At 38.3% G+C, this 72089-nt stretch overlaps 2 protein-coding genes, 2 long non-coding RNA genes and 1 pseudogene across 16 annotated transcripts; 1 reads left to right on the top strand and 4 right to left on the bottom strand.

The window, feature by feature from the left end:
* Positions 1–21254: 21254 nt before the first annotated feature.
* LOC125199288 (putative late blight resistance protein homolog R1B-16) lies at positions 21255–24429 on the bottom strand. The gene is made up of 2 exons (XM_048097355.1): positions 21640–24429; positions 21255–21511 (listed from the first exon to the last, which is right to left on the bottom strand). Exon 1 carries the CDS (start codon positions 24339–24341, stop codon positions 21654–21656), a length of 2688 nt encoding a protein of 895 aa, XP_047953312.1. The 5' UTR covers positions 24342–24429; the 3' UTR covers positions 21255–21511; positions 21640–21653.
* Positions 24430–24541: 112 nt separating this feature from the next.
* LOC125199289 lies at positions 24542–28765 on the bottom strand. Of its 8 annotated transcripts, none has more exons than XR_007172559.1 (3): positions 28097–28765; positions 24923–25124; positions 24542–24848 (listed from the first exon to the last, which is right to left on the bottom strand). XR_007172559.1 is itself a non-coding variant. In XM_048097356.1 (3 exons), the coding sequence occupies exons 1-2, from the start codon at positions 28755–28757 to the stop codon at positions 24994–24996; spliced, it is 792 nt and encodes a 263-aa protein (XP_047953313.1). In that variant the 5' UTR covers positions 28758–28765; the 3' UTR covers positions 24542–24848; positions 24980–24993. The 8 variants fall into 8 exon arrangements, 2 of the variants coding, with proteins under 2 accessions (XP_047953313.1, XP_047953314.1); XR_007172555.1 differs by lacking the exon at positions 28097–28765 and adding an exon at positions 25548–27099; XR_007172558.1 differs by lacking the exon at positions 28097–28765 and adding an exon at positions 25548–27099 and having other exon boundaries at positions 24542–24791.
* Positions 28766–29531: 766 nt separating this feature from the next.
* Positions 29532–33358, bottom strand: LOC125199290. Of its 6 annotated transcripts, none has more exons than XR_007172563.1 (6): positions 33169–33358; positions 32187–32545; positions 30811–31034; positions 30424–30671; positions 29951–30341; positions 29532–29819 (listed from the first exon to the last, which is right to left on the bottom strand). It is a non-coding gene; the product is annotated as an uncharacterized LOC125199290 (long non-coding RNA). The 6 variants fall into 6 exon arrangements; XR_007172565.1 differs by having other exon boundaries at positions 30536–30671; XR_007172560.1 differs by having other exon boundaries at positions 29951–30671; positions 33169–33357.
* An 81-nt stretch (positions 33359–33439) lies between these two features.
* On the top strand, positions 33440–35831 carry LOC125199283 (annotated as a pseudogene).
* A 6214-nt stretch (positions 35832–42045) lies between these two features.
* Positions 42046–42709, bottom strand: LOC125199292. Its single transcript, XR_007172566.1, has 2 exons — positions 42470–42709; positions 42046–42334 (listed from the first exon to the last, which is right to left on the bottom strand). It is a non-coding gene; the product is annotated as an uncharacterized LOC125199292 (long non-coding RNA).
* Between the last annotated feature and the right edge of the window lie 29380 nt (positions 42710–72089).

Below are 72089 nucleotides of genomic sequence, written 5' to 3'. Positions count from 1 at the left end.
TTAGTCAAATTCCATTGGCCGGGCATAGATTCCAACATGTAATTCATTGTAAATCTTCACAATTTATTAAACTAAAAGTTGTTTTTTAAAATTTATTTAAAATATGGAGCACTATTATTTTACTTTAGCAAATACCATGAATAATACTATTATAGCAAAATAAGGAGAATTTGGTTGGAACACTATATATGAAATACATGGATGGAATTCATAATATTCATTTCAAAGATAGATAAATTTTTAAAAAAGGAAAATTTGTTGATTAGTCAACCGAGGCATGTGCGATACACAATAGGCATATTGTACCGTACCACAAAAATCATACAGTTCCAGAACGTTTTCATTCCCATTGTCTTTTCGAAAATAATATTTTATTATATGCGATTTCGGAGAAATTTCTCCCACCCCTCGTATATTATTTTATTACTCCGTAGTATAAACATTTTTTGAACTGAGAAGATGCGAATGTAACATTTATATGAATAGTATAATTACTCCAATCATTGTTGAAATATTTCAGTTGAAAATTAACAGCCAGATAATAATTATTTATGATTTTTTTATTTTTTCTTTTATCTGAGGGAGTGTGTTACGTAATTGAAATACAAAAAGACGATTTTGATATGCTAAAAAATGTTGGTGGCATAATGATCTCCGTTATTGAAGCCGAAATTCAATCCATCGCGAATTTTGTTTAATAGGTATATAACATATCATAAGCTTCACTTTGAGCTATAGTAATGCCTTTAATCTTTACAAAGTTAACTTTTTGGTTGAATTACAACTTACACATAACCCACTCACTCACTCACTCACTCGAGTTTATTCGAATCCACACAATTTTAGAAGTATATCTATAACTAATTAATACCCACCTTGTCACGATGCCCTTCTAGGATTCAATAAATGCGGGCGATCGCGACTTAAAAGGAGCTTAAATGCATATGAAGACAGGGTCTAGGTTTCATAAAAGAGTTTGACCAATATTTAATGAACGGTTAATATCAAGAAAAAGCATAGCAACGCTTTGCGTTAAATCCAATGGATAACGACTTGTCATCATAAATTATCAAAATGTCAAGGGTTCAATGAAATCCGAAATATATCATGCCTCTAAGTTCCAAAGAGAAATAAATATAGTTTCAAGATCATTCAACGTTAAACAAAACATGTTTCAAGCGGAAGCATCCAAGAGAAGAGTGAAGTCATGTGTGAAGACACAACGACACTTCGGATTTTCAAGACAACCATAGTACTTTATTAAATTTCTCAACAGACCAACCGCTGTCGCCAACTCAACCTACACATAGGAAAACACATGAGGGCGAGTATTTTGAAATACCCAGTGGACTCATGCCCAACATTTTAATAGATATGTCATCCTTACCATAGTGAACTCAAGTTTTGCGTTTAGAAAAGAATATCATTGAGTATCACAAAATAATTTCATAGACGGCAGTCAAACAGCTCCCCCATTTTCTCAATAATCCAACAATCACAACATTTCCATGGTGTGACAAAAGTGTGGCCACACTATTCGCCCACGAGACCGGCCGACTAGCAAGGACGACTCCCGATCCCAACCGTGACACTAGCTCTGATAGGGTTTGCGGCCCTACTCGACCGAATTCGTTTATATAGTCCTATAGCCTGATGGAGCGAACTCACAAACTAGGCATCGACAACATAGCCCTATAGCCTAATGGAGCGAACTCACAAACTAGGCATCGACAAATATCATTAAAACAATCACGAGGCATGGCATAACATTTTAAACCACCCTTATAACGCCATAATCATGCTCTTCAATATAAAAGAGTTTAGGAGAGTAAAACCCACCTCATTTGCTTAGATCTCAAGTACTTTCTTCCATTTGCTATCACGCTTGAGGCGAGTTATCACCTTTAAATTAACGTGTATCACAAATCAGTCTCAATCAATGACTCGAAATCATGTTCCCAACGTGTCCCTTTTCCCATCGATTTGTTTTATATTAACACACAATCAAGACATGCTCTTCATATCAATTTATTCATACTACAACTCCGGATCTATCATCAAATCATGGTCACGCATTAGTGTTCTTCAACACGCATCACACACATACACAAACACACACACACACACACACACACACGTCGATCCACACACACACACACACATGCATCCCATATATCAATTGGTTTCCCTTTTTCTCTCATTCTATATGCATGAGGGTTCAAGAACACCAATTAATCGGTTAGATGAGAAAGATAGATCAAAATACCTCTTCTTGATAGAAACGATCGGTAGAAACAAAGTAAAATCTTGATTCTTCAATAATAATTCTTGAGGCTTCAACGTTAATTCTTCTCAAAAGATGAAGAATTCTAGGAGAAAAATAGAAGAAAATGTGAGAGAGTGGGAGAGTGGGAGGTGTGAGTTTAGAGAGAGAGAGGCGTGTGATTAGTGGTTAGGGTTAGGATTTTCTCCCATGTATTTATAGAGTGCAAATTATAATCTTTAATTAAATAAATCAAAGATTTGAGAAGATATGGTGGGGAGGTAGTTGGCGTGAAATCTGGGGAGAAATAATGGGGTTTCAATTCCACGGTTTAATCAAGATATGAATCAATTTGGAATTTATTTGGAATATCACAAGTAGAATAAAATAATAAATCCCACTATTAAATAGGAATAGGCGATTGCCTTTTAAGTTATGCGTAGGATTTATTTAGATTTTCACTGAGCAAGAGATATCACTGAGCAGAATAAAATAATAATTTCCCCCAATAAAATAAGGAAGTGGCGTTTTTTTTCTTGCTCTCCCACAAGGAATTAAATTCAAATCCGATTAAAATAGGATATGAGAAGATCTCCTTAGATATGGTAAGATATGCTAGGATATTTGCATTTATTCATGGAAGGGAATAAATAGGTGATCAAATAATATAATAAATAATTCCTCCTTTCCATAAATAGGAGATTTTCGAAATCTCCTTGGAAATATCATGGGGATCGATTTTTCTCATGGAGAAATAAAGAATAATTGGGTTTTGGATTTAATTGGATAAATGTCGATAAGGCTAATTTCATGCATCGATTATGTGGTGAAAATCACTTTATTTTAATGGGTCTAACGCAGTTTTTAAGCCAGTGTGTGAAGGAAATCGCTAGATCCAGAAGAATGGAGGCAATGGACTAGCGAAGGAAAGCGAAGGAAAGTGAGCAGAGTTGAAGAGAAAATGGCTGGAGAAGGGAGTCAAAGCGAGGGCAACGAAGATTATTCATACCCCGCGGACCCACTTCCACGCCTATATATAGAGGAGCATGCAACACACGACATATACATGATTTTGCTCTCGCTACACACAAACACACACTTGGGAAAAATGGGAGTTCTGGGGTAGTTAGGGTTTCATATTCGGAGAAAGTTAGTGGTAACACCGTCCTCACGGAGGAGAAGATACAATCGTTACATTCAGTTTTTGCACTCTTATTCCGTCGAACTTCAACGTTTCCGAAGTCGATTGGTTGCCGGCTACTTACCGATTATCTATGCATTTAGTTTATGTCATGATGGTGTTTATTTTGTGTTGATTTACGTTGATTCGTGCTTTTGAGGTTTAATTTCGAAGTTGAATGTTATTCTCTGCTTTGGATGTTTCGTGCTTGATCCGGGAATAGGTTGTGGATCTCGTGTTGTTGTTGTTGATCGGTGGTTGATCGGCGAATTTGTAGCAATGGACATAAATTTGGACCCGAGTTTGTTTCGGTTGCTTGGATAGGAGTGGATTTAGCATCCGAAGTGTGGATACGAACAAGGAAGCCGAGTTGTGCATGGATTATGAATTTTACGCTCTCTTTTCATTTTACTTCGTCTAGTAGTCGCGGATACTAACTAGGTTTAGTGTTCTTCGACTTTGTTGCTTTAAATCAGTCTGCTTGTTTTGATTTACGTCCCCATCTCTATTTTTCTTGGATGTTTCATGCGGTGTTGGAGAAGATGATGTCATTTTGTCGGTTAGTACTTTAGTTCGTTGTTTTTCGGCTTTTCATCCGTATTTTACCTTTTTCGGTAAATGGTCCCCACTTAGTCGGTTTGTTTTCCCGGGAGTCTAGGTAATTTAGGGAATAGTTTCTTAGATCTGATGATTGTCCCGCTGTTGGTAAAATGCAGTTTTCTGTTGTCTAGATCTAGTTGTTAGCATGCTTGATTTCAACACCAAGTCTAGTTTAATTTCCTCAACCCAAATTGCGTAAGCGTATCTAACCCAGCAGTCCCCAATCCTTGAACATGTTTAGTTGCGCATTCATCTACGTAGGATCGATCCCTCTTTTCCCCGTGCTAATTTTAGTATATCGTGGTTGAGGGTTTTGAAGAGGTGTCTGTGTGTCAAACTGACCGAGATCTTTCGGCCCGATCCGTGAGTTCCTAGACCATTGTGATCTAGTGGATTAAACTGGATCTAGGGAGCTTGATGGCTATCTTGTGCACAGTCCTAAACCCAGTAGCTTCAAATGGTGCAGGGTGATGGATAGCGTTAATTGTGCGTTTGAGGATTTGGTGTAAATAGTTTAATTTTGTTAATTTTGTTTTTCTTGACGGTTATGAACACGGGCTTCCATTACGGAAGTTGAGGCTGGTTAAATGGGCAGGAAAGCACTTGGAAATACAAGTGGCAAGTCAAAGTCTACGTCCATGTTACTACCCAGATCGGGATTAAGGACGATGGAGCCTTGCTCCGTTCGAATCGAAGTGAAGGAGTGGAACTCGTCGGGGAGAAGAGGACCCGATGTCGTCCTGAAAGCAGAGCATTCCGGGAAGCAAGGGAGGAGGAAGACCCAAATATGGCTCATTAGTGGATCCCGATCCGGAGATAGGTTCCTTTGCGCGCGTCTAAGGCGGGTGAGCCCGCCCATACCACGGTCACCGAGCCAGCGGGAGTCTGCCGATATCAGAGACCGTGTGCTCGAGGAGTTTTGCCCACATTCTGCGAATGGAGGAACGAATGTCCTTACGAATTCCTAAACGAGGTTTAGTAAACTATGCAGCATTCATGACTGACGGCGACTAAGGAGGACTACCGTACAACGTGCGGTCCCCACATTTTCCGCAAAGGGAGGCTAATACTTGGTTCTTGGGAACCACAGTTTCGATCAACACATGGAGGACTTCAAGTGGAGTTCTTGGATTATTTTCCCATCCAACAAGGCGAACGCCTTGAAGAAGGAGATCCGAGGAGTGCGAGCAAGAATATGATGAGCCTCAGGCTCTTAGTCTTTCAGGTTCGGGATTTGTTGGATCTTGTCCGAACCATAGGATGATTAGACGAGACTTACTACATTTTTCTGAAGAGTGCAAACCACTGAATCAAAGGACTTGATGAATTCCTCGGCGGGGAAAATTTTACCAGAATAAAGCGAGTGAAGCCGGAGCAACTTTGGGAAGATTGATCGGCGAAGAAGGCCTATGATAACCGCGAGGCATTTTGAGAAGGGGATCGACCAATGCGGTAATAGAGCGAGGATGACAAGAAAGTGGAGGATAGGATAGATAAATTGGAGAAAGCAGATTGTTGAATGCAATTGAGAAGTACAACCTCGTACTCCATTCGGAAAATGAGAAATCCCACAGTCCCGAGAGGAAAGATTAACTTCAGCCTTATTCACAGTCAACCTTTGTGAAGGGAGTGTAAGCCAGGGCAAATTCAATGGGAAGAGTGTGGAATCCGGATGGAAGTTGGAACCAAGGAAGACAAAAGGAGGCCCCATGGAGGGGACTCACCCCAATTTAGATGGACTGACAATGATCGAAGTCAGCCGCCCCCCCCCTTTATGACTCCCCCAAATTTTGCACACCCTCCGGAAGACGAGTCAAGTTTGTGAGGTCGAGGAGAAATCCAAGAGGGCAAGCGCAGGGCAGGGTACAAGAATCGAGGACCATACTAATTGGGGAAGTAGGAATCGGAACAATCCGGGAGCTCTATGTGCCATCTCACCGAGATGAATAACCAAGGGAACTATCGAGTTCTGACGAATCTGGGGAATCGGGTGTAGCAACCAGTACAATAACCACCAAGGAAATCGGGGAACTATCGGCAAACCCAAGGGCAGACGAGGTCAAGGATCAAATTCTAATCAATTGACTCCGGGCCACAAGGAGTTTGGATGACATGGTCACGACCTAGTGAATTCATGGCAGTTCATGCAGAATAACTTGCATTCCAACAACGACGTGGTGCACAAATTGCAAGACGCTCGGTCGGAACCTGGCGGCCATGGACATGATAGAACAAGCAGCTGTCCCGGATACGCGGTTTCTTTGAATGAGATTCGGGGAAATGAAGGGAAACTTCTGCCCGCAGTCAAGCCACCGACCGAGCAAACATTAGTCACATCACCTTGAGATGGGAGGGGCTATGAAGGGCAGAAGTATTGGAGATCGTGAAGAAGTACCCGCGCAAGCAAGCTGGGGGAAGGAGAATCAAGTGTTTCGGGGATAGCCCTAGACCCGGAAAGTTCCTGGTCAAGGATAACCTCCGAGAGGATTTAGAGGGGATCGTTACCTCGGCGACTGATCCATTTTTTCCTAGATCCGAGGCACGAGTTAGTAAGTAAGGAAGGCGAGGAAGAGCTGACGAAACCCCAGTGGGAGTTCACAAAATGCGGTGAAGCGGGGCGAAAGTTTGTTTCCATGCAGGGAAGCGAAAGAAAAGAAGGATGATACGAGAGGACCTCATGGAGATTTTAGCAAGTTGGAAATCAGCACGCCGCCTTTGCAAGACTGAGAAGATGCTGCCTTTAGCAAGTTCATCAAGGAATTCATAGCGAGGAAGACCAAGCCCAGACGGGAAAATGGTGATCGAGGAGAACGTGTGTAAATTTGTTATGATACAAAAGAGAAGGATGCCTTGGAAATGCACGAGACCCGGGTATGTTCGCATTACCCATTTCTCTAGGGGACATCGGAGTCGAGCATGGCATGTGTGGCCAGTCTAGGGGCGTCTATAAATGTTTTACCGCTTTCGATCTACAAGAACATGACGGGGTTAGGATGAGTGCCGTCACCAAGGTGGTAATCCGGTTAAGCGAGATAGAACTTGCATACGTCACGAAGGTGTGTTAGAAAATTTCATGAGTCGGGGTGCATGATTTTCTATATCTGTGATTTACATGTTATCGAAATGAATGATAATGGAGTCTGTGAGTCGAGTGGTGTGCTTTTAGGAGACCGTTTTTGCGCCTTTGCTAAGACCATTATAAAATGTCGATGGAACAATTTGCTTGAATTATAATGGGGAAAAATATACATTTAGCATAGATGTGAATGAAAAGACCATTGGATGTTGAGAATTTATATGCTATAGATGTTATTAACCCCTTGGTCCAAGAATATCTTGAGACAGAATTGATACAAGAACAAATTGAAGGAAAGATTGGGGCAACAGACTCGGGGACGCATTGTGGGCCTACAGAACTGCTTTTAAAACACTTATTGGAATGTCACCCTACAGACTTGTGTTTGGTAAGATGTGTCATTTGCCAGTAGGAATTGAACACAAGGCATACTGGGCAGTGAAGGAAATGAACATGAAGCCGATAGCATGCGAAGAAGAGAGGAAGTTGCAATTGCAAGAGTTGGAGGAACTTCGGCTGGAGTCGTTTGAGTCTGCCATGTGGTACAAAGAAAGAACGAAGTTATGGCACGATAAAAACCTCCGGGTCAAGGAACTTCATGTGGGACAGAAGGTGCTCCTTTTTCAGTCTCGGCTTAAGCTAATGCCAGGGAAACTGAAATCTAAATGGATTGGCCCATACACCATCGTTGGCATCCGAGCAAATGGAGCAGTGGAGATCCAGGGAAGTGCTCCAAACTCTGTTCCTTTCCTTGTAAACGGTCATAGAGTGAAAGTTTTTAGGGATAATTCTGAGTTGTGTGTAGTGGACGAGATTCCACTACACACACTCCCTATTATTGCCTAAAAGGACAGGGGTAATTTCCGATGAATTCCTGGGTCAAGGGGTAAGCTGATAATTTTGGAAATTCACAACTGAACCAGGGAATCTCGGAAATACAACATGTAAATAGTTTAATTTTTCTCTAAAAAAAGAAAAAAAAAAAAGAAAAAAAATGATGATAAAAAAATGTACTTCAATTTATGCCCGTATTTTATGCACCAACCTTGACCCCGGGGAACCCGTATTTTATGCCCCAACCTTGACCCAGGGGTCTGGAATCTTCAATTTTTATTTTGTAGGGCATGGTCGAGGGGATTCGCCAGGAGGAGAGCCTGAAGGAAGGAGTCAAGGAGGGAAAAGATATTTTGAATTTCAAATTCTGGCCGATAATTATGGGAGACGTACGGTTGCTTACATCACGCCTGCAACCGCACCATCTTTTCACCAGAAAAGGCAACCGTCGTCCTTCTCTCTCCACTCACTCCAAATTAGACAAAAATCGTGTTTGCTCTTCCTTCTCTCTTAATTCATCTTCTCTCTCTAGAAGAACGGACGAAACCCTAACCAAAATTATTGCCCAGTTCCTTTAATTTTTCAGATCTATACCGATGGATTCTACCAAGGGAACTGAGTATGACCCCACTTTGTTGGCCGAATTAACACAGAAGGTGGAAAGCATAGAGAAAGCGAAGGAGATGTACGCCTTACTCGCCGCCAGTCTGATGCCGTCTGCGCCGACTGTACCGTCACTGCCAATTTCGGCAGATTCGGCCGCGACACTGGCAAGTCTCTCTGCAACAAGATCGCAAGTCGCTGAACCATCGCATGCAGAGGCCGTTTCGCAAGTAGCGGAGAAAGATGAGGCTTTACACAGACAATCGAAGGACGGTGAACAAATGAATGACGAGACCTTGAAGGAGACAGAAGGTAATGTACCGGAGAACCCTAATCTTGAGGGTAGGGAAATGTATGAGGGGGAAACCCCTATTGCTGAAGAAATTCTTGAGGGGGAAACCCCTATTGTGTTTGAAATTCGTGAGGGGGAAACCCCAGTTTCTGTTGAAATTGCTGAGGGGAGACCTCTATGTTTGAAACAACTACTGAGGGGGAAACCCTTACCTTGGAGAGAATCGCTGGGGGGAAACCCCTATTCCAGGAGATGTCGGGGGGAGAACCCCATCTATATCGAGGGGGCAACCCCGATATTGGTTGAAGAGGGGGAAACCCCATAAAAGCTGTTGGCGGAGTCGGATCTACATTCGACGGAGGTACCGGAGCCCGAGGAAGGGCTAAAATTGATCGTGGACCTGGTTGATGACCAGGAAACAAGTGAGCCCAAGATTGATGAAAGGGCCGAAAGGAGGCGCACTAGGAGAAGCCTCCTTGACGAAGTCGATGACCTCATACTTGAAGCGACAGAAACAGAGGCACGCTTGGCCAAGGAACAGGCAAGAAAAGGAAAGGCGCTGGCGACTACATCTACCCGGTCAAGGAAAGCTCCCTCCGTCCAGGAGGTCGAGGAGACCCTTTCCCCTGTGACCGAGGAAACCCTTGTCGACGAGCACGAGGAGCCCATTCCTGAGCCCAGCTATAATTCTGAGGAGGTTGACGAAGAGCCGATTCCCGGACGCCCGGTAATTTGGCTGACTAAGAGCTTGCTGGAGGAGATGAGACAGTTTGACGACCAGAAAAGGATCGCGGTATACAAGGAGAGGTGTAGCGCAGGGAAGATGGCCAAGTCGGGGAAACAGTATAGCAATAGGGAGCTCAAGATGATTGCATGTGACAAAGAATTCCGCGCCTATATCCAGGCAATAGGGTTTGAGTGGCTGTTGCAGCACAGCCAAGAGAGGGTACCAGTAGATCTAGCAAGGGAGTTTTTCTCCACTTTTTCGTTTGAAGAATACCTCAGACCTGGACGCGGATTCCATCACATTCAGGCTCTTCAATCAGGAGCACGAGTTGAGCATTAGGGAGTGGTCCCTACGGATGGGGTTGTTCACTAAGGAGGAAGATGAAGAGGGGGCTTGCAACGACAGGATGGTGGGGATGCCAAAGAACACACCTGGGTTCAAAGTCCAGACAGCATGGGAACTGGTCACGCACTCTAAATCAGGGGCGTTTAAATCCAGCTACTCCAAAGCCTCCCACATCGAAGACCGGATCCTCCGTTTTGCTCAAACATTTATCAGCTACAATTTGATGGGCAGTGCGAATTCAGCACTCACTACTACCGATCTCTACTTCACATGGTGCATGGCGGAGGGTGTGAAGGTGCACCTCGGATATTGGATGGCGCAGGCATGCCACCAGATGACGAGCAACCCAGGACGTCATATGTACACCTGCCACCTCATCGGCGCTTACCTCCAGAGGAATATAGAAATGAGAATTGCCAAGGCCGCTCCACTTGTAGTCATGTGCGACCCCCCAGAGGTGTTCAGTGTTGATTATTTCTTCAACAAGGGGTTGCTGCAGACTCAAGGCACCAAAACTCTCTTCTATTCATTAGGAGACAAGGTGAAGGCGGAGCCGGAGGAAGCCGAAGAAGCCATGCCGAGTGAAGAGATGGAGGAGCTGCGGAAGGAAGTCCAGGACATGAAAAAGGAGATGCAGATGATGCGGAGAGATATGATCAAGGAACTCGGTGGGATGAGGAACGAGTTGATGGGAAATCTTGAGGCAGTGCAGACCCTGAGGGGAAATATTGCTGATTTGGCAGTGAAATGTGCCAAACAGAACGATAGGATGACGGAAGCGGTGGAGCTTTAAATGAAAATGTTGAAGTGGATGCAGCAGACGCTCCCCTTGACCCAGTTGAGGACAACTCCTGGGTCCAGCAGTGAAGTCAGGCAGCCCACCCATAGCAGTCCCTCCGTCAAGCGACCACAGCAGTCGCTTCAGATGATCTCCCCGACCATTCCCGTGCAAATTCCAGCCCCACCAAAATCAAAATTGATCGTGAGAAAGTCAGTACCGGAAATCCCAGAGCAGAAGGAAGAAGAGCTGGAGCAGCCAGCTAGGAAGAAGGTGAAAGCGACCCACCTCGGAGTCCCACCCCAGTCTGGCCGGGAGCCAGCCCCAGAAATGATCAAACATCTCTTGACCAAGTAACTTTTATTTTTCGTTCTTTTCGTTTTTTTTATTGTCTACCTGTTATGTATGTGTTTAACATTTGTTATATCTTCTCCCACTTAGCCCACTGCGTGGTCTAAGTGTGAGAAGTTTGTGTTTTCTGTTGTTTTATTTGTTTTCCTATGTTTTTTCTGTGTCTTTCTCCCACTTAGCCCATTGCTTGGTCTAAGTGTGAGAAGTTTTATGATTTTGGTTTTGCATTGATCTCTCTGTTCCCCCCTTCACGACGATGGCTTAGGGACAAGCTTGAGTGAAGTGGGAGGGGGAGAGGAGTCAATGCATTACCCGTATTGCATGTTAAGAATATGTTAGTTTTAAGTATTGTCACATGAGCCAGTGGATTTAATACGTCATGATTCCCTTAGTGAAAGTAATTGAAGATAGGAGGCATTTCAACTTAGAAGCTTTTTCCTTAAATGAGCCTAGTTAATTTGAATGAAGCAAGAATGACGGAGAATGCCTCTACTTACTTAGTCGTGAAGCCCTACTATATAGTGAGTTATAAACCTCAGATAACTTTGAGCTAACAAATGTTTAAGGGCCACCACTGAATGCTTAGGGAAGAAGAGCTATGAAGGAGAAAAATTGGGAATTGGGTTATGAAGGTATAAGCTGGACGAAGTCCAGGGTAAGGCGGTATAAGCTGGACGAAGTCCAGGGGAAAGAAATTTGTCCAAATGTTGAAAAAAAAAAAAGAGAGAGAAGAAAAAAAAAAAAAAAGAGAGAGATGGAGGTATAAGCTGGACGAAGTCCAGAGGGGGGAATGGTCTAAAACAGGAATAATAATAGCCTGACCCAGGAAGGAGAAACTCTCATAACCCAACGCTTCAGTGGTGTAGCATTAACTTAAGAGAGAATCGATTCTAACATCCCTGGTGAGGAATGAGTGATCGAGTGAACCTAACAATTGGGTAAGTAGAAAGCTATCTTGACAAGCTGACAGATTGACTAGGTAAAGGAAGGGAAAGGGCCTATTTGGAGGAGTGCAAACTATTGGAATGACCTTAATCTTGTGGGGACAGATGCCTAAAAATTGAAACTAGCTCATGTATATATGTGTTTTGCGTGTTTGTGTGATTTTCTTATATTTCTTAGCTTTTCTTGTGTCTAGGTCTAGGAGTCGGTCAAGAGATAACCTCGCTTGAAATTTGCCTTATTCTTTTTCTTTTCTTGTCTTTATACTTGAGGACAAATATGGTTTAAGTGTGAGCAGTTTGATAAGGCTAATTTCATGCATCGGTATGCACAAATAAAATGTTATAATTTGCTGGGTCTAACACGTTTCCTAAGCCAGGTGTGTGAAGAAAAGCGCTAGATCAAGGAAGTAAGGAAGGAGATGGTCTAGCGAGAGAAAGGAGACGAAATGAGCAGGAATTACGAGGAAATTGGCGTGATAAAGGAAGTCTACAGCTGAGGGCAACAAAGTCATTATCAATACCTCGCTGGGCCCACTAAAACGCCTATAAATAGAGAGGAGCATGCAGCGCAATGATAGAGTTTTTCACTCTTCTTAACTCATATTTTACACACACTTGGGAAAAATTCTGGGGATAATCGTGATAGGGGGGTACTTTCTAAAGATTTCGTGTTTGGTAACACCGTCCTAGTGAGGGCGAAGATACAATTGCTTTTAATTTCAGCTGTTTTTGCTAGTTTCCACCGTCGAACTTCACTTTTGGGAGTCGACTTTGATGTTGATGATGTTTAACTGCTTTACGTTCATGGATCTGAGTGTTAGCGTAATTCTTAAATTGCTATGTCGATCTCTGTTTATTTCGTTATTGAGGTGTTTGATGTGGAATTTGGTGACAGATCTGTGGTTGATTGAGTGTTCGGAGCTTAAATTTGTAAAATCTGACGTGATGGAGAATTTCTTCTGTTTGGAGTTCGTGTCGGACGCTTGGATCCGGAGTGGATTTAGCGTCTGAAGTTGATTTTGGCATGTGAAAGACACAGTAGTTGATAGACTTGTTTTATTTCCTCTTGTTTTTCTATTTCATTTCGTCTAGGTATGCAGATCTGTTGAGTTCTTCGTTATTTATGCATAGATTTGATTTCAAGTTAGTAGCCCTGTTTTTGATTTGATTATGTGTTTTCTCAAGAAGTTTTTAAGCGAATTTGGTTGTAGAAGACGATGTCACTGTCAGTTAGTACGAGAGTTAGTTATTCTGCCACTTTCCAGTCGTACTCTGCTTTTTAGATGTGGTCCCACCGTAGAATTATCTCCTAGGTCTAGTTGTTAGGTTAAGTTTCTTTCTAAGATTCCCAAGTCAAGTTAATTTTAATTTTCCTCAACCCAAGAAAATGCGTGGCAGCAGCCAACACCAAAAATACTTCCAAATCCTTGATTATGAGTCTTACGCATCCTTCTCTGTAGGATCGATCCCTACTTCCCTATACTAGGTTTAGTAAAGTGGTTGAGGGTTTTTGAAGCGGGAAAGTACTTGTGTGTCCGACGACCGGGATTCCGCACGACCTACGAGTTCCTAGACCAAGTGATCTAGTGGACTTGCTGGATCTGGGGAACCTGCCTTATTTGAATATCACACGCACTGCACACACTACACTTGTACCCATTCTCGTTCGCTTCAGACATGTACATTATAAGAGATTGAAAGATATGTCGAAAATGAGTTTAATACCAGCATTCGAGTTGAACAATGAAAAGTGTAAAACTTGCATGTTAACTAAGATAACTAGACAACCTTTCAATAAGAATGTCAATAAAGAAACTAAGGTTTTAGAACTTATACATAGTGATTTATGTGATTTTCATTCGACTCCATCTCTTGGTAATAAAAAGTATGTAGTTACTTTTATTGATGATGCTACTAGATTTTGCCATGTCTATCTCTGTCATTCCAAAGATGAAGCTCTTGATAAATTTAAAATCTTTAAAGAAAGTGTAGAGCTTTATCATGGTGTGAAGATTAAAATTCTTCGCACTGATAGGGGAGGTGAGTATTATGATCCAGCGTATTTTGAATCGACTGGTATAGTACATCAAACGACTGCTCCATATACACCACAACAAAATGGTGTAGCTGAAAGAAAGAATAGAACGTTGAAAGAAATGATTAATTCAATGTTGTGTTATTCTGGCCTAAGTGAAGGATTTTGGGGTGAGGCTATGTTAACAGCCTGTTATTTGTTGAATAGAGTTCCTAACAAAAGGAACAAAATAACCCCTTATGAACTTTGGCATAAGAAACCACCAAAATTGAGTTATCTCAGAGTTTGGGGTTGTCGAGCAGTGGTAAGACTAACTGACCCTAAAATGAAAAACATAGGTCAAAGAGGTATAGATTGTGTGTTTCTGGGGTATTCAGAAAATTCTGTTTGTTATAGGTTCTATGTCTTAGAACCCAATGACTATGTATCTGTGCACTCTATTATTGAGTCAAGGGATGCTGAATTTGGCAATGAGGATAGATTCACGTCTATACCTAAACCTGGAGGCATGATTGCAAAGTCTAGTAACTCTGATGATGTAATTGGAAAAGTGATGGATACACCTCCTGAGGCTAGGAGAAGTAGTAGAGCAAGAAAAGCTAAGTCTTTTGGAAATGATTTCCAATTGTACTTACTTGAAGGATCAAGAAATGAAATTAATTTTCAATATCAATATTGCTTTACTATTGGTGATGATCCAAGAACCTACAAAGAAGCTATGGCTTCAAGAGATTCTGCATTTTGGAAAGAGGCAATCCAAGAGGAAATGGATTCTATAATCCAAAATGGTACTTGGATACTGACGGATTTGCCACCCGGTTGTGAAGCTTTAAATAGCAAATGGATCTTCAAAACGAAGATGAAGGTGGATGGAAGCATAGACAAGTATAAAGCCAGATTGGTTATCCAAGGCTTTAGACAAAGGGAAGGCATTGACTACTTTGATACCTATGCTCCTGTTGCTAGGATTTCCACAATTAGATTATTGTTAGCACTTGCTGCTATACATAATCTTGTAATTTACCAAATGGATGTTAAGACTGCCTTTTTGAATGGTGAATTAAAGGAAGAGATTTATATCAAACAACCAGAAGGCTTTGTTATGCCTGGTAAAGAACATAAGGTTTGTAAGTTGGTAAAATCTCTTTATGGACTAAAGCAAGCCCCCAAGCAATGGCATCAAAAGTTTGATGATGTGGTGTTGTCGAATGGTTTTGTATTAAACCAAGCAGACAAGTGTGTATATAGCAAATTTGATGCTACCGGTAAAGGGGTTATCATTTGCCTATATGTGGATGACATGTTGATCTTTGGTACTGACCAAGATCAAGTTGATAAAACGAAGGAATTTTTGTCATCTAAATTTGAAATGAAAGACATGGGGAAGGCTGATGTGATTCTTGGAATTAAGATCACACATGGAGAACAAGGAATTTTCATTTCTCAATCACATTATATTGAGAACGTGTTGGAAAAATTCAACTTCAAAGATTGTTCTTCAGTTAAGACTCCTTTTGATCCTAGTGCAAAACTCGTGCCTAATAAAGGAGTTGCTGTGAATCAGCTTGAATATTCGAAAGCTATTGGATCACTAATGTATGCTATGATTAGTACTAGACCCGATATAGCCTTTGCAGTTGGAAAATTGAGTCGATATACTCATAATCCAAGTTTAATCCATTGGCAAGCAATGAATCGAGTATTTAAGTACTTAAAAGGAACCATGAATTATAAGTTGACTTATTCTGGATTTCCTTCTGTTCTTGAAGGTTATTCGGATGCAAGTTGGATCACCAATATGGAAGATCATTCTTCCACAAGTGGTTGGGTATTCCGGCTTGGAGGTGGTGCTATATGTTGGGCATCAAAGAAACAAACTTGCATCACGAATTCAACAATGGAATCGGAGTTTGTGGCATTAGCAGCAGCTGGTAAAGAGGCTGAATGGCTAAGAAATTTAATATATGAAATTCCATTGTGGCCTAAACCGATATCACCTATATCTATCAGATGTGATAGTGCAGCTACCTTGGCTAAGGCATATAGTCAAGTGTATAATGGAAAGTCTAGACACTTAGGTGTTAGACATAGCATGATTCGTGAACTTATTATGGATGGTGTGATATATGTGGAGTTTGTAAGAACTCATGATAACTTAGCCGATCATTTAACCAAAGGGTTAAGTAGAGATCTTGTGTACAAATCGGCTATAGGGATGGGATTAAAGTCCACCACAAATCTTTAATATTAAGATACCCAATTCCCATTTAGTATGATACTAGATGCAGAATTCAATGTGGAAGACTTAATATTTGAAGATTGGAACACATTTGAAAATCGTCCCAAGGTATGTGTTCGGACCTACAAGTTAAGGAGGTTGAATGTATATATTCTTAATAGTTCTTTTGAAAAATTGCAAATGTAGGTGCAAGAATAAAGGAGCTACCTATATAAGCATGAAGTTTAGCCGCTTCAAGAAACTGGGACTTGGTTTCGACGTGTTTATGAAGGATAAGGACATAGGCTAGTAAAATATAGTGTCAAGATAGAACATATTCGTATGTAAACTTTTGTGTACATTATCTTCGTGTATTCAATGTGAGTTCCCAGGGTTCAATCCTTAGAGACACCCGGGGTATTCGAATATTTGGAATGTGTAATGTACTAATATGGAATTCAATCGTTACGATATTTCATTTATGCAAAAGTTTGAATGTTTGAGATAACTTGTTTTAGTTAATCAAGGATTACACTAAAATAGGAGAGGATTGTTGGATATTTTAGTGTAATTGGATTAACTTGATTGATCAGTGTTGTTATAATGATACATCATTTAAGTATGGAGGTGCGGAGTGCACGCTTATTTGAATACATTATAATGTTAGGGGCGAAGCCCCTAAACAGATGAACGGGGGTCCGGGGGCAGCGCCCCCGGGTAGCGGGGTCCAAGGGGCGGCAGCCCCTGGCGGGGTCCAAGGGTCCAACGAAGTTGCTGTTTCAGAAATTCATCCGAAAATGTAATTTCTGAAAATCGAAGGACTAATTTGCAATTTCGAAAACCTTTTGAAAATCGGTTATTTTCAGTTGATTTCCCAACAGATGCACTGTTTCGGCAACAGCTGCATCGGTTCATCTTCTTCTTATTCTGATCAACTCTTCTGGTTCATTATCTCGAATATACATCTGAATATTCTGAATTCTCTGAATTTTATCCGATCAAATAACTTTGGTAGAACCATCGAAATTGATTTGATCTGAAAATGTATTTGCACGACTTTCAGAAATCCGTTTTCTATTCTCTTTGTTGTATCTCCCTAACACTTACCACTCAGAATATCAAAGCTGTGGTTCTGGTTTGTGCTTCTTCATTCTCAATTTCTCAATTTTCAATATGACTTCAACACTTTTATATACTACCCCCGTCCCATAAGAAAGTGCACTTTGAAGTGGAGACAGATTTTAATGCACAATTAATAAGTAAAAGAGAGATAGAAATAAAAAATAATTAAAGTATCGTTAGTGGAGAATGAGTCTCATCAAAATAGAGAGAAAAAAAAATTCCCTCCGTCCCGCTTAAGATGACACGTTTTTCTTTTTAGTTTGTCCCAACTAAGATGACACATTTCCTTTTTTTGGTAACTTTCTCTTTCCAATTAATACACTCAACTACTTTTTCTCACTCCTATTAAAATATCCATCTTTCTTTATCTCTCTACTTTAATATTTACATCCTCATTTTCTCTCTCCAATTAAACACTTTAACCAATAACTCCTAAAATCCCGTGCCGGCTAAGGAATGTGTCATCTTAGCTGAGACGAAGGGAGTATATATTCTTGTGGGATGAACTAAAAGGAAAGAGTGCATATTCTTGTTTGGAACGAGGGGAATATTAATTTTATAGAGAAATGTGAAACATAGAGTTAATTAAAAATAATTAAAGCAGATTGAGATTTTTAAGTTAGAAACTTCAAAATGAAGGGTCTGCTCTCTCTCGTATGATACCCCACTTTTTGTGTTGACCTAATAATGTATTAATCATTAGACTTGAGAATTAATTATTGAGTGAATTTCTAAGTCCTGAAAAAGTGAAAATAGTATTTGCTCTTTTCATGTCCTGAAAAATGAAATAAATCACCACATGTCAAGAATTAATTGAAAAATGTCGCCATTAGTCTTTTCCCCTATTTTGCTTTAAACACATTAAGGACATATCTTCTTATTAACTAGTTATTTTAGATGGAAGATTGTAGTATATCATTTAAGATTTGATGATATTCTTTTAAATTAATTTGATAATTACTTTATTATGGAGCTATTTTTCTACAACGTGTACATTCACATTTGTGTTTACTCCAAAGATAAAACATTGTGGGGTTGAAAATCTCATGCTTGAGTACTTTTTATCTGGATTAGAATATGTTCATAGCTGGAACCGATACGGGAACCATCAGTGTGGAATGGGCAATGTCAGAGATGATGAGAAACCCGAGCATACTCATCAAGGCACAAGAAGAAGTAAGGAAGGTTTTTCACGACAAGGGATACGTAGATGAAGCCAAGTTCAATGAGCTAAAATACCTAAGATTAGTCATCAAAGAGACATTGAGATTGCGCCCTGCTCTTCCGCTTTTAATCCCGAGAATGAACGTAGAAAGATGTGAAATTGATGGATATGAAATTCCAGCATAAACTAGAGTGATAGTGAATGCATGGGCACTAGCAAGGGATCCCGAGTATTGGAACGATGCAGAGAAGTTTATACCATAGAGATTCGAGGAAAGCTTCGTTGATTTCAAAGGGAACAATCTAGAATATATACCTTTTGGTTCAGGAAGGAGAATGTGTTGATTTCAAAGGGAACAATCTAGAATATATACCTTTTGGTTCAGGAAGGAGAATGTGTCCTGGTATGTCATTTGGACTGGCAAACGTAGAGCTTCCGCTGTTAGAAATTTGGGCTTCCACATGACTAATTGAATGTATATGGCTATCTTTCAGTTGTCCAATTAAAGTGATCCAATAAAGATTAAAGTTTGGGCTAAAGTGTATTTAATTGTTATGGAAATAAGTGTAGATACCATAAAGTGATTTTCTATTTGATGAGGGACCGAATAGAAAATAAAGGGGTTTATATTTAATATAAATATAAGATAGGGTTATGGTCCCCAGACGTCAGAAGAACGTTCAATATCTCTGTATTCTCTCGGCAGACTATTGTGAAGGACGTCTCTGATCGTTTGGAAGATCCATAGCCGCTGCAAAGCAATTTCACCTTTCAATTCGTTATGTATCAAGGTACGCTTCCGCTCTACAGTTTCTGCTACTTCTCCGTCGTTCTCGGTTAATCATCATAGAGAGCTTTATATAATTGTTCACTCAATTATTCCAACATCCGCTTGCTATGCTTCTGTATCATTTTGATTGGAAAATGCCGAACGGAATGAAACATGAAGATGTGGATATGAAAGAGCCTTTGGCGGCATAGTTAGAAGGAAACACCCTTTGCATTTGATTCCCATTGTTAAACGATCTTTGCATGCAAGTACATGCTTCACTCATTAATAGTACTAGCTAGTACAAGAAAAACCAGGGGCTCACTCAGCCTACTTAAACTTGCAAAAGCCCAATTCAAGAATGAAAATAGTATTGTTGGTAAATAACCATAAACAATAAAGATATAAAAATCGATGATTGAAGTTATTTCCCAATCTAACTAAAATGTGTTTTATGTCGTTTTCTTTTCCCAATTATATGATTGGAGTAATTTCTTCAGCTAATATAATTACTTTTTTAATTATTCAAGTTGAATTGTCCAACTAACATAAAGTCAACTATTACTAATTGCAGAGACTTTGACATATCAATTCTAGATTGTGACGGGACTTTGATGATTAATTACACACCACTGTGTTCCAATTCAAGATTGCATCACTAGTAACTACTATTGATTTGTTCGTATATAAATGAGCTTTAAATTCAAAATAAGTGTGTGGAATTATTGGCACTTATTAATTAATTTCACATTTGACCAAACAGACTATTAAGGATAACTCTTTCTATTTATAGTGATGATCGTTTATTCAATATAAAATTAATAGAGTTAATATAAAATAAAATATTTTCAGATCAAAATTGTAGTAAAGTAAAATTAAGAGCAGTTTAACTGAAAACTTTTAATTTAACAAAAAAAATAAAAATTGAATGTTAATTGTTTTCCAATATGTCTATGTTGAAAATTCTCATTAACTTTGGCATGGTTAATAAAATGAAAATAGTATTGTAGTACTACTATTTCTTAATACTCATATGATTGATACAAGAGTACTTTTCATATCACCACGTACAATCATACCCTGATACAAAGTGTAATAAAAAAAAGGATTTATTTAGAAATCTAGTTAGTCCTATCCAAAGTTATTTTTTATGACACCTACCTAGTTACAAGACTAATTTCATAGTAATCAAATACTCCACTCGTCCCCATCTAAGAGTCACGCGTTTCCATTTCGGTCCGTCCTCAATTAAGAGTCACACTTCATTCTTACTATAAATGGTAAGTAGGTCCCACGTTCCACTAACCCTTTTCACTCACATTTTATTATAAAACCAATATAAAAAGGTGGGTCTCATATTCATTTAACTTTTCAACCAATTTTTCTTTACATTTCTTAAAACCCGTGCTCGGTCAAACTGTGACTCCTAATCAGGGACGGAAGGAGTAATTAGTAAAGGTGACAAATGACAATCCTATATATATACTACGTGGTGTCTTGCAATGAATTGATGCAACTCTACTTCACCATCTTAGTCAACATTTGTTAGCTACTCAATATACACATATAAATGAAGCATGAAGATTTGGATATGACAGAGGCCTTTGGCGGCACTGTTAGAAGGAAACACCTTTTGCATTTGGTTCCTATTGTTAAACGACCTTTGCCTGCAAGTGCCTGACTGATCATTTATATATGGCTTCTGTATTTTCATGTTATTGGAGTGATGATATGTAATTTAGAGCACTCTCTGTGATTGTGTAATAAGCACGATGAATGAAATTATGACAACAGTAACTGCAAAGTCTGAACATTGATTAAAACCAATGGTGTGAGCTTGTTCTATATGAAAATTCCTAAACCTGTTTTAATAAATCACAGCCATTTGCAACAGCCTGAGTGGGGAATCACAAAACTAACAAACCAATAATTTATTATTTGAAACAAATTCAAGCAAATAAAAAAGCCAATAATTTATTATTTGCAACAAAGTTAAGCAAATAAACAAGCCAACTAGTAGCAACAAAAATAAGAGTTACAAATTCAATGGAACTAGCAAACATGCTCAAACAGTACTTGCAAAGAAAAACGCTCAAAACAGAACACAACGAAAACAGTTGGTGTCAATCCGCACATCCCCAAGAACTACTTCCGACATAAGCAGCCTCATCAGTCCCCAAGAACAGACAGACACAGAGAGAGATTACATCTGCAGAGCACAACTAGATGAGTAATAACCAGCATATTTGCAATATTTTCTGTGTATATATGTTTACCTAGAAACTGAAAATGGAAACCAATGTACCATCAAATGCATTATTGTAACTGCCTCATTACCTCAATGTTTCAGACTAAAAATAGTCTATCTCAACTTGAAAGTTGGGGCTTGCGAGGCTCCTCCGTAATGCTTGGTTGTTGCTGTTGTTGAAGAGCACAGCTCGAACTTGTATTTCATCTTGCTCCTCTGCTATCGCCTTGGCAGACTCCACCACTGATTCGCTGCAATATTCCAAGTTAATTGATTGCATCGTTGGTATTTCACCAATTTCACAGGGCATCTCCTTCAATTCCTTTATTGCATAAAGACGAAGCTTCTCAAGGCATGGAATGTGAGAGCTGTCTGTTATCCAGGATACCAAATGACACCATTTCAGTTCCATGTATTTGAGGCTTGGGAACTGTTCTTCACTTGTTTCCCACACGCCATTTTGGAAACCAGCTCGTTCCAATTTAAGCTTTTGAAGAAGAGGTAATGCACCTATCTTTGAAAGATTCTTTCCAGTCAATTCCCAACTGGAGGTGTGTGATCCCAAGCTCAACTTCTTAAGACAGTTTGGAAATATGGTATTCAAGCTCCAATCAGGTTCATAACACCGACAGGACTCTAGTTTTTCCATATACATAAGATCTCCAAGTGCAAAATTAGTTGCTGCCAATTTCTTTATATAGGGGATATACATAATACGAAATTTCCGATCAATCCCTTTGAGCGTTTGTAGATTTTTCATGACGACCGGATTAGGAGGATATTTCATAAATATATCTCCTTTGTGGAACTCAATATGCTTAAGTTGAGTCATCCCCAAAATATATGATGCATCAACCCTTGTAGAATGAAAAATAATAAGTGTTTGTAGATTCCAGAGAAAACTGATTGAAGAAGGGATTTCAGACGCCCTCTGAACTCCAACAGCAAGATACCGTGAGTTTACAAACTGGAACAAATCATAAAACCAATAATTGTGGCTTCCACATCTATCTGTATCAAAAGCTTTCAATGTCCTCAGCAGTCTTGACTCAGGCATCAGAACAACTTCATCACAATGACATAAAAGCGTACGAGCTAGCGGCATGGATTGTAAGGCATCACGAACCTCGTCCTTTGAAGTGCCTCGAGGAATAACAACACAACGTTGCCTATTTAAGGCCTGAGACTCATGTTGCCCTGTCACATAATAAAAGCCCTCTTTCCCAGCTTCTCTGCAACAAAGGTCTCTCAATAGATCATGAACTTTGCAGCGCTTTATATTTCCAGTCGACCCCAACTCATGAACTAGAATGAGATTTCTATCAACTAACTCATTTAAGTACTCTTTTGCGCTCGTTTCCAAGCTTTTCCCACTTTGTGGTCTTAGAAACCCTTCCGAAACCCACAACTTGACAAGTGTTGAGACACGAACTGCACGGTCTTCATCAAACACTCCCATGTATAGAAAACATGGCTTCAAATACACTGGCAAATGATCATAGCTTATTTTCAGAATTTTCAAGCAAAAATATTCATCAGCTGAATTCACTACTGAACATGAGTTTGTTCTTATCGATTCCCAACATTCTTCAGTGTGTTCCATTTTTTTCAAAAGGCCTCCTACCACCACAATTGCTAACGGAAGTCCTTTGCAATTCTCTACAATTTTCTTTCCAATTTCCTCCAATTCTAGTGGACAACGTTCCTCCCCAAACACAGAGTTGGAGAATAGATCCCATCTACTAACCTCATCTAATAACTTCAATCGAAGGCAATAATTGTTGTTCAATTGAGAACTCAACTGTGATTGCCTAGTTGTCACCACTATGCGACTACCATTCCAATTATTAGGAAAGGAATTTTGCATCTTATCCCATGCATCGACACTCCACATGTCATCCATAACAATTATAAACCTTCTATTGAATAAATATTTGTGGAGTGCTTCTCCTACTTCATATTCACTCATTTCACTCATTTGTTCCTTGCTTTTTCTGTTGGCTTGAGAAAGCAGCTCACAGAGAATTTCTCTTGTGTCAAAATTTTGAGAAATTGTGACCCATGCACGAATATCAAAATGCTCCTTAATATAAGGAAGTGCATAAACATGTTTCGCGAGAGTGGTCTTACCAATCCCTCCCATCCCTACAATAGGGATGACTTGGAGTTGGCGATCATCTACTCCGTTGGTGAGCTTGTCCATGATTTCACGTGATGCATCACCAAACCCCACCATGATGGAAGATCTCGACGAACCACCAGATGTTGAGACACTTCTCTGGAGCTGAGCTTCAGACACGGATATCTCCATCGCCTCCTTCTTGACCAAATCCACGTCTTTTATAACTATCTTCAAACCTCGATAAAGATTATCAATATAACTGATTTTCCTGCGATGATGTTTGGGTTTCATTAGACATTCAAAGTAATTGGACCACATGAGCGGTTTACTTTGAGTGCTGGAGCCAGCAGAAGTACTGGTTTCTCCTCCTGAGTATATTTGTCGATGATAAGCTCCACTCGATTTACGCAGCTTAATCATGTCCACAATATGGTACTCAATTACATCTTGGGCTGCATATGCTGCTTCTGCAATACGAATCTCCAATGGATCGGCTTCTTTTGTGTTGGCAACAGGGGAATTATAGGTCTCAAGAAATTGTTGCAAGGAGGTAAGAGTTTGAGTGAGGGATTCAAGTTGTTGTTCGTCGATAGAAATCGGAGGGAAAGGATGATGCTTGATATCATCTAAGATATGCAAGAGCGAAGTCAGAGCTGCATAAGCAGCCATGGTCGATCTGTAACTGTATAGTTCAGGCTTGTTGAGAAGAAATGTTGGCCACAGTATAATTATGAAAAAGGTGTGTGGTTACTGCTGGCTACTGATCTTTCTCCCTTCTATATTACTGATCTTTCTCCCTTCTACATTATTGCCGACAACCAACACATGTACGTGGCCCCACAGTATAAAGTGATGTGAGAAGAAGACCATTGTTACAAAGAACGAATTAATTTGTTCAAGAATTTTTTAAGTCCATTTGTTCAATCAAATTGGATTTTATGGTAGTTAAGAATTACAAATTCAATGGAACAAGCAAACATGTACAAACAGTATTTGCAAAGACAAACGCGGAAACAGAACCCAAAGAAAACAGAAGTTGGTGTCAATCCGCACATCCACAAGAACCACTTCCGACGTAGGTGGCCTCATCAGTCCATGAACAGAGAGAAGAGAGAGTACCTGGAAGCAAAGAGTGATTACATCTGCAAATCTTGAGAGAGGTTTGAGAGATAACATCTGCAGATCAATACTACATGAGTAATAAGTTATGACGAGCATATTTGCGATATTTTCTGTCTATATATATTTACCTAGAAATTGAAAAGTGAAACCAATGTACCATAAATTCATTGTAACAGCCTCATCACCTCAATGTTTTAGACTAAAAATAGTCAATCTCGACGAGAAATTTGGGGCTTGCAAGGCTCTGTAGTGCTTGGTTGTTGCTCGCTTGTATTTCATCTTGCTCCTCTGCTATCATCCAGGCAGACTCCACCACTGATAGAGCTCTATCTGCGATTATGTAATAAGCACAATAAATGAAATTATTATCCCTTAAATTACTACTAGTGCCTACAATTACAGTAAAATAAACTTGCTAAATTAAAACAGTAAAATAGTAATAAAATAAGAATATGGTTTTTATGTCAAGTTCAAAATTTGAGCAAAACTTATGGATTTTTCTTAGCAATTTGCCCTTACATTACATAGCATATGAGAGTTGAGACATCAAAATTGCAATTAATCTACCACCATTTTTCCATTTCAGGATGTGTTTTCAGTGCCAGAACAGGCACCTCAGCCACTGCCACAGAGTGGGCAATGACTGAGCTGATGAAAACCCTACCACACTCACCAAGGCACAAGAAGAAGTAAGCAGGGTTTTGTGACGACAAGGGATACGTAGACGAAGACATGTTTGAGGAGCTGAAGTACCTCAAACTGATCATCAAAGAGACACTGAGATTCCAACCTCCAGCGCCGCTTTTAATCCCCAGAATCAAGTGTTGATGATGAACTCATATGCACAGCACAATTATGTAATGTAGTTACATAGTTGAAGATGAAGAAAAACAGAATCATCCTACAACTTAAAATTGTGGCCTGCCTAGCTCAGTAGTGATCCTACAACACGAAAGGAAACATCTTCTCAATGTAAATTCTATATTCCCTCTACTATCTCTTTTGCAGTACAATGTTTATCGAATGGAAAAGCTGAGGTAAATTATATAGAAACGCAAATGCTGAATGCTTTTGCTTGCTCTTACAATAGAACATAAGTATCAATAGAAAGAGTTTATGCTATTGAAGCAAGCTCAAACTTTATTAGTACACTACTCTTCCATGCTACATGAAAGACAAGTCTCTGTTAATTCCCACTTTAACTTCAAAGTTGGCATTTGCCAAGCTCTTCAGTGCTTCTTCTTCCTTCCAAACTAGAGCTCGAACATGAAGGTCTAGTTGGTCTCCATATAAATCCTCTTGTTCCTCTACTATCTTTTTAGCTGACACCACCGTTGATTCACTGCAACGATCCAATTCAATTGATCTTAGTGTTGGTATTTCTCCAATTTCTGACGGGATCTCCTTTAGTGTCCTTAAATAATCAAGACGAAGCTTCTGGAGAAGTGGGAAGTGAGAGTTGTCTGACACAATCCAATCTTCTAGACCGTCACAATTGCGCAATTGTAGAAACTTGAGGCTCCGGAATTGGCCTCCAATTGTTTCCCACTTGCATGTTTTGAACAAACCACCTTCTAATACAAATTTCTCAAGAAAGGGTAATGAACAGACATTTTGCAATATGTCTTCCAACCCCAGAGCAGAAGAGGCAATAACAGACAACTTCTTGAGGGAGTGTGGGAACCTTGCCATTTGCCAACACTCATCACTTCCATATTTGGTGGAGCACCAAAGGTTTTCCAATTTATTCAAGCACTGAAGATTGATGAGACCGTTGCTATCTTCCATTTGTTTCAGTTGATACCTTAGATGCAAATTCTTCACATCAGGAATTCTTTTGACGATCCCCTCATTCAAAATCAAATTCTTTGCTCCTTTGAGTGTTTGCAGATTCTTCATGATAACAATGTCATTGTCACCACTAGGGGGATCTGGTAGAATCAGTCCACGCAACCTAAACTCGAGATGTCGAAGTTGATGCAATTTCCAAATTTCAGTTGGTGCAATAAGATCTTCCCAACAATGAACGATCAATGTTTGTAGATTCCAAAGAAGATCAACTGAAGTAGGAAATATGGACTTCGTATGAACGTGAACAGCAAGGTACCGTAAGTTCACCAATTCAAACACATTATCTAAGAAATAAACATCTGATCTCGCAAAATCTTCATTGCATGCTTTGAATGTCCTCAACAATCTAATATTGTGAGGCAGTCGAACTTCTCTATCCCTCTCTTCGTAGTTGTCATCATCATGTATTATGGAGCGGACATGTGACAGAGATCCCATCACTTCACTCATTAACCACCCTCCAATTTTAATTCGAAAAACAACCCGACGATCACTATTTATACTTAGAGGGTGATCTCTAATCACATGATACAACTTTTCCTTTTCAACTTCTTTCAAGCACATATCTCTCACCAAATCATGAATTTTACAATACTTGACATTTCCAATTGACCCCAACTTATCAACTAAAATGAGATTTCTATCAACCAACTCTTTCAAGTACTCTTGCGCAATTGTTTCCAAACATTTCGCACTCCTTGGTTTTAAAAATCCTTCAGAAACCCACAACTTCTTGAGCATTGACACACAGATACTACGATCTTCCTCAAAGATACCCATATACAAAAAACATGGCTTCAAATAGTTTGGTAGATAAATGTAGCTCATTCTCAATATTTTCAAGCAAAATTCATCATTACTATTAATAACAATTGAATTTAAATTTTGCTCTATACGCACCCAATATTCAATTTTGCACTCAGATTTTGACAAAAGACCTCCTATCGTAGCGATTGATAAAGGAAGTCCTCTACAATTCTCTACAATTTTCTTCCCAATTTTCTTCAATTCTAGTGGACAACTTTCCTCCCCAAACACAGAGTTGGAGAATAGATCCCAGCTACTAACCTCATCTAATAACTTCAATCGAAGGCAATAATTGTTGTTCAATTGAGAACTCAACTGCGATTGCCTAGTCGTCACCACTATGCGACTACCATTCCAATTATCAGGAAAGAAATTTTGCATCTTATCCCATACATCGACACTCCACATATCATCCAAAACAATTAAAAACCTTCTATTGAATAAATATTTGTGGAGTGCTAATCCTACTTCATTTTCACTCATTTCACTCATTTCTTCCTTGCTTTTTTTGTTGGCTTGAGAAAGCAGCTCACAAAGAATTTCTCTTGTGTCGAAATTTTGAGAAATTGTGACCCATGCATTAATATCAAAATGCTGCTTAATATAGGGATGTGCATAAACATGTTTAGCGAGGGTGGTCTTACCAATCCCTCCCATCCCTGCAATAGGGATGACTTGGAATCGGCGATCGTCTACTCCGTTGGTGAGCTTGTCCATGATTTCACGTGATGCATCACCAAACCCCACCATGATGGAAGATCTTGACGAACCACCAGATGTTGAGACACTTCTGTGGAGCTGAGCTTCGGACACAGATATCTTCATCGCCTCCTTCTTGACCAAATCCATGTCTTTTATCACTTTCTTCAAACCTCTATAAAGATTATCAACGTAACTGATTTTCCTGCCATGATTTATGGGTTTCATTAGACATCCAAAGTAATTGGACCACATCAGCGGTTTACTTTGAGTGCTGGAGCCAGCAGAAGTACTGGTTTCTCCTCCTGAGTGTATTTGTCCATGATAAGCTCCACTGGATTTACGCAGCTTGATCATGTCCACAATATGGGACTCGATCACATCTTGGGCTGCATACGCTGCTTCTGCAATACGAATCTCCAATGGATCGGCTTCGTTTGTGTCGGCAACAGGGGAATTATAGGTTTCAAGAAATTGTTGCAGGGAGGTAACAGTTTGAGAGAGGGATTCAAGTTGTTGTTGGTGGATAGAAATCGGAGGGGAAGGATGATTCTTGATATCATCTAAGATATGCAAGAGCGAAGTCAGAGCTGCGTAAGCAGCCATGGTCGATCTGTAACTGTATAGTTCAGGCTTGTTGAGAAGAAATGTTGCCACTGTATAATTATGAAAAAGGTGTGTGGTCCATTTCTACATTATTGCCTGACAAGTGATAACCAAGACATGTACGTGGCCCCACAGTATAAAGTGTTACTCCATAAATATGATGTGAGAAGAAGACCATTGTTACAACTTACAAAGAACGAATTAATTTGTTCAAGAACTTTTTAAGTCCATTTGTTCATCTTGCACCTGATAGGTCGATAGAAGTGTTTGGTTGACCCCTATTAGTTCACAAATCACTTTCGGCTGCTTTACTACGCTTTCAGTACTTGGAGTCAGAACGTACACACACACACACATGCATATAATTTCATAAAGCCCTTAGTGAAATGGAATTTTAACCTTTTAAAGAAAGAAAATGCATGGAAGATGTTCAATCAAACCCCACCGTGATGGAAGATCTCGACGAACAACCACAAGAAAAATTGGAATCAGTCATTGAGCAGCGTGTTTCACGCGGATAATAGATTATGACAACACTAACTGTAATTCACTAATACTAGCCTCAAAAACAAAAGGTTGAACATTGATTAAAATGGTGTGAGCTTTTTGTATGAAATTCTCTAAACCTGAGTTTAATACTCCAACGTTCTCCTGGAGTTCTAATATTAGTGAAATTATGCTAAAACGGATCCTATGTTCTCCTTTCATATGTTGCAGCAAAAAAACTAAAACAAATAAATCTCATCTATTTGAAACAGCCCAAATGGGGAATCAGAAAATAAACAAGCCAATAATTTATTATTTGCAACAAATTTATGGTAGTTAAGAATTACAAATTCAATGGAACAAGCAAACATGTACAAACAGTATATGCAAAGATGGAAACGCTGAAACAGAACCCAAAGAAAACAGAAGTTGGTGTCAATCCGCACATCCCCAAGAACCACTTCCGGCATAGGTGGCCTCATCAGTCCATGAACAGAGAGAAAGAGAGAGTACCTGGAAGCAAAGAGTGATTACATCTGCATAAGCAAACCTTGAGAGAGATTTGATTGATTGTATCTGCAGATCAATACTACATGAGTAATAAGTTATGACGAGCATATTTGCGATATTTTCTGTCTACATATATTTACCTAGAAATTGAAAACTGAAACCAATGTACCATAAATTCATTGTAACAGCCTCATTACCTCAATGTTTTAGACTAAAAATAGTCAATCTCGACTAGAAATTTGGGGCTTGCAAGGCTCTGTAGTGCTTGGTTGTTGCTCGCTTGTATTTCATCTTGCTCCTCTGCTATCATCCAGGCAGACTCCACCACTGATTCGCTGCAATATTCCAAGTGAATTGATTGCATTGTTGGTATTTCACCAATTTCAAACAAGGGATCTCCTTGAATTCCTTTATTGCGTAAAGACAATTTCTCAAGGCATGGAATGTGATCTGTTATCCAGTATACCAAGTGACACCATTTCAGTTCCAATAATTTGAGGCAGGGGAACTGTTCTTCGCTTGTTTCCCAAACACCTTTTTGGAAATCTGGTCTTTCCAATTGAAGCTTCTGAAGAAGAAACAATGCACCTATATTTTCTACCATCTGTTCAGTCACTTCTCAATGGGAGGTGTGTTCAACTTCTTAAGAGAGTGTGGGAAGGAGGTATACCCTTTACCATAACACCGATAGGACTCTAGCTTATTCATTGACTAAAGCTTTTGAAGCTCTCCATTGGTTACTGCCAATTTCTTTATATTGGGGATAATCACAGTCACCTTACCTGAATAACAAAGATCAACTCCTTTGAGCGTCTGTAGTTTGTCCATGACGACAAAATTTCAGGGTAAATACAAATCTCCTTTATGGAACTCAATATGCCTAAGTTGAGGCATCTTCCAAATAAGTGGTGCAGCAACCTGCGTAGAATGGAAAATAATAAGTGTTTGTAAATTCCGGAGAAAAGTGATTGAAGAAGGGATTTCAGACACCCTCTGAACACCAACAGCAAGATACCGCGAGTTGAAAAATTAGAACAAATAATTGTGGCTTACACACCTATATGCATCATAAGCTTTCAATGTCCTCAGCAGTCTTGACTCAGGCATCGGAACAACTTCCTCACTATGACATAAAAGAGAACGAGCAAGCGGCATAGACTGCAAGGCATCACAAACCTCATCCTTTGAAGTGCCTCCAGGAATAACAACACAACGTTGCCTATTTAAGGCCTGAGACTTATGTTGCCCTGTCACATATCAAAGCCCTCTTTCCCGGCTTCTCTACAACAAAGGTCTCTCAACAGTCATGAACTTTGCAGTACTTTATGTTTCCAGGACACCCTAACTCAAGAACTAGAATGAGATTTCTATCAACTACTCCCTCCGTCCCACTTTAGGAGTCCCGGTTTACCACTTTTGGGTGTCCCACTTTAGGTGTCCCGGTTGAAATATTCCATAAATGGTATTAGGCCCCAAATTCCACTAACCTTTTTCCACTCACATTTTATTATAAAACTAATAAAAAAAAGTAGGACCCACATTCTACTATCTTTTCTCACCAACTTTATTTTATATTTCTTAAAACCCGTGCCGAACTCGACCGGGACTCTTAAAGTGGGACGGAGGGAGTAGCTCATATAAGTACTCTTTTGCACTCGTTTCCAAGCCTTTGTCTCTTACTGGTCTTAAAAATCCTTCAGAAACCCACAACTTGACGAGTGTTGAGACAGAAACTGCACAATCTTCATCAAACACTCCCATGTATAGAAAGCGTGGCTTCAAATACACTGGAAAATGATTGTAGCTTATTTTCATAATGTTGAAGCAAAAATCTTCATCCAGAAAATTCACTACTGAACTCGTGTTTTTCCTTATTGATTCCCAACATCCTTTAGTGTGTTCCATCTTTTTCAAATGACCTCCCACCACAACAATTGCTAAACGAAGTTCTCTACAATTCTCTACAATTTTCTTTCCAATTTCCACTAATTCAAGTGGACAACTTTCCTCCCCAAACACAGAGTTGGAGAATAGATCCCAGCTACTAACCTCATCCAATAACTTCAATCGAAGGCAATAATTGTTGTTCAATTGAGAACTCAACTGTGCTTCCCTAGTCGTCACCACTATGCGACTACCATTCCAATTATCAGGAAAGAAATTTTGCATCCTATTCCATGCATCGACACTCCACATATCATCCATAACAATTATAAACCTTCTATGGAATAAATATTTGTGGAGTGCTAATCCTATATCATTTTCACACATATCACCCATTTCTTCCTTGCTTTTTTTGGTGGCTTGAGAAAAGCAGCTCACAAAGAATTTCTCATGCGTCAAAATTTTAAAAAATTGTAACTCATGTACGAATATGAAAATGCTCCTTAATATATGGATGTGCATAAACATGGTTTGCGAGAGTGGTCTTACCAATCCCACCCATCCCTACAATAGGAATAACTTGGAGTTGGTGATAACAGTCTTGTCCGTTGGTGAGACACTTCTCTGCAGTTGACCTTCGACCACAGATATCCTCATCGCGTCCTTCTTGACCAAATACATGTCTTTTATCACTTTCTTCATACACCGATACAGACTATCATTGATTTTTTTGCCATGAGTGGGTTTCATTTGACATCTGAAGCAATTGGACCACATCACCGGTTTACTTTGACTGCTAGCAGAAGTATCAGTTTCTCCACCAGGGTAGATTTGTTGATGATAAGCATCACTCAGCTTAATCATGTCCACAATATGGGACTCGATTGCACCTTGGGCTTCGCTTCTATCTGCAACAGGGGAGTTGTACATTTCAAGAAATTCTTGCAAGAAGGTAACAATTTGAGTGAAAGATACAAATTGTTTTTGTGGACAGAAATTGAAGGGGAAGGATGATGATTGATGTCATTAAGCCGCCATCAATATCTAACAGCCAGTTACAGAAAAAATGTGCAGCAAACATAGAGTATGAATGAGTTCGAATGAAAATGAGACTGTATTTGTGAAACATGTACTATTACACTATTACAGTGTGACATTTCCTATATCAATTCAATCATTAGCTGATCAGAGCATGATATTTCGATATAATATTGCTACTTAATGACACAAACACGATAACCGTTAACATCACAAGCTGCTTGATGATAAAATATAGCCACTTCGGTTTACTAAAAAGTTGTTGAAATCAATTAAATATGCTGCAACTGTCTCCGATACAGACTTCTTTGCATAGAAGACTTCAACTTAAACTATGATTTAAATCTAATTTAAATTCAACAACTAATTGTGATATTGTATGATGATGATTGTTCAATTAAATGTGTGAATCTGCAGTCTATGATGCTAATATTAACCTGTTCGTATTGGATAGATTTGTGGATAAAAAAAAGCGACAAACACCACAAATTACCTGGAGGCTGCAGGCGGCGTGCGGAGGCGGAGACACCGCGGCGGGATACAGCTGGTAGCGGACGAGGCGAGCTGCTGCCTGCCTCTTTCTGAGTCGGCGTTTACATTGGACTGGCGCGGAGCAGAGGCGGCGCCGTCACCGGCTTTTACAAACTGAGGTTGAGACTGATTTAACAAACTGTTTGTAGAAGTACTAATTTAATTTAATAAAAAATGATAATTACTCGGTATACCCGGATAGCCCGCTACTAGATCTTATCATATTAACGACTATGGGTCAATGGTCAATGGGCTTACATTAATTCATCATCTTGAAATAAAATTATATCAATGGATTAAGATGCTTTACCTAATATACTGTTCATGGCTAGAGGATTACTCTCTCCGTTCGCGAATATGAGTCCCATTCACTATTAATATTTATAATGTACACATTTTTTATTTATTGTGTAGCATATAAATGCGAGTATGAATAATAGATACGGAAATGTAAACAGAATAGAAGAAAGAATGCCCAAATTAAAACAACATTATAGCAAAATTGTAAATGGAACAGCAAAAATGAAGCTAGAGGGGCCAAACAAGTTATGAGAACTCACGACATCACCTTCGCCAACCGGCCCCCTGGACTGGTGACGGACACACTATCCTACAATTACTCTGATATCGCCGGGGCCCCCTACGGGGACCAGTGCGGAAGATCTGCACGCTCGAGCTCCTGAGCGCGAGGCGCGTGCAGTCCTTCCGCCACATAAGAGAAGAGGAGACTTTGAGTCTTTGCAAACAGATCGCTTCTTCTTCTCCAGCGCCTGATCTCTCCGGGAAACTTAACATGATGCCGTACGATGTTACAGCGAGGGTGGTGGTCGGGGCCAAGACGAAAGACAGCGGAACAGTGACTTCTATAATCCTGGAAATCACTCATTTGGCGACGGGATTCATGTTTGCCGATCTCTACCCTTCTATAAAGTTGCTGCCATTGATCACCGGAGACCGGTTTAAGATCCAACGGATGTATCGGAAAGTAGACAAACTGCTCGATAGCATCATCGAGCAGCATAAAGCGGACAAAGCCGCCGGTGATGGTGGTGGCGAGGCGGAAGATTTGGTCGATGTTCTGCTCAATATTCAACAAGATGGAACTGAATTCCCTCTCACCACTGACAACATCAAAGCACTGGTTCTGGTTTGTGTTTCTTCATTCTCAATTTCACAGTTTTCAGTTTTCCCTATGTTCCAACTTTAGACTTTTTAATTTGACTTCTAACACTTTATGGATTATTAATTTTATAGAGTTATTTAAAAATGTACTCCCTCTCCCTCTGTCCCTGAAAATTGGTTCCATTTCATCTTTTACTATTTTATGGAGTATTAATTTTATCATATTTCACTAACTCACTGCTACTCATATTTTATTATAAAATTAATATATAAAAGTAGGATCCACCTTCACAAACTTTTTCGAACTCACTTTTCATTACATTTCTTAAAACTCGTGGCGGATGGGACAATATTTGGGTGACCGAGGGAGTAATAAAAGAAGTAGATTGAGATTTTTAAGTTTAGAAACTTCAAAATGAAGGGTCTCCTTTAATTCACTTCCTTGTGTTTGACCTAATAATGCATTAGTTCTTAGACTTGATTATTTTGTAATGAGAACTAATATTGAGTGAACTTCAAATATAGTTCCTGAAAATAGTATTTGAACTTTTCATTTCCTGAAAAATGAAATAGATCACCACATGTATAGAAATTGAAAAATGACACCACTAGTCTTTTCCCCCTATTTTGCTTTGAACACATTAAGGACATATCTTCTTATTAACTAGTTATTTTGGATTGAAGATTGCAGTATATGATTTAAGATTTGATGATACTCTTTTAAATTAATTTGGTAATTAGTTTTTATGGTGCTATTTTTTAAAGACAAATAATTAATCACTTGTGGCATACCATATTTCAATGGATTGACATAATTTTTCTACAACGTGTACATTCCCATTTGTGTCTACTCCAAAGATAAAACTTTCTTACGCAAAAATTCCGGGTTAAAAATCTCATGCTTGAGTACTTTCTATCTGGATTAGGATATGTTCATAGCTAGAACCGACACGGGTGCCATCAGCATGGAATGGGCAATGTCGGAGATGATGAGAAACCCGAGCATACTCAGCAAGGCACAAGAAGAAGTACGAAAGGTTTTTGACGACAAGTGATATGTAGATGAAGCCAAGTTTGATGAGCTAAAATACATGAGATTAGTCATCAAAGAGACATTGAGATTGCACCCTCCGCTTCCACTTTTATTCCCCAGAATGAACATCGAAAGATGTGAAATTGATGGATACGAAATCCCAGCAAAAATCAGAGTGATGGTGAATGCATGGGCACTGGGAAGGGATCATGAGTATTGGAACTGTAGGGATCAGATTAGGCGCGGATTCACTATTTACCAAGACCTCTTTGTTCTTCATTAGGAGAGCTCAGTCAAACTCTAACCATGCGACTGATTTTGTTGAATTAATCAAGATTGCAACCAAAGATCAATTAACTATTACAACCGTAGTTAATATGCTAAGCTAGGGTTCTTGAGGTATCAACAAAATCCTCCTAAGAAGCCTGCACACTGAATAAAAGGATTAGTGATAACAAACAAGATCCTCTCGGATCAGAAGCAACATGCACAATCCGTTAATCACAAGAAGCAAGAGAGAAACTGAATAGATCAAAAGATGGCTCAGAAACCCGCCAATAACTAGATCTATTCAACCAGAAGCCAATCCAAGGGAGCACCGTTGAAACTGACAAGAGATCAACCTCTCACCGCAGGTAACAACACCACACAACTCAACCACACCGGATCTGGAAGCACCAATCACCAACTCACTCAGGAAATCTCACACACCAAACCCTAGATTCTCACAACACTCAGCAACCGAAGTAGTTGCCTTCACCACCACTCACACTTGTCCACTCACTGATAAAACCGTGAGAGATTACATAAGAACAGTGGAAGATCAATCGGAGAAGAGAAGAAATCAGAGAGAGATATCGAACTTGAGAGAGATAAGAGAGAGAGTGAGATTAGCCGAATGAGAGTCTCAAGATACTCTCTGCTCACATAACAAACACACTCACAATCCAACGGCTCAGAGACAGGATCCGAGTGAGAGACCACGTGGCAGCATCTGGGGCAAGAGGTAAGTCATTTGGGCTTAGCCCAACACTTATAACATCTAGGCCAACAAATATTTAACCAGCCCAGCAGAAAGTCCATCAATATTCAACAGGAACGATGCAGAGAAGTGTATACCAGAGAGATTCGAGGACAGCTCAGTTGATTTCAAAGGGAACAATCTAGAATATATATACCTTTTGGTTCAGGAAGGAGAATGTGCCCTGGCATGTTGTTCGGACTAGCAAATGTAGAGTTACTGCTTGCTATGTTTCTGTATCATTTTGATTGGAAAATGCCGGATGGTATGAATCATGAAGATTTGGATATGACGAAGTCCTTTGGTGGAACTGTTAGAAGGAAATATCCTTTGCATTTGGTTCCCATTGTTAAACGACCTTTACCTGCACATGTTTGACTTATTATCAATTCTCGAGTGATGATGTATAATAAATAAAACTATGTTCGGTTATGTAGTAAGCACAATAAATGAAATTATTATGCATAAAATTACTAGTGCTGCAAGAATACAATTTCATTTTTTTATTGGGAAATTCTATCAACGCCTGATGGAAAATTAACCGTATCTTTTATGAACTTTTAAAGAACGAGAAACAAACATATTGTTGGTGAATAACCATAAATAAAAGATAAAAAAAAAACTAAACGTTAATTTAATCAAGTAGTATATGATGACTACATTGATGAATTAAGTTATCTCCCAACTCTAACTAAAATATGTTTTATGTACTTCTTCCAGTTGAATTGTCCAATTAACATAAAGTCAAATATTATTAGAGCATCTCTAATAGCGGCTAGCCCACCGGCTAGCCGATTCGCGTTGCTAGCCGGTAGGCTAGCTGAACCATTGGAATCGGCCAGCGCGTTTTTGGCGAGAGAATAGGCGAGCGCACGCCGATTTGCGAGCGCTGGCCGCCATTGTGGCGTGCCGATCGGCGAACGAATCCAAGCATTCATCTAATGAATGGGGTAGTTATGTAAGAAGGAATCTTATCATTGATGAGATAAACATTAAAGAAACTACCAACATCAGTACCTTCTACAAAACACGAGTTGTGGACTAGAGCATCTCTAGTCTAGCACATCTCAAGGTGTAATATTATTCCAACACGTGTTGGAAAAGTGTCCAAGAAATTGGAGTTGAGTACTGAGGCATGTTTTAAGGTTTGTCCCATATGATGTAAGGTTATAAGTTCTGTAATCTTCAAAGATATAATTCTTGTATGAAGATCAAGAGATGAACTACAAGCCTAACAGCGTGATAACTCTCAAAATAAAGAGAGAGATATCGGATTTTCCACATTACCAAGAAGTCATACCATTAGAAACTTTTGCACTAATAAAATACCTAAGATTGTAAGAACCATATCGTAGTGGGAGCGTTCCACTGGAACACAACAAGTTCATGGGTTTAAGAGTGTCGTAAGACTCAGTCTTAGACTAACTTGAACATAATCCCTTTAACTACAATGTAGTATTGGTTAATTTGGATAATCATCTTTGAAAAGGTGATAGATTCCATATTACAATCTAAGATAGACAACATGTTTTACAAGACTTGCAATACTACCTACAGGTTGTGTCAGTTAGTGGGAGCAAGTATCTTTGTAAGTGTGAATGTGGATCTCAAATGGCTAGACAATGACAATGGTTATGCCCTAAGAGAATTATCTTCTCGTTGTCGTTGTGCCAGAATTGATTCGATCCTACTGTCTATCAGAACTTACATAAATTAGAATGAATGTATTATGATTGTCAAGACAACCTTCTATAAATAGAAGTCTAGAGGAAATCATCTACTTATTCATTCTAATGGATATGTAATTAAGGGCAAGAAATGCATGATTGGAAGCTTATATAGACCTTCATGGTCTTAGGCAAGCATCTAAATCAGAGTATATGTGTTTTATCAAAATTGTCAAGTATTTGGAATTTGACTTGTGTCCTTAACAGTGCTGTAAGCACAAGGAAGTTGAAAGTGCATTACATATGGTATTATTGGTACTTTACGATGATGAAATCTACAAAAGTTGCAAACAACTAAGATTGACATCTGGCGTAGGAAACTGGTTGTCTACCTAGTTTAAGATAAAGGATTAAAGATAAACTAATTACATTCTGAGCATCTAAGTCTTTTTAAGATTGCTAGAAAGAATGATGAGATTCTCTCATGTATGCTACAATGTGTACTAAGTATGATATCAGTTGTGCTTTTGCATAGCAAGTATATATCATATTAACCATGACAAAGGATTTTGATTGAGGTAATGAATATACCCTAGTGCTTGAGAAAGACTAGTAACTATATTCTAGTTTACCAGTCATTCATGTAATGTCCTTGGGGTTACACTGTCTTAGTTTTATGACTAATCAGTGATCGAGTAAGTCATCCTCTGAATATGTGTTTACCTTAGGAATATCTTCCTAATAGCTTGAATCGTAAGTTTGAGTATGCCTATGAGTATTATTATTTTTTTTACTCTAGTGAAGGCTAACTCAAGGGACACACAAGTTTATTAAGCTAAGCAATCACATGTGGGGATGAAATTAATTAAAGATCAAGTACGCAGCAAAGACATTATGGTGAAAAAGATATAATCAGAGAACAACCAAGCAGATTTTTCTTTCACCTTGTGAAATGAATGGTAGTTCGATATATCTAGTACAAAAACCTACTTTGAGTATAAGTGGGAGAGTTTTTGGCATTGGGTATACTCGAAAGCATGTTTTGAGTATAAGTGGGAGATTGTTAGGTTTGGTATACTGAAAAGCATGTTTCGAGCAAGTTTCGCGCGAATAGAATCTTGCTTGTATACGTAAAACTCTACAATCCACTTTTAACCCGATTCAGTATTATTCGAGCAGTCTCGCACGAATAGAATCACTATTATTATTACATTGTGTTTGCTTGTGCATTTATAAGATGTTTTACAAACATTTAAATGCATAAGAAGTAAACAAAGTCTAAGTCTTTTGCTTAGTAGACCGGTTGTAGGCGTCGTCCACTTTAAGGTAACACGGTCAGATTTATGCAATGCTTTGCAAAAGAAAAAGAAGAATTTCACAACCTAGATAGGCTTTGGCTACCTATCGTGAAAGGTTGCAATATCAGTCCGCATATTTCTAAGCCTTACTGAAATAAGATGACATTGGTGTGGTATAGCACTGAACGGATCTAACAACAGAAGACATGTCTTTATGCTATCTACCGAAAGACTAGGTCTTGATAAAATATTATTTCTTAATCTACATATGTTAGCATTGAGCATACGGTATTGATTATGCACTACTTTGACTTATCAAATGGTGCGGGTTTTTCGCAACCCAATAATCCTGATATAATTGGTAGTGGTGATTAATTTCTAGCTGTGCTAGGATTGCTATTATGTTGAAACGTGCGCGAGGTGAGTCTCGTTTGATAATGTCCTCAAGAGGAGCTCGAACAAGGTTTTATTATTCGGAAAACTGGTCAGTTGTAGTTTTATCGCTCTATGAATAATAAATAAATGTTTCTTGCTAAGTCCACTCTTGGAATTAATAAGATGTTAATTAATTAAGTTCATAGCAGATATTAATTAATTAATTAAGTTCATAGCAGGGAGTTGTTTATGCGTATCGTTGACGCTTTGGAGCGTCATATCTGTGTTTCCGCTTCAGGCACGATGCGGTTGGTAGACCCGGCCACACCCCTATTCAAAAGTGCACGACGACAATCAGGCAGTTGGCCTACGGAGGCGCGGCAGACATGTGGGATGAGTACCTCCACATCGGTGAGTCGACAGCCCTGGAATGTCTGAAGTATTTCTGTGAGGGCGTGATAAACATTTTCGGTGAGTAGTACCTTCGAAGCCCTACTCCCGAAGATTGTCAGGATCTGATGCAGATGCACGGGGAGAAGCATGGGTTCCCCGGGATGTTAGGCAGCATAGATTGTATGCATTGGGAGTGGAAGAACTGTCCGACTTCCTGGAAGGGGGCCTACACGACCGGCTACAAGTCAAAGAATCCCACGATGATCCTCGAGGCCGTAGCTGATTACCGCTGTGGATCTGGCATGCGTATTTTGGGGTAGCCGGGTCGAACAACGACCTCAATGTCCTGAACTCGTCTCCCCTCTTCAACGAGAAGTGCCGGGGCGTCGGTCCAGCCGTCTCATTTGTGGCCAACGGCAACCGCCATGATATGGGCTACTACTTGGCGGATGGGATATACCCTAGGTGGCTTGTCTTTGTGAAGACGATCAGGCACGCAAGTGATGAAAGGAAGCCCTACTTTGCGGAACGACGGGAGTCGGCGAGCAAGGACGTGGAGCGCGCATTTGGTGTGCTCCGGTCTCGATGAGCGGCAATTAAGGGTCCAATGCGTTTGTGGGATGTCAGATGCGTTTCCCAAATAATGTACGCCTGCATTATCCTGGGACAACATGATCGTCGAAGACGAAGGCGTACAACTGACTAGTTGGGCCAATGACGATGAAGCCGGTCCAAGCCACGGAATGGCCACCCCTAGCGTACGACGTGGGGTACCTCTCGATGAAGCCGGCCGCCTCAAGGAATTTGCCGACATGCGCCAAGTGGAAGCTCATATTCAACTCCAAAATGATATAATTGAATAGTTGTGGGCACGGAGGACTGCATGCCGATAGTTTTTTTTCTGTATTATGTAATTTTTTTTTATCTATGTACCTTTTTTTAATGCAATTAATGAATTTTCCCGTATATGTGTTGTAAATTTAATTCCGTAATTTAATCGTAATTTTAATTCCGTAAATGTAGTATATTTTGAATTATTTTTATTGCGGCTTGGTCTATGGCTGGCCTAAATCTGATGTGACATGTGGATTTTTAGTGCTGCTGACGTGGCAGGGAGAGCGAATGGCTGGCCTATTTGCATTGGAGATGCTCTAATCATTCCAAGAAAATGGCTCCTTGAGTTTCTCCTTGTGCTTCTTCATCTTAATGTTCTCTTCCTATCACCATAAATTAAACGAAATAATACAAATATAAGAAAGTATTTTTAATTAAGAAAATTCTTAAATAAAGTTCGAACGTGAGAATCGATAGCACTAACGAGTAAAGTATCTGCACAACGTTTAATTAAGGCATCGTAGCGTTATCACAGTGCAGATACTTTATCCGTTAAGTGCAGTGATCTCACAATAATATTATTTATATAATCAAAATAATAATCAAAATGTAGAAAAAAAAAGGAGAGGGGAAGAAAGAGACTGTTAATTGAGTAAGAGCAGCTGGACAATCTGAGAGGTATTTGATGGCAAGAGACATGAGAAGTGGAATTTTAACCCTTTAAAGAAAGAAAATGGAAGATGTTCAATCAAACCCCATTATGATGGAAGATCTCGACGAACAACCACAAGAAAAAATATAGGAATCAGTCATCGAGCAGCGTGTTTCACGCGGATAATAGATTATGACAACACAAACTGTAATTCACTAATACTAGCCCCAAAAACAAAAGGTTGAACATTGATTAAAATGGTGTGAGCTTGTTGTATGAGATTCTCTAAACCTGTGTTTTGTTTAATACTCCTACGTTCTCCTAGAGTTCTAATATTAGTGAAATTATGCTAAAACGGATCCTACCTTCTCCTTTCAAATGTTGCAGCAAATAAATTTAAAAAAATAAATCTCAGTTATTTGAAACAGCCCAAATTGGGAATCATAAAATAAACAAGCCAATAATTTATTATTTGCATCAAATTTAAGTTAATAAACAAGCCTACTGGAAGCAACAAAAATGGATTTTATGGCAGTTAAGAATTACAAATTCAATGGAACAAGCAAACATGTACAAACAGTATTTGCAAAGACAAACGCGGAAACAGAACCCAAAGAAAACAGAAGTTGGTGTCAATCCGCACATCCACAAGAACCACTTCCGACGTAGGTGGCCTTCATCAGTCCATGAACAGAGAGAAGAGAGAGTACCTGGAAGCAAAGAGTGATTACATCTGCATATGCAAATCAATACTACATGAGTAAAGTTATGACGAGCATATTTGCGATATTTTCTGTCTATATATATTTACCTAGAAATTGAAAAGCGAAACCAATGTACCATAAATTCATTGTAACAGCCTAATTACCTCCATGTTTCAGACTAAAAATAGTCTATCTCAACTTGAAAGTTGGGGCTTGCGAGGCTCCTCCGTAATGCTTGGTTGTTGCTGTTGTTGAAGAGCACAGCTCGAACTTGTATTTCATCTTGCTCCTCTGCTATCATCTTGGCAGACTCCACCACAGATTCGCTGCAATAGTCCAAGTGAATTGAATGCATTGTTGGTATTTCACCAATTTCACAAGGGATCTCCTTCAATTCCTTTATTGCGTAAAGACCAGCTCCAAGAATTTGAGCCTGGGGAATTGTTCTTCACCTGTTATCCACACGCCGTATTCGAAATCAGCTCGTTCCAATTTAAGCTTCTGAAGAAGAGGTAATGCACTTATCTTTTCTAGCATCTGTTGAGTAACCTCCCAATGGGAGGTGTGTGATCCCAAGCTCAACTTCTTAAGAGAGAGTGGAAAGAAGGTATTCGCTTTACCACAAGGTCCATAACACTGATAGGACTCTAGTTTATCCATAGACTTAAGATTTCCAAGTACTATATTAGATACTGCCAATTTCTTTATATTGGGGATATATGAACCAAAAGGGCATTTCGAAAGATTAACTCCTTTCAGCGTTTGTAGATTGTGCATGACGATAAAGTGAAAATTAGGAGGATGTGATATATATGAATCTCCTTTATGGAACTCAATATGCCTAAGTTGAGGCATCTCCCAAATATATGATGCATCAACCCCTGACGAATGGAAAATGATAAGTGTTTGTAGATTTCTACGAGATAATAATGATTAATATGCTCTATTGACCAAAATGATCTTGTCTTCAATGCCGTTTCTTTACTGACATCACACTATGTATGTGACGGTATTTATCGGATAAAATTGTGACAAAATATAACGTATATCTTAATCTTCCTCTCTGTGTAGAATAACAAATAAAATTATATGATATAGGAAAAGGATTAACAAAAGCATAATAGTAATAATAAAAAATTACATATCATATCACACATTATGACATTAAGTATTAAAAATCCAACCACACTATGTATGTGTTTGGCCAACTAAATGCTTATGAGTTATGCTTCAAATAAGCTTTTAAGATACGACAATTACAATGATGATATATCGACCGAAATATTCCTATTTTGATGCTATTATCTAACAGAGATCGTATGATGAAAGTTTGTAGGTCATTTGGATTGAAATGCTTTAAATAAATATCTATGAGACAAAGAAGATTAATATGCTCTATTGACCAAAATGATGATTTTCTTCGATGCCATTTCTTTACATACATCCCAATGTATGTGCATGGGAAATTTTCTTTCAATAGGTTTGCTTGTTGGCCAAGTAATCCATATATAAGAGTTATGCTTCAAATAAGCTTTTAAGATAAGTCAATTACAATGATGATATATCGACCGAAATGTTCCTATTTTGATGCTATTATCTAACAGAGATCAATTGATGAAAGCTTGTAGGTCATTTAAAAAAAAAAACTCCTATATGAAAGAGGAAATTACAAATAAACTCCTATAGAAAAGAGGAAATTACAACGGAAGTCAAGTGGGCTAGAACTTGGCACCTCATAAACTAATATCTAAGCTCCTTGCCGCTAGGACACAGGCTCTGGACAAAGTTTGTAGATCTTTTGAATTGAAGTGGTTTACTTGTTGGCCAAGTAAACCCAACTATAAAGATTTAAGCTTTATATGAACTTTTACGAGGTAACAATGATTAATATGCTCTATTGACCAAAACGATCTTGTCTTTGATGTCATTTTTTTACACATCACACAATGCAAGATCGTTTTGGTCAATAGAGCATATTAATCATTGTTACCTCGTAAAAGTTCATATAAAGCTTAAATCTTTATAGTTGGGTTTACTTGGCCAACAAGTAAACCACTTCAATTCAAAAGATCTACAAACTTTGTCCAGAGCCTGTGTCCTAGCGGCAAGGAGCTTAGATATTAGTTTATCGACCGAAATGTTCCTATTTTGATGCTATTATCTAACAGAGATCAATTGATGAAAGCTTGTAGGTCATTTAAAAAAAAAAACTCCTATATGAAAGAGGAAATTACAAATAAACTCCTATAGAAAAGAGGAAATTACAACGGAAGTCAAGTGGGCTAGAACTTGGCACCTCATAAACTAATATCTAAGCTCCTTGCCGCTAGGACACAGGCTCTGGACAAAGTTTGTAGATCTTTTGAATTGAAGTGGTTTACTTGTTGGCCAAGTAAACCCAACTATAAAGATTTAAGCTTTATATGAACTTTTACGAGGTAACAATGATTAATATGCTCTATTGACCAAAACGATCTTGTCTTTGATGTCATTTTAGACAATTACAATGATGATATATCGACCGAAATGTTCCTATTTTGATGCTATTATCTAACAAAGATCGATTGATGAAAGTTTGTAGGTCATTTAAAAAAAAAACTCCTATATGAAGGAGGAAATTACAAATAAAATCCTATAGAAAAGAGGAAATTACAACGGAAGTCAGGAGGGCTCGAACTCGGCACCTATAATGTCTAAGCTCCTTGCCGCTAGCAAAAAACGCTCTGGACAAAGTTTGTACGTCATTTGGTTTGAAATGATTGTTTTCCAAGTAAACCTAAATATAAAGATTTAAGCTTTAAATGAATTTCTACGAGATAATAATGATTAATATGCTCTATTGACCAAAATGATCTTGTCTTCAATGCCGTTTCTTTACTGACATCACACTATGTATGTGACGGTATATATCGGATAAAATTGTGACAAAATATAACGTATATCTTAATCTTCCTCTCTGTGTAGAATAACAAATAAAATTATATGATATAGGAAAAGGATTAACAAAAGCATAATAGTAATAATAAAAAATTACATATCATATCACACATTATGACATTAAGTATTAAAAATCCAACCACACTATGTATGTGTTTGGCCAACTAAATGCTTATGAGTTATGCTTCAAATAAGCTTTTAAGATACGACAATTACAATGATGATATATCGACCGAAATATTCCTATTTTGATGCTATTATCTAACAGAGATCGTATGATGAAAGTTTGTAGGTCATTTGGATTGAAATGCTTTAAATAAATATCTATGAGACAAAGAAGATTAATATGCTCTATTGACCAAAATGATGATTTTCTTCGATGCCATTTCTTTACATACATCCCAATGTATGTGCATGGGAAATTTTCTTTCAATAGGTTTGCTTGTTGGCCAAGTAATCCATATATAAGAGTTATGCTTCAAATAAGCTTTTAAGATAAGTCAATTACAATGATGATATATCGACCGAAATGTTCCTATTTTGATGCTATTATCTAACAGAGATCAATTGATGAAAGCTTGTAGGTCATTTAAAAAAAAAAACTCCTATATGAAAGAGGAAATTACAAATAAACTCCTATAGAAAAGAGGAAATTACAACGGAAGTCAAGTGGGCTAGAACTTGGCACCTCATAAACTAATATCTAAGCTCCTTGCCGCTAGGACACAGGCTCTGGACAAAGTTTGTAGATCTTTTGAATTGAAGTGGTTTACTTGTTGGCCAAGTAAACCCAACTATAAAGATTTAAGCTTTATATGAACTTTTACGAGGTAACAATGATTAATATGCTCTATTGACCAAAACGATCTTGTCTTTGATGTCATTTTTTTACACATCACACAATGCATGTGCGTGAGAAATTTTCATTCAAAGGGTATGCATGTTGGCCTAGTAAACCAATATATAAAAGTTGTTATGCTTCAAATAAGCTTTTAAGATAAGACAATTACAATGATGATATATCGACCGAAATGTTCCTATTTTGATGCTATTATCTAACAAAGATCGATTGATGAAAGTTTGTAGGTCATTTAAAAAAAAAACTCCTATATGAAGGAGGAAATTACAAATAAAATCCTATAGAAAAGAGGAAATTACAACGGAAGTCAGGAGGGCTCGAACTCGGCACCTATAATGTCTAAGCTCCTTGCCGCTAGCAAAAAACGCTCTGGACAAAGTTTGTACGTCATTTGGTTTGAAATGATTGTTTTCCAAGTAAACCTAAATATAAAGATTTAAGCTTTAAATGAATTTCTACGAGATAATAATGATTAATATGCTCTATTGACCAAAATGATCTTGTCTTCAATGCCGTTTCTTTACTGACATCACACTATGTATGTGACGGTATATATCGGATAAAATTGTGACAAAATATAACGTATATCTTAATCTTCCTCTCTGTGTAGAATAACAAATAAAATTATATGATATAGGAAAAGGATTAACAAAAGCATAATAGTAATAATAAAAAATTACATATCATATCACACATTATGACATTAAGTATTAAAAATCCAACCACACTATGTATGTGTTTGGCCAACTAAATGCTTATGAGTTATGCTTCAAATAAGCTTTTAAGATACGACAATTACAATGATGATATATCGACCGAAATATTCCTATTTTGATGCTATTATCTAACAGAGATCGTATGATGAAAGTTTGTAGGTCATTTGGATTGAAATGCTTTAAATAAATATCTATGAGACAAAGAAGATTAATATGCTCTATTGACCAAAATGATGATTTTCTTCGATGCCATTTCTTTACATACATCCCAATGTATGTGCATGGGAAATTTTCTTTCAATAGGTTTGCTTGTTGGCCAAGTAATCCATATATAAGAGTTATGCTTCAAATAAGCTTTTAAGATAAGTCAATTACAATGATGATATATCGACCGAAATGTTCCTATTTTGATGCTATTATCTAACAGAGATCAATTGATGAAAGCTTGTAGGTCATTTAAAAAAAAAAACTCCTATATGAAAGAGGAAATTACAAATAAACTCCTATAGAAAAGAGGAAATTACAACGGAAGTCAAGTGGGCTAGAACTTGGCACCTCATAAACTAATATCTAAGCTCCTTGCCGCTAGGACACAGGCTCTGGACAAAGTTTGTAGATCTTTTGAATTGAAGTGGTTTACTTGTTGGCCAAGTAAACCCAACTATAAAGATTTAAGCTTTATATGAACTTTTACGAGGTAACAATGATTAATATGCTCTATTGACCAAAACGATCTTGTCTTTGATGTCATTTTTTTACACATCACACAATGCATGTGCGTGAGAAATTTTCATTCAAAGGGTATGCATGTTGGCCTAGTAAACCAATATATAAAAGTTGTTATGCTTCAAATAAGCTTTTAAGATAAGACAATTACAATGATGATATATCGACCGAAATGTTCCTATTTTGATGCTATTATCTAACAAAGATCGATTGATGAAAGTTTGTAGGTCATTTAAAAAAAAACTCCTATATGAAGGAGGAAATTACAAATAAAATCCTATAGAAAAGAGGAAATTACAACGGAAGTCAGGAGGGCTCGAACTCGGCACCTATAATGTCTAAGCTCCTTGCCGCTAGCAAAAAACGCTCTGGACAAAGTTTGTACGTCATTTGGTTTGAAATGATTGTTTTCCAAGTAAACCTAAATATAAAGATTTAAGCTTTAAATGAATTTCTACGAGATAATAATGATTAATATGCTCTATTGACCAAAATGATCTTGTCTTCAATGCCGTTTCTTTACTGACATCACACTATGTATGTGACGGTATATATCGGATAAAATTGTGACAAAATATAACGTATATCTTAATCTTCCTCTCTGTGTAGAATAACAAATAAAATTATATGATATAGGAAAAGGATTAACAAAAGCATAATAGTAATAATAAAAAATTACATATCATATCACACATTATGACATTAAGTATTAAAAATCCAACCACACTATGTATGTGTTTGGCCAACTAAATGCTTATGAGTTATGCTTCAAATAAGCTTTTAAGATACGACAATTACAATGATGATATATCGACCGAAATATTCCTATTTTGATGCTATTATCTAACAGAGATCGTATGATGAAAGTTTGTAGGTCATTTGGATTGAAATGCTTTAAATAAATATCTATGAGACAAAGAAGATTAATATGCTCTATTGACCAAAATGATGATTTTCTTCGATGCCATTTCTTTACATACATCCCAATGTATGTGCATGGGAAATTTTCTTTCAATAGGTTTGCTTGTTGGCCAAGTAATCCATATATAAGAGTTATGCTTCAAATAAGCTTTTAAGATAAGTCAATTACAATGATGATATATCGACCGAAATGTTCCTATTTTGATGCTATTATCTAACAGAGATCAATTGATGAAAGCTTGTAGGTCATTTAAAAAAAAAAACTCCTATATGAAAGAGGAAATTACAAATAAACTCCTATAGAAAAGAGGAAATTACAACGGAAGTCAAGTGGGCTAGAACTTGGCACCTCATAAACTAATATCTAAGCTCCTTGCCGCTAGGACACAGGCTCTGGACAAAGTTTGTAGATCTTTTGAATTGAAGTGGTTTACTTGTTGGCCAAGTAAACCCAACTATAAAGATTTAAGCTTTATATGAACTTTTACGAGGTAACAATGATTAATATGCTCTATTGACCAAAACGATCTTGTCTTTGATGTCATTTTTTTACACATCACACAATGCATGTGCGTGAGAAATTTTCATTCAAAGGGTATGCATGTTGGCCTAGTAAACCAATATATAAAAGTTGTTATGCTTCAAATAAGCTTTTAAGATAAGACAATTACAATGATGATATATCGACCGAAATGTTCCTATTTTGATGCTATTATCTAACAAAGATCGATTGATGAAAGTTTGTAGGTCATTTAAAAAAAAAACTCCTATATGAAGGAGGAAATTACAAATAAAATCCTATAGAAAAGAGGAAATTACAACGGAAGTCAGGAGGGCTCGAACTCGGCACCTATAATGTCTAAGCTCCTTGCCGCTAGCAAAAAACGCTCTGGACAAAGTTTGTACGTCATTTGGTTTGAAATGATTGTTTTCCAAGTAAACCTAAATATAAAGATTTAAGCTTTAAATGAATTTCTACGAGATAATAATGATTAATATGCTCTATTGACCAAAATGATCTTGTCTTCAATGCCGTTTCTTTACTGACATCACACTATGTATGTGACGGTATATATCGGATAAAATTGTGACAAAATATAACGTATATCTTAATCTTCCTCTCTGTGTAGAATAACAAATAAAATTATATGATATAGGAAAAGGATTAACAAAAGCATAATAGTAATAATAAAAAATTACATATCATATCACACATTATGACATTAAGTATTAAAAATCCAACCACACTATGTATGTGTTTGGCCAACTAAATGCTTATGAGTTATGCTTCAAATAAGCTTTTAAGATACGACAATTACAATGATGATATATCGACCGAAATATTCCTATTTTGATGCTATTATCTAACAGAGATCGTATGATGAAAGTTTGTAGGTCATTTGGATTGAAATGCTTTAAATAAATATCTATGAGACAAAGAAGATTAATATGCTCTATTGACCAAAATGATGATTTTCTTCGATGCCATTTCTTTACATACATCCCAATGTATGTGCATGGGAAATTTTCTTTCAATAGGTTTGCTTGTTGGCCAAGTAATCCATATATAAGAGTTATGCTTCAAATAAGCTTTTAAGATAAGTCAATTACAATGATGATATATCGACCGAAATGTTCCTATTTTGATGCTATTATCTAACAGAGATCAATTGATGAAAGCTTGTAGGTCATTTAAAAAAAAAAACTCCTATATGAAAGAGGAAATTACAAATAAACTCCTATAGAAAAGAGGAAATTACAACGGAAGTCAAGTGGGCTAGAACTTGGCACCTCATAAACTAATATCTAAGCTCCTTGCCGCTAGGACACAGGCTCTGGACAAAGTTTGTAGATCTTTTGAATTGAAGTGGTTTACTTGTTGGCCAAGTAAACCCAACTATAAAGATTTAAGCTTTATATGAACTTTTACGAGGTAACAATGATTAATATGCTCTATTGACCAAAACGATCTTGTCTTTGATGTCATTTTTTTACACATCACACAATGCATGTGCGTGAGAAATTTTCATTCAAAGGGTATGCATGTTGGCCTAGTAAACCAATATATAAAAGTTGTTATGCTTCAAATAAGCTTTTAAGATAAGACAATTACAATGATGATATATCGACCGAAATGTTCCTATTTTGATGCTATTATCTAACAAAGATCGATTGATGAAAGTTTGTAGGTCATTTAAAAAAAAAACTCCTATATGAAGGAGGAAATTACAAATAAAATCCTATAGAAAAGAGGAAATTACAACGGAAGTCAGGAGGGCTCGAACTCGGCACCTATAATGTCTAAGCTCCTTGCCGCTAGCAAAAAACGCTCTGGACAAAGTTTGTACGTCATTTGGTTTGAAATGATTGTTTTCCAAGTAAACCTAAATATAAAGATTTAAGCTTTAAATGAATTTCTACGAGATAATAATGATTAATATGCTCTATTGACCAAAATGATCTTGTCTTCAATGCCGTTTCTTTACTGACATCACACTATGTATGTGACGGTATATATCGGATAAAATTGTGACAAAATATAACGTATATCTTAATCTTCCTCTCTGTGTAGAATAACAAATAAAATTATATGATATAGGAAAAGGATTAACAAAAGCATAATAGTAATAATAAAAAATTACATATCATATCACACATTATGACATTAAGTATTAAAAATCCAACCACACTATGTATGTGTTTGGCCAACTAAATGCTTATGAGTTATGCTTCAAATAAGCTTTTAAGATACGACAATTACAATGATGATATATCGACCGAAATATTCCTATTTTGATGCTATTATCTAACAGAGATCGTATGATGAAAGTTTGTAGGTCATTTGGATTGAAATGCTTTAAATAAATATCTATGAGACAAAGAAGATTAATATGCTCTATTGACCAAAATGATGATTTTCTTCGATGCCATTTCTTTACATACATCCCAATGTATGTGCATGGGAAATTTTCTTTCAATAGGTTTGCTTGTTGGCCAAGTAATCCATATATAAGAGTTATGCTTCAAATAAGCTTTTAAGATAAGTCAATTACAATGATGATATATCGACCGAAATGTTCCTATTTTGATGCTATTATCTAACAGAGATCAATTGATGAAAGCTTGTAGGTCATTTAAAAAAAAAAAACTCCTATATGAAAGAGGAAATTACAAATAAACTCCTATAGAAAAGAGGAAATTACAACGGAAGTCAAGTGGGCTAGAACTTGGCACCTCATAAACTAATATCTAAGCTCCTTGCCGCTAGGACACAGGCTCTGGACAAAGTTTGTAGATCTTTTGAATTGAAGTGGTTTACTTGTTGGCCAAGTAAACCCAACTATAAAGATTTAAGCTTTATATGAACTTTTACGAGGTAACAATGATTAATATGCTCTATTGACCAAAACGATCTTGTCTTTGATGTCATTTTTTTACACATCACACAATGCATGTGCGTGAGAAATTTTCATTCAAAGGGTATGCATGTTGGCCTAGTAAACCAATATATAAAAGTTGTTATGCTTCAAATAAGCTTTTAAGATAAGACAATTACAATGATGATATATCGACCGAAATGTTCCTATTTTGATGCTATTATCTAACAAAGATCGATTGATGAAAGTTTGTAGGTCATTTAAAAAAAAAAACTCCTATATGAAGGAGGAAATTACAAATAAAATCCTATAGAAAAGAGGAAATTACAACGGAAGTCAGGAGGGCTCGAACTCGGCACCTATAATGTCTAAGCTCCTTGCCGCTAGCAAAAAACGCTCTGGACAAAGTTTGTACGTCATTTGGTTTGAAATGATTGTTTTCCAAGTAAACCTAAATATAAAGATTTAAGCTTTAAATGAATTTCTACGAGATAATAATGATTAATATGCTCTATTGACCAAAATGATCTTGTCTTCAATGCCGTTTCTTTACTGACATCACACTATGTATGTGACGGTATATATCGGATAAAATTGTGACAAAATATAACGTATATCTTAATCTTCCTCTCTGTGTAGAATAACAAATAAAATTATATGATATAGGAAAAGGATTAACAAAAGCATAATAGTAATAATAAAAAATTACATATCATATCACACATTATGACATTAAGTATTAAAAATCCAACCACACTATGTATGTGTTTGGCCAACTAAATGCTTATGAGTTATGCGAAATATTCCTATTTTGATGCTATTATCTAACAGAGATCGTATGATGAAAGTTTGTAGGTCATTTGGATTGATTCGGTCGATATATCATCATTGTAATTGTCTTATCTTAAAAGCTTATTTGAAGCATAACAACTTTTATATATTGGTTTACTAGGCCAACATGCATACCCTTTGAATGAAAATTTCTCACGCACATGCATTGTGTGATGTGTAAAAAAATGACATCAAAGACAAGATCGTTTTGGTCAATAGAGCATATTAATCATTGTTACCTCGTAAAAGTTCATATAAAGCTTAAATCTTTATAGTTGGGTTTACTTGGCCAACAAGTAAACCACTTCAATTCAAAAGATCTACAAACTTTGTCCAGAGCCTGTGTCCTAGCGGCAAGGAGCTTAGATATTAGTTTATGAGGTGCCAAGTTCTAGCCCACTTGACTTCCGTTGTAATTTCCTCTTTTCTATAGGAGTTTATTTGTAATTTCCTCTTTCATATAGGAGTTTTTTTTTAAATGACCTACAAACTTTCATCAATCGATCTCTGTTAGATAATAGCATCAAAATAGGAACATTTCGAGCTTATTTGAAGCATAACTCATAAGCATTTAGTTGGCCAAACACATACATAGTGTGGTTGGATTTTTAATACTTAATGTCATAATGTGTGATATGATATGTAATTTTTTATTATTACTATTATGCTTTTGTTAATCCTTTTCCTATATCATATAATTTTATTTGTTATTCTACACAGAGAGGAAGATTAAGATATACGTTATATTTTGTCACAATTTTATCCGATATATACCGTCACATACATAGTGTGATGTCAGTAAAGAAACGGCATTGAAGACAAGATCATTTTGGTCAATAGAGCATATTAATCATTATTATCTCGTAGAAATTCATTTAAAGCTTAAATCTTTATATTTAGGTTTACTTGGAAAACAATCATTTCAAACCAAATGACGTACAAACTTTGTCCAGAGCGTTTTTTGCTAGCGGCAAGGAGCTTAGACATTATAGGTGCCGAGTTCGAGCCCTCCTGACTTCCGTTGTAATTTCCTCTTTTCTATAGGATTTTATTTGTAATTTCCTCCTTCATATAGGAGTTTTTTTTTAAATGACCTACAAACTTTCATCAATCGATCTTTGTTAGATAATAGCATCAAAATAGGAACATTTCGGTCGATATATCATCATTGTAATTGTCTTATCTTAAAAGCTTATTTGAAGCATAACAACTTTTATATATTGGTTTACTAGGCCAACATGCATACCCCTTGAATGAAAATTTCTCACGCACATGCATTGTGTGATGTGTAAAAAAATGACATCAAAGACAAGATCGTTTTGGTCAATAGAGCATATTAATCATTGTTACCTCGTAAAAGTTCATATAAAGCTTAAATCTTTATAGTTGGGTTTACTTGGCCAACAAGTAAACCACTTCAATTCAAAAGATCTACAAACTTTGTCCAGAGCCTGTGTCCTAGCGGCAAGGAGCTTAGATATTAGTTTATGAGGTGCCAAGTTCTAGCCCACTTGACTTCCGTTGTAATTTCCTCTTTTCTATAGGAGTTTATTTGTAATTTCCTCTTTCATATAGGAGTTTTTTTTTTTAAATGACCTACAAGCTTTCATCAATTGATCTCTGTTAGATAATAGCATCAAAATAGGAACATTTCGGTCGATATATCATCATTGTAATTGACTTATCTTAAAAGCTTATTTGAAGCATAACTCTTATATATGGATTACTTGGCCAACAAGCAAACCTATTGAAAGAAAATTTCCCATGCACATACATTGGGATGTATGTAAAGAAATGGCATCGAAGAAAATCATCATTTTGGTCAATAGAGCATATTAATCTTCTTTGTCTCATAGATATTTATTTAAAGCATTTCAATCCAAATGACCTACAAACTTTCATCATACGATCTCTGTTAGATAATAGCATCAAAATAGGAATATTTCGGTCGATATATCATCATTGTAATTGTCGTATCTTAAAAGCTTATTTGAAGCATAACTCATAAGCATTTAGTTGGCCAAACACATACATAGTGTGGTTGGATTTTTAATACTTAATGTCATAATGTGTGATATGATATGTAATTTTTTATTATTACTATTATGCTTTTGTTAATCCTTTTCCTATATCATATAATTTTATTTGTTATTCTACACAGAGAGGAAGATTAAGATATACGTTATATTTTGTCACAATTTTATCCGATATATACCGTCACATACATAGTGTGATGTCAGTAAAGAAACGGCATTGAAGACAAGATCATTTTGGTCAATAGAGCATATTAATCATTATTATCTCGTAGAAATTCATTTAAAGCTTAAATCTTTATATTTAGGTTTACTTGGAAAACAATCATTTCAAACCAAATGACGTACAAACTTTGTCCAGAGCGTTTTTTGCTAGCGGCAAGGAGCTTAGACATTATAGGTGCCGAGTTCGAGCCCTCCTGACTTCCGTTGTAATTTCCTCTTTTCTATAGGATTTTATTTGTAATTTCCTCCTTCATATAGGAGTTTTTTTTTTAAATGACCTACAAACTTTCATCAATCGATCTTTGTTAGATAATAGCATCAAAATAGGAACATTTCGGTCGATATATCATCATTGTAATTGTCTTATCTTAAAAGCTTATTTGAAGCATAACAACTTTTATATATTGGTTTACTAGGCCAACATGCATACCCTTTGAATGAAAATTTCTCACGCACATGCATTGTGTGATGTGTAAAAAAATGACATCAAAGACAAGATCGTTTTGGTCAATAGAGCATATTAATCATTGTTACCTCGTAAAAGTTCATATAAAGCTTAAATCTTTATAGTTGGGTTTACTTGGCCAACAAGTAAACCACTTCAATTCAAAAGATCTACAAACTTTGTCCAGAGCCTGTGTCCTAGCGGCAAGGAGCTTAGATATTAGTTTATGAGGTGCCAAGTTCTAGCCCACTTGACTTCCGTTGTAATTTCCTCTTTTCTATAGGAGTTTATTTGTAATTTCCTCTTTCATATAGGAGTTTTTTTTTTTAAATGACCTACAAGCTTTCATCAATTGATCTCTGTTAGATAATAGCATCAAAATAGGAACATTTCGGTCGATATATCATCATTGTAATTGACTTATCTTAAAAGCTTATTTGAAGCATAACTCTTATATATGGATTACTTGGCCAACAAGCAAACCTATTGAAAGAAAATTTCCCATGCACATACATTGGGATGTATGTAAAGAAATGGCATCGAAGAAAATCATCATTTTGGTCAATAGAGCATATTAATCTTCTTTGTCTCATAGATATTTATTTAAAGCATTTCAATCCAAATGACCTACAAACTTTCATCATACGATCTCTGTTAGATAATAGCATCAAAATAGGAATATTTCGGTCGATATATCATCATTGTAATTGTCGTATCTTAAAAGCTTATTTGAAGCATAACTCATAAGCATTTAGTTGGCCAAACACATACATAGTGTGGTTGGATTTTTAATACTTAATGTCATAATGTGTGATATGATATGTAATTTTTTATTATTACTATTATGCTTTTGTTAATCCTTTTCCTATATCATATAATTTTATTTGTTATTCTACACAGAGAGGAAGATTAAGATATACGTTATATTTTGTCACAATTTTATCCGATATATACCGTCACATACATAGTGTGATGTCAGTAAAGAAACGGCATTGAAGACAAGATCATTTTGGTCAATAGAGCATATTAATCATTATTATCTCGTAGAAATTCATTTAAAGCTTAAATCTTTATATTTAGGTTTACTTGGAAAACAATCATTTCAAACCAAATGACGTACAAACTTTGTCCAGAGCGTTTTTTGCTAGCGGCAAGGAGCTTAGACATTATAGGTGCCGAGTTCGAGCCCTCCTGACTTCCGTTGTAATTTCCTCTTTTCTATAGGATTTTATTTGTAATTTCCTCCTTCATATAGGAGTTTTTTTTTAAATGACCTACAAACTTTCATCAATCGATCTTTGTTAGATAATAGCATCAAAATAGGAACATTTCGGTCGATATATCATCATTGTAATTGTCTTATCTTAAAAGCTTATTTGAAGCATAACAACTTTTATATATTGGTTTACTAGGCCAACATGCATACCCTTTGAATGAATCATTGTTACCTCGTAAAAGTTCATATAAAGCTTAAATCTTTATAGTTGGGTTTACTTGGCCAACAAGTAAACCACTTCAATTCAAAAGATCTACAAACTTTGTCCAGAGCCTGTGTCCTAGCGGCAAGGAGCTTAGATATTAGTTTATGAGGTGCCAAGTTCTAGCCCACTTGACTTCCGTTGTAATTTCCTCTTTTCTATAGGAGTTTATTTGTAATTTCCTCTTTCATATAGGAGTTTTTTTTTTTAAATGACCTACAAGCTTTCATCAATTGATCTCTGTTAGATAATAGCATCAAAATAGGAACATTTCGGTCGATATATCATCATTGTAATTGACTTATCTTAAAAGCTTATTTGAAGCATAACTCTTATATATGGATTACTTGGCCAACAAGCAAACCTATTGAAAGAAAATTTCCCATGCACATACATTGGGATGTATGTAAAGAAATGGCATCGAAGAAAATCATCATTTTGGTCAATAGAGCATATTAATCTGATAATAGCATCAAAATAGGAATATTTCGGTCGATATATCATCATTGTAATTGTCGTATCTTAAAAGCTTATTTGAAGCATAACTCATAAGCATTTAGTTGGCCAAACACATACATAGTGTGGTTGGATTTTTAATACTTAATGTCATAATGTGTGATATGATATGTAATTTTTTATTATTACTATTATGCTTTTGTTAATCCTTTTCCTATATCATATAATTTTATTTGTTATTCTACACAGAGAGGAAGATTAAGATATACGTTATATTTTGTCACAATTTTATCCGATATATACCGTCACATACATAGTGTGATGTCAGTAAAGAAACGGCATTGAAGACAAGATCATTTTGGTCAATAGAGCATATTAATCATTATTATCTCGTAGAAATTCATTTAAAGCTTAAATCTTTATATTTAGGTTTACTTGGAAAACAATCATTTCAAACCAAATGACGTACAAACTTTGTCCAGAGCGTTTTTTGCTAGCGGCAAGGAGCTTAGACATTATAGGTGCCGAGTTCGAGCCCTCCTGACTTCCGTTGTAATTTCCTCTTTTCTATAGGATTTTATTTGTAATTTCCTCCTTCATATAGGAGTTTTTTTTTAAATGACCTACAAACTTTCATCAATCGATCTTTGTTAGATAATAGCATCAAAATAGGAACATTTCGGTCGATATATCATCATTGTAATTGTCTTATCTTAAAAGCTTATTTGAAGCATAACAACTTTTATATATTGGTTTACTAGGCCAACATGCATACCCTTTGAATGAAAATTTCTCACGCACATGCATTGTGTGATGTGTAAAAAAATGACATCAAAGACAAGATCGTTTTGGTCAATAGAGCATATTAATCATTGTTACCTCGTAAAAGTTCATATAAAGCTTAAATCTTTATAGTTGGGTTTACTTGGCCAACAAGTAAACCACTTCAATTCAAAAGATCTACAAACTTTGTCCAGAGCCTGTGTCCTAGCGGCAAGGAGCTTAGATATTAGTTTATGAGGTGCCAAGTTCTAGCCCACTTGACTTCCGTTGTAATTTCCTCTTTTCTATAGGAGTTTATTTGTAATTTCCTCTTTCATATAGGAGTTTTTTTTTTTAAATGACCTACAAGCTTTCATCAATTGATCTCTGTTAGATAATAGCATCAAAATAGGAACATTTCGGTCGATATATCATCATTGTAATTGACTTATCTTAAAAGCTTATTTGAAGCATAACTCTTATATATGGATTACTTGGCCAACAAGCAAACCTATTGAAAGAAAATTTCCCATGCACATACATTGGGATGTATGTAAAGAAATGGCATCGAAGAAAATCATCATTTTGGTCAATAGAGCATATTAATCTTCTTTGTCTCATAGATATTTATTTAAAGCATTTCAATCCAAATGACCTACAAACTTTCATCATACGATCTCTGTTAGATAATAGCATCAAAATAGGAATATTTCGGTCGATATATCATCATTGTAATTGTCGTATCTTAAAAGCTTATTTGAAGCATAACTCATAAGCATTTAGTTGGCCAAACACATACATAGTGTGGTTGGATTTTTAATACTTAATGTCATAATGTGTGATATGATATGTAATTTTTTATTATTACTATTATGCTTTTGTTAATCCTTTTCCTATATCATATAATTTTATTTGTTATTCTACACAGAGAGGAAGATTAAGATATACGTTATATTTTGTCACAATTTTATCCGATAAATACCGTCACATACATAGTGTGATGTCAGTAAAGAAACGGCATTGAAGACAAGATCATTTTGGTCAATAGAGCATATTAATCATTATTATCTCGTAGAAATTCATTTAAAGCTTAAATCTTTATATTTAGGTTTACTTGGAAAACAATCATTTCAAACCAAATGACGTACAAACTTTGTCCAGAGCGTTTTTTGCTAGCGGCAAGGAGCTTAGACATTATAGGTGCCGAGTTCGAGCCCTCCTGACTTCCGTTGTAATTTCCTCTTTTCTATAGGATTTTATTTGTAATTTCCTCCTTCATATAGGAGTTTTTTTTTAAATGACCTACAAACTTTCATCAATCGATCTTTGTTAGATAATAGCATCAAAATAGGAACATTTCGGTCGATATATCATCATTGTAATTGTCTTATCTTAAAAGCTTATTTGAAGCATAACAACTTTTATATATTGGTTTACTAGGCCAACATGCATACCCTTTGAATGAAAATTTCTCACGCACATGCATTGTGTGATGTGTAAAAAAATGACATCAAAGACAAGATCGTTTTGGTCAATAGAGCATATTAATCATTGTTACCTCGTAAAAGTTCATATAAAGCTTAAATCTTTATAGTTGGGTTTACTTGGCCAACAAGTAAACCACTTCAATTCAAAAGATCTACAAACTTTGTCCAGAGCCTGTGTCCTAGCGGCAAGGAGCTTAGATATTAGTTTATGAGGTGCCAAGTTCTAGCCCACTTGACTTCCGTTGTAATTTCCTCTTTTCTATAGGAGTTTATTTGTAATTTCCTCTTTCATATAGGAGTTTTTTTTTAAATGACCTACAAACTTTCATCAATCGATCTTTGTTAGATAATAGCATCAAAATAGGAACATTTCGGTCGATATATCATCATTGTAATTGTCTTATCTTAAAAGCTTATTTGAAGCATAACAACTTTTATATATTGGTTTACTAGGCCAACATGCATACCCTTTGAATGAAAATTTCTCACGCACATGCATTGTGTGATGTGTAAAAAAATGACATCAAAGACAAGATCGTTTTGGTCAATAGAGCATATTAATCATTGTTACCTCGTAAAAGTTCATATAAAGCTTAAATCTTTATAGTTGGGTTTACTTGGCCAACAAGTAAACCACTTCAATTCAAAAGATCTACAAACTTTGTCCAGAGCCTGTGTCCTAGCGGCAAGGAGCTTAGATATTTGTAGTTCTTTCATATAGGAGTTTTTTTTTTTAAATGACCTACAAGCTTTCATCAATTGATCTCTGTTAGATAATAGCATCAAAATAGGAACATTTCGGTCGATATATCATCATTGTAATTGTCTTATCTTAAAAGCTTATTTGAAGCATAACAACTTTTATATATTGGTTTACTAGGCCAACATGCATACCCTTTGAATGAAAATTTCTCACGCACATGCATTGTGTGATGTGTAAAAAAATGACATCAAAGACAAGATCGTTTTGGTCAATAGAGCATATTAATCATTGTTACCTCGTAAAAGTTCATATAAAGCTTAAATCTTTATAGTTGGGTTTACTTGGCCAACAAGTAAACCACTTCAATTCAAAAGATCTACAAACTTTGTCCAGAGCCTGTGTCCTAGCGGCAAGGAGCTTAGATATTAGTTTATGAGGTGCCAAGTTCTAGCCCACTTGACTTCCGTTGTAATTTCCTCTTTTCTATAGGAGTTTATTTGTAATTTCCTCTTTCATATAGGAGTTTTTTTTTTTAAATGACCTACAAGCTTTCATCAATTGATCTCTGTTAGATAATAGCATCAAAATAGGAACATTTCGGTCGATATATCATCATTGTAATTGACTTATCTTAAAAGCTTATTTGAAGCATAACTCTTATATATGGATTACTTGGCCAACAAGCAAACCTATTGAAAGAAAATTTCCCATGCACATACATTGGGATGTATGTAAAGAAATGGCATCGAAGAAAATCAACATTTTGGTCAATAGAGCATATTAATCTTCTTTGTCTCATAGATATTTATTTAAAGCATTTCAATCCAAATGACCTACAAACTTTCATCATACGATCTCTGTTAGATAATAGCATCAAAATAGGAATATTTCGGTCGATATATCATCATTGTAATTGTCGTATCTTAAAAGCTTATTTGAAGCATAACTCCACATACATTGGGATGTATGTAAAGAAATGGCATCGAAGAAAATCAACATTTTGGTCAATAGAGCATATTAATTTTTTTTTATTTTTTTTATTTTTTTTAAAATTTTTTATTTATTTTTATTTATTTATTTTTTTATATTTTTTAATCATTATTATCTCATAGAATTTCATTTAAATCTTAATTTTTTTTAATCAAACACCTGCCGGTGGAGGGTTCGTGAGTCCCTCATCCCTATATTTCATAACTTGAGATGATACAATACTTGGCCATGCCCAAAAGTGACGTGCCGACAAATACAATTTTACAGAAGTAAAATAAAATCAAAAGCAATTACACCACGAGAGTAAGAAGAGGACAAGCCGACAGTGACTCGACACCTACATACTCTACAGTGTCTCGTAGGGACCAGCGGTCGGTATAGATTCTTCAAGATCTGATATCCCTATCCAGAGCCATCATCTCGAACCCGGATGTTAGGGATTCCCATTTCTTCCATTCGGACAATTGATTTAAGTAATCTTGGGACAGTTTGAGCATCCATGTGGTGAAATTCCTCTTTCTCCATACCCATTTTTTTCTTCTTTTTTTTTTTATCAAACACCTTTCGGTGGAGGGTTCGTGGGTCCCTCATCCCTATATTTCAACAAACCAAGAGGATACAATGCTTGGGCGAACCCGAAAGGGGCACTCCAAATTAAACGAAGGAAAGCAAAATGGAAGAGTAGGACAAGGTCCGATAGGTAATTTACCGGACCACATACTACTCTTGCTTACAATGAGACCATCGACACCAGCAAGCTCAACTAGGCCTGCCCAGTTTCATTTATTCTAATATAGGGAATCCCCAATTGCTCCCATTTCAGCCTTGAGGATCATAGGGATGGAATTATACTCTAGCCGGTGGAATGCTGCCATTTCGGATCCCATTTTCGAGAGGCCTATCGCCGGTGTATTACCCTCCTTATGAGTGAAGGAGAAGCGGAATCTTCCTTCACGTTGAAGTAGTCGCAGGCTTCTCCATACCCATTTTAGCAAGAAGATCTGCTGCTTTGTTTCCTTCACGGTGGATGATGGTGATCCGAAAGTTGCCACGGCGCCTGTGGAGCGCTAGGTGGGCCGTGGCTCGGAAGGTGTGTGCCGGCCCCCAGCTTGCTCCTCTAGCAAGGCTGATTGCTTGAGCGGCGTCTGACTCAACCCAAATAGGCTGCTCGAACTCCCAAGCCATGGTCAGCCCATGATGGATGGCCAAGAGATCGGCTTCTAAGGCTGATTGTGTGACCAGTGGGGTTGTGAAGGCTGAGCTCTCCCTGTTGTCTCACTGTAGGCACCATCCGCCCCCAACTCACAAGAATAGAAATTGCCCACAACCAATGCTCTCCCTTCTCTCTAGCTTTCCCTCTCTAGAGTGATTGGCCAACCGTCGATTGAACCACCGCCATTCACGCACCCATTGCCTAATAACCTGCCGGTAACTTCATCCCCTGGCCTCAGCTAGTTTCGCTCCCGAGAAGGTTTCCCCTTCGGCGGCCCAAGCCGCCTCACCCCCCCCCCAAACCCCCGCCCCGTCACTCAACCTCCTATGGCTGAGTTCCCGGTGAGGTCAGCATCCCCTGAACGACCTCCGACAGCTAGCCCCCTGACCCTCTCTGACCAGCAAATGGTGTTCAGGGCTAGCCAAAATCCACCGCCGTCCAAACCGAGGAAAGGGACGAAGAGTCTTGCAGCTAAGCGCCTGAAGTCAAGGATGCTCACCCCTGGGCCTCCAGTGAAAGAGGGAAGTCGGAAAAGGCTCATTGTCTCTCCGCTGCCGGAGGATAAATAGCTCCGGAAAAGAATCGATTTCGTGTCGGAAGAGGAAGACGCCCTGAGCAGCCTAAAATGTAGAGCAGACATTTTCGCGGTGAAGGAGACCGGAGATGTTGCCACTCGGCCCGGGGAGGTAGTTGCGCCAACAAACCCCACCCCCAATCTCCCTCCTCGTCACTCAAGAAGACCCCCCGTCTAGAATCACCGCTGGCTCTCCTGTCCTTGAAGGGTCCCCGCCGCTGCCGCCGGCAAAAACCTGTCCTCCGCCGGAGCGGATGATCGGGGCGATGGAGGATGAGACAAAAGGACATGCAGAGGGGGAGAACTCAACCAATCAGGTGGTAGGAGCTGATACTAACGTTCGTTTGGTCAACTTTCCGGAAAAGGAAAACAAAACAAATATGCTTTTGGAAAGACAAATGGTCATTTTTCAGCCTAGGGAGTCACGTGCCCCCTGCATTTTGATAGAAGAAAACAAGCCAAAATCTGATCCTATAACCCACCTCGTCAACCCAACCATGGAGGAAGAGCTAGATTGTTTCACTGCCCAACCGCTCTTTCAAACCGCAAACAATGATATGGTGTGTGATTCCCCCTGGCTGCTACCTTGTAAGAACCTAATTGGAGGCTCCAGTGCTTCAAATGTAATTACCTTGCCCCTGCCGGAAGAAGTCTACCACGCGCCACTCTCTGAGTTCCCACCTCTTGAACCAGGTAACACTAGGAAGCTACATAACTCCTTCAAACCGAGGCCCCTGCTGAACGCCCAACCTCCACCAGGCACGACAAAATCTAGAGAAGGTTCGAAACAGGGGAATACAGGGGATATTCCGGGGGTGGATGCTAGCACAAAGTCTGGCCCGCTCGAGGCACCAAGGCGAGCCGTCGAGAAGCCTAAGGGGACTGAGGTGCCTCGCACACGCAACAATCCTTGGACCATGGCGGATGTCCTCAGAGACAACTCGAACGCTACCCCCAACCCGAAGGAGCCTCATGTGTTCGAGCCAGCAAAAATTAAGAACATGGGTTTTGTCTGTCTCAGCAATGGCATCCCATCCATTCACTTCTCCGTAACAGAAATTCAACACTTGGCCGACAACATGGGACATGCAATCGTCGGCAAATTCTCCCACTCGATCCCGGCGACACACCAAATCCAAAAGGCTCTGGACAACATTAAGTTCTCAAGAGGATTCAAGTGGAAATACATCAATGCCAAACACCTCCTAATCCAGTTCGAAGACATTGCGGATTATGCTCGTCTTCTCAGCGGGCCAAAAGGCACCCCGATTTGGTACGTTGACCGCCACCCCATGCGAGTTTTTAAATGGTCTCCGGATTTTGACGTCTTTTGCGAATCTCCTATTGCGGCTATCTGGTGCAATCTAATTGGTCTACCAATTCATCTCTTTGACACTGATGCGTTATATGCGATCGGCAAGCTTCTAGGGACTCCGATCCAGATTGACCGAGCCACCGCGGACAAATCTAGGCTCTCTTTTGCCCGGCTCTGTATCGAGATTGACATCACCAAACCGGTCTCGGAAGAAATCATCCTTGATATTTGCGGACGGGAAACAATCCAACAAGTAAATTGGGATAAGATCCCATCCTACTGTCTAGAATGTAAGCACGTCGGCCACACAAGAGAAGTCTGCTACGCAAGAGGGAAAATGGAAAGACCAGCGAAGAAAAATTATAATTACACACCACCACCTGCTAACACGTCCCACCATGAGGCCATGAACAAGAACCGAAAACAGAAACAGGGGAACCAACAAAATGATAAGTTTGATGAGCTGATCCAAGGTAGCACCAATGTGGATCGCCCCCCAAGCTCCTTCGAGCAGGGGACCTCTCACCAGCCGTTTCAGCCGGAGGTCTTGGAGAATCTCCAAGAGGTTAGTGGATCGGACCCAGATTCTCAACCATGGAGACGTCGGAAAGAATGGAGGAGACGGGTCAGCAAATCACCAGACTCTCGAGAACGCGATCGGGCTGATTGGGGAGGAGAGGCAGGACATCCCAGATGTCTGGGCTATCAGAGACCAGGTCCGACGCCTTCGAACTCCCCCACGCCAAGCATCGAAGGGGTGGCCTTCTCTCGGAGGGAGTCAGAGACAAGAGCACAAGGAGGTATATTATCTACCAATAAGTACTACAAGCTCATGGACAACGGCGAATACAATACAGAGGAGTTTGAGGATGAGGAAGCAGAGGGTATGGAAATCATTGTGGCAGACACATGCCCATACCATTGCGGATAACAATAAACAAATATCGGATGACCAGAGGCGGCCTCCACACCCCTCGGGTAAGACTCTGACCAATTAATTATGTCACTCAATATTTTGTTCTGGAACGCGAGAGGGGTTGCAAACACCCCTACTCAAAACGTTGCCAAAAGACTAATTCGTCTCCATAATGTTACTTTTCTTGCAATTTTGGAACCGTTCACCCAACCGAACCCCGGGTTCTTCTCGAGAGTGCTGGAGCTGGACTTCAAAGGGATGAACTTGAACGGAAAAATCTAGATCTTCGCTGAGCAGGGTGCTACCTTTGAGACCATCGTCGATACGGAGCAGGGTTCTTCATGGACGGCTGACATCCCCGAGCATGGCTCGGCCTATTTGCACCTCGGTGGTTTATGCAAAATGTGCAAGGGCTGAACGATATCCGCTGTGGAGCAATCAATGAGTACAACTCATCACTTAATCAAACTTGTCTTAGAGAGACTTCCATTCCTACATAAGTATCCCATTCATTAGATGAATGCTTGGATTCGTTAGTGGAGATTAGACTCCCACTACTGATCATAACCCTTTGCTCGTCTCCTTATGGTGTAAACCATTGAGACTTGCTAGTCTTTCTATGTTGCACTTCTATAAGTATTCTGAATCTCTTGAAAAATCAAATGATTCTAACTCATAGTGCATCAAACAGACTTTCTCAACTCTCAAGCTATTTAACGAAATGTTAAAATCTTGATAGTCTAGATCAGTTCGAACAATTGCTAAGTATTTTCTTGGCCTTAAGACTAAGAGCAATAGATACTTTATCATTCAATGATTAAGAAGTTGATGTGTTGTTGAATACTCAACCTTGTCGCACTTATATTATTTTAATACTATGATGCCTTAAGCATCAACCATAAAATAATAGTTGAGCATTAATAGCTCCCACTGCAACAAAAACCTAACTGGATCAAGATCTCTTACTTAGAAGTTGCATTGTCATGTACTTTGTCCTTCTATAAAACAGGTCAATCCAACTCACAAAGCATCTTTTCTCGCTTTAAACAAACTTTGTTGATAATTCAGCCTCTCCCATTTCGTCATCTATCATGTTACTTTCCTCTAACAGTAATACAACGACTATTATTCTGAAGATTTTCTATTTTTCAGTTAAACCTTCTTGTAGTCATTTCTTATTACTTTAGGCGATGACTTGTGTCAGAAACTATTTGAGGATCTTTTGATCACTCAAAACATTCTGTCACTCTAGGATATTCCAATCGAATAATCTTGACAGATTCTATTGATGCCCGACTGATTGTGAGCTAATGACAATTTCGCAAGGTCCCAGTGCCCTCGCTCCAGAAGTCCAAGACTCTGCTCCGGGGGTTCCCTCTCGTGTCCAAAACCACTTCTCTCAGCGGTCTTTCACCCAGCCAAATGTCGTCCCAAAACAGAACTTTGCCGTCTCCAATGATCCATCTAATGTTCGGGTTGGCATGGGGCCAGGCCTTAGTAAGTCTTCTCCACGTCGAGCTATTACACCCCGAGGAGTGTGCGGTCATTGGCGATTTTTTGGAGCAGTATTTGCTATAGATATGAGTAGCCCACAGGGAGTTTTGTTCCCTAAATCTCCACCAGAGTTTGATGCTGAAGGCTCGGAGGACCTCTTCGAACCGTCTAATCCCAAGACCCCCCTCCGCCGTCGAGAGACAAATTTGTTCCCATCCAATCCAGGGCGTCTTCTTCTTCTCATTGGTGGCACCCCAAAAGAAGCAAGCCAACTGTTGTTCAAGACAGTGCAGGGCAGTCTTTGTGGGCTCAATGGCTTGGAAAAGGTGAATTGGAATCGCTTCAAGCGTGCTCCTAATGAGAGTCAGCCGCCCACCGAAGGATAAGTGTCTATGAGCCCACCCGGAGATTCTCTTTGAAATTTTTTCCCGTAGGAATTGGAACATGTCTGTACGCTTAAAGCCTTTATAAATGGGCACCCCAAGATACAGAAAGGGGAAAGACCCTCTCGAGAACCCCCTTCCACCTCGATAATCGCAGCCCATTGCTCGTGAGCTTCAGTGATATAAAAGCTGCTCTTCGTGATGTTAATCTGTTGGGCCGAGGCTGCTGTGTAGTCATGAAGACAAGCTTTGAGGCGACGGAGAGACCCTGGTGCCGCTTGGGTGAAGATTAGGATGTCATCGGCATATGCAAGGTGGCTCACTTCGGCACTGCCGCGAGAGGACTTAAAAACCATTTCTTTCTTGCCAAGGATCAGCTGGTCCAAACTTCTTGATAAATAATCTACAGCAATGACGAAAAGAGCAGGGGAAATGGGGTCGCCTTGCCTCAACCCCCGGGTTGACCTGAAGAAGCCCGCCGGCGCTCCGTTCACAAGGATTGAGAACCAGCAAGAGCCAATGCATCTTTCAATCATGCTCAGCCACGCATCAGGGAAGCCCATGCGTTTGAGGATTTTAATGAGGAACGACCACTGGACTCTATCATAAGCTTTTGCCATATCTAGCTTAAGAGCAACGTTAGGCGTAGGATTGTTCCTGTGAAGTTCATGGAACATTTCTTGCGCCAACAACACATTGTCGTTCAGTAATCTTCCCTTAACAAACCCACTTTGATTCGGCGCGATTACCTTGGGGAGAATCGGCGCAAGCCTTGCCGAAAGGATCTTTGTAAAGATCTTGTTTGAGACATTGCATAGGCTAATTGGTCGATAGTCCGACCATGCTTCCGGATTGTCTTTCTTTGGAAGGAGCACAATAGATGTTGCGGTGATGCTACGCGGCAAGAAAGCACCATTAAAAAACTGCCTCACAGCCTCCACAATGCCCCAACAGTGCTGTTGGTAGAACGTAGCCGTGAAACCATCCGGGCCCGGAGCACTATCCCCCGAGATATCAAATACAGCACGTTTTACCTACTCTTCCGAAGGTTGTGCTATGAGCCCCTCCAGATTGGTGTCATCCGGGAGTTGATGTATCAGGTTTAAATCCGGCTCCGCGAGGTCCATTGGTTCCGGTGCAAGAAGGCTTTGGAAGAAGCGAGCTGCTAAGTTCCGCACCTCCGTCTCGTCTGTGATGAGCTGGCCTCTCTCGTGGATCTCATGAATGTGGAGCCGGGCTCTCTTCTGCTTAACCCAACTTTGATAGAATTGGTATTTCTGTCACCATCCTTTAACCATCGGATAGACGCCTTTTGTCTCCAAAAGTCTTCTTCCATTTTCAAGAGGAGGATGTATTGGGCAATGTTCTTGTTGACATTAGCTCTATTATCCGGAGAGGGGTCGGTCTCGAAAGCCTCTATTAAAGCAAATAGGAAGATACTCCTAAGGTAAACACATATTCAGAGGATGAGTTACTCGATCACTGATTAGTCATAAAACTAAGTCAGTGTAACCCCAAGGACATTACATGAATGACTGGTAAACTAGAATATAGCAATTAGTCTTTCTCAAGTACTATGGTATACTTTTTACCTCAATCAAAGTCCTTTGCCATGGTTAATATGATATACGTTTATCATGCATAAGCACAACTAATATCAAACTTAGTACACATTATAGCATACATGAGACAACTATCTCTGAAACTAGTCAAACGACACTTGACTAGAGACAAGACAATTCCATCCTGAAAGGTATAAAACCTTTTCATGGAATTTCTAATGCTAAAATGTTCCAAGCAATGTGTAGATATAGGATTCCTAAGAGAATCTCAACATTCTTTCTAGCAAGCTAAGAATGTAATTAGTTTCTCTTAAATCCTTTATCTTAAACTGGGCAGACAACCAGTTTCCTACGCCAGATGCCAATCTTAGTTGTTTGCAACTTTTGTAGATTTCATCATCGTAGAGTACCAATAATACCATATGTAATGCACTTTCAACTTCCTTGTGCTTACAACACTGTTAAGGACACAAGTCAAATTCCAAACTTTTGACAATTTTAATAAAACACATATCCTCTGATTTAGATGCTTGCCTAAGACCACGAAGGTCTATATAAGCTTCCAATCATGCGTTTCTTGCCCTTAATTACATATCCATTAGAATGTTCTAGTAGATGATTTATTTATGTAAGTTCTAACAGACAATATGATCGAATAAATCCTGGCACAACGATAGCGAGAAGATAATTCTCTCTGGGCATAACCCATTGTCATTGTCTAGCCATTTGATATCCACATTTACACTTGCAAGGATACTTGCTCCCACTGACTGACACAGCCTGTAGGTAGTATTGCAAGTCTTGTAAAATATGTTGTCTATTTTAGATTGTAATATGATATCTATCACCTTTTCAAAGATGATTATCCAAATTAACCAATACTACATTGTAGTTTAAGGGATTATGTTCAAGCTAATCTAAGACTGAGTCTTACGACACTCTTAGACCCATGAACTTGTTGTGTTCCAGTGGAACGCTCCCACTACGACATGGTTCTTACAATCTTAGGTATTGAAGTTGATTTTATTAGTGCAAAAGTTTCTAATGGTATGACTTCTTGGTAATGTGGAAAATCCGATATCTCTCTCTTTATTTTGAGAGTTATCACGTTGTTAGGCTTGAAGTTCATCTCTTGATCTTCATACAAGAATTATATCTTTGAAGATTACAGAACTTATAACCTTACATCATTTGGGACAAACCTTAAAACATGCCTCAGTACTCAACTCCAATTTCTTGGACACTTTTCCAACACGTTGGAACAACATTACACCTTGTGATGTGCTAGACTAGAGACGCTCTGTCCACAACTCGTGCTTTGTAGAAGGTACTGATGTTGGTAGTTTCTTTAATGTTTATCACATCAATGATAAGATTTTAATGAGTTCAACTCATCACTTAATCAAACTTGTCTTAGAGAGACTTCCATTCCTACATAAGTATCCCATTCATTAGATGAATGCTTGGATTCGTTAGTGGAGATTAGACTCCCACTACTGATCATAACCCTTTGCTCGTCTCCTTATGGTGTAAACCATTGAGACTTGCTAGTCTTTCTATGTTGCACTTCTATAAGTATTCTGAATCTCTTGAAAAATCAAATGATTCTAACTCATAGTGCATCAAACAGACTTTCTCAACTCTCAAGCTATTTAACGAAATGTTAAAATCTTGATAGTCTAGATCAGTTCGAACAATTGCTAAGTATTTTCTTGGCCTTAAGACTAAGAGCAATAGATACTTTATCATTCAATGATTAAGAAGTTGATGTGTTGTTGAATACTCAACCTTGTCGCACTTATATTATTTTAATACTATGATGCCTTAAGCATCAACCATAAAATAATAGTTGAGCATTAATAGCTCCCACTGCAACAAAAACCTAACTGGATCAAGATCTCTTACTTAGAAGTTGCATTGTCATGTACTTTGTCCTTCTATAAAACAGGTCAATCCAACTCACAAAGCATCTTTTCTCGCTTTAAACAAACTTTGTTGATAATTCAGCCTCTCCCATTTCGTCATCTATCATGTTACTTTCCTCTAACAGTAATACAACGACTATTATTCTGAAGATTTTCTATTTTTCAGTTAAACCTTCTTGTAGTCATTTCTTATTACTTTAGGCGATGACTTGTGTCAGAAACTATTTGAGGATCTTTTGATCACTCAAAACATTCTGTCACTCTAGGATATTCCAATCGAATAATCTTGACAGATTCTATTGATGCCCGACTGATTGTGAGCTAATGACAATTTCGCAAGGTCCCAGTGCCCTCGCTCCAGAAGTCCAAGACTCTGCTCCGGGGGTTCCCTCTCGTGTCCAAAACCACTTCTCTCAGCGGTCTTTCACCCAGCCAAATGTCGTCCCAAAACAGAACTTTGCCGTCTCCAATGATCCATCTAATGTTCGGGTTGGCATGGGGCCAGGCCTTAGTAAGTCTTCTCCACGTCGAGCTATTACACCCCGAGGAGTGTGCGGTCATTGGCGATTTTTTGGAGCAGTATTTGCTATAGATATGAGTAGCCCACAGGGAGTTTTGTTCCCTAAATCTCCACCAGAGTTTGATGCTGAAGGCTCGGAGGACCTCTTCGAACCGTCTAATCCCAAGACCCCCCTCCGCCGTCGAGAGACAAATTTGTTCCCATCCAATCCAGGGCGTCTTCTTCTTCTCATTGGTGGCACCCCAAAAGAAGCAAGCCAACTGTTGTTCAAGACAGTGCAGGGCAGTCTTTGTGGGCTCAATGGCTTGGAAAAGGTGAATTGGAATCGCTTCAAGCGTGCTCCTAATGAGAGTCAGCCGCCCACCGAAGGATAAGTGTCTATGAGCCCACCCGGAGATTCTCTTTGAAATTTTTTCCCGTAGGAATTGGAACATGTCTGTACGCTTAAAAGCCTTTATAAATGGGCACCCCAAGATACAGAAAGGGGAAAGACCCTCTCGAGAACCCCCTTCCACCTCGATAATCGCAGCCCATTGCTCGTGAGCTTCAGTGATATAAAAGCTGCTCTTCGTGATGTTAATCTGTTGGGCCGAGGCTGCTGTGTAGTCATGAAGACAAGCTTTGAGGCGACGGAGAGACCCTGGTGCCGCTTGGGTGAAGATTAGGATGTCATCGGCATATGCAAGGTGGCTCACTTCGGCACTGCCGCGAGAGGACTTAAAAACCATTTCTTTCTTGCCAAGGATCAGCTGGTCCAAACTTCTTGATAAATAATCTACAGCAATGACGAAAAGAGCAGGGGAAATGGGGTCGCCTTGCCTCAACCCCCGGGTTGACCTGAAGAAGCCCGCCGGCGCTCCGTTCACAAGGATTGAGAACCAGCAAGAGCCAATGCATCTTTCAATCATGCTCAGCCACGCATCAGGGAAGCCCATG

This window comes from Salvia hispanica, unplaced genomic scaffold (assembly GCF_023119035.1).
Source record: "Salvia hispanica cultivar TCC Black 2014 unplaced genomic scaffold, UniMelb_Shisp_WGS_1.0 HiC_scaffold_446, whole genome shotgun sequence".
In the NCBI taxonomy this organism is placed as follows: Eukaryota; Viridiplantae; Streptophyta; class Magnoliopsida; order Lamiales; family Lamiaceae; genus Salvia; species Salvia hispanica.
The sequence above is the reverse complement of the archived record's forward strand: the minus strand, read 5'-3'. Positions and strand labels throughout refer to the sequence as shown.

Bases quoted from the DNA above. Each gene is read 5' to 3' on its own strand.
- LOC125199288 (XM_048097355.1), bottom strand. From the start codon at position 24,341: ATGGCTGCTTATGCAGCTCTGACTTCGCTCTTGCATATCTTAGATGAT.
- LOC125199289 (XM_048097356.1), bottom strand. From the start codon at position 28,757: ATGGCTGCTTACGCAGCTCTGACTTCGCTCTTGCATATCTTAGATGAT. The intron at 25,125-28,096 runs GTAAGACCACCC...ACATAATCGCAG, and splicing joins TGCAGGGATGGGAGGGATTG to ATAGAGCTCTATCAGTGGTG.